This window comes from Magallana gigas, chromosome 7 (assembly GCF_963853765.1).
Source record: "Magallana gigas chromosome 7, xbMagGiga1.1, whole genome shotgun sequence".
Lineage (NCBI taxonomy): Eukaryota > Metazoa > Mollusca > Bivalvia > Ostreida > Ostreidae > Magallana > Magallana gigas.
The window spans coordinates 723,819-795,907 of NC_088859.1; the positions used below are offsets into that span (position 1 = coordinate 723,819).

General features: G+C 35.9%; 3 protein-coding genes across 10 annotated transcripts; 2 read left to right on the forward strand and 1 right to left on the reverse strand.

The window, feature by feature from the left end:
* Nucleotides 1-10,948: 10,948 nt before the first annotated feature.
* On the forward strand, nt 10,949-13,252 carry LOC136270325 (uncharacterized). Its single transcript, XM_066067684.1, has one exon. The coding sequence runs from the start codon at nt 10,949-10,951 to the stop codon at nt 13,250-13,252; it is 2,304 nt and encodes a 767-aa protein (XP_065923756.1).
* A 10,701-nt stretch (nt 13,253-23,953) lies between these two features.
* Nucleotides 23,954-24,739, reverse strand: LOC136270327 (uncharacterized). Its single transcript, XM_066067687.1, has one exon. It carries the CDS (start codon nt 24,737-24,739, stop codon nt 23,954-23,956), a length of 786 nt encoding a protein of 261 aa, XP_065923759.1.
* Nucleotides 24,740-31,556: 6,817 nt separating this feature from the next.
* LOC117685252 (myomesin-3) lies at nt 31,557-50,068 on the forward strand. Of its 8 annotated transcripts, XR_010707875.1 has the most exons (10): nt 37,208-37,338; nt 38,968-39,094; nt 39,301-39,467; nt 40,112-40,254; nt 41,836-41,952; nt 43,281-43,347; nt 46,894-47,189; nt 47,275-47,577; nt 48,691-48,974; nt 49,155-50,068. XR_010707875.1 is itself a non-coding variant. In XM_066066806.1 (9 exons), the coding sequence occupies exons 6-9, from the start codon at nt 47,057-47,059 to the stop codon at nt 48,809-48,811; spliced, it is 516 nt and encodes a 171-aa protein (XP_065922878.1). In that variant the 5' UTR covers nt 37,180-37,338; nt 39,301-39,467; nt 40,112-40,254; nt 41,836-41,952; nt 43,281-43,347; nt 46,894-47,056; the 3' UTR covers nt 48,812-48,979. The 8 variants fall into 8 exon arrangements, 2 of the variants coding, with proteins under 2 accessions (XP_065922878.1, XP_065922877.1); XR_010707876.1 differs by lacking the exons at nt 37,208-37,338; nt 38,968-39,094 and adding an exon at nt 31,557-32,010; XM_066066806.1 differs by lacking the exons at nt 38,968-39,094; nt 49,155-50,068 and having other exon boundaries at nt 37,180-37,338; nt 48,691-48,743; nt 48,785-48,979.
* Nucleotides 50,069-72,089: the final 22,021 nt, after the last annotated feature.

Here is a 72,089-nt window from a genome sequence, read left to right on the forward strand (position 1 = left end):
AATAATTTGTTATTAGTTATAGAAGCAAAAATGTTCATTGTACAGCTGTTTATCTATACAGTACCATATTAAAGCCATATGTTACGTAATTAGGGGCTTCAAGGGGCCAGAAGTTCAAAACTTTGATCATTAATATCTGAAAAAGGATAAATATTTTTAAAAGCAATGTAGCACAAAAGTTGCTCAAAATAATGTTCTGTTCATTATGCAACCTTTAATGTTTTTGTTTATGACCCCATTTAGGAGTTAAAGGGTCGGCCCCTAAAACACATTTGTACAGATATCTCAAGAACCGTTAACATTTCGTGAACACTTGTAAAACAAAATATGTTTATATTTTCGAGACCTTTAATTTGATATCAAGAAAAAGGGGCTGGCCCCTCAAATTAGGGGCCAAGAGGGCTCTAATATCTTCTTACAATAAGTCTTTACTGAAAAATAATTTGTTATTAATTATAGAAGCAAAAATGTTCATTGTACAGCTGTTTATCTATACAGTACCATACTTAAGTCATATATTACGTAATTAGGGGTTTCAAGGGGCCAGAATTCAAAACTTTGATCATTAATATCTGAAAAAGGAGAAATATTTTGAAAAGCAATGTAGAACAAAAATTGTTCAAAATAATTTTCTAAGCAATATGATACCAAAATTTTGTGGTTAGTGGCCCCGGTAAGGGGTTAAAGGGTCGGCCCCTAAAACACAGTTGTTTAGATATCTCGAGAACGGTTTACAATTCGTGAACACTTGTGGAACAAAATATGTTTATATTAGCGAGACCTTTTATTTGATATCAAGAAAAAGGGGCTGACCCCTCAAATTAGGGGCCAGAAGGGCTACTAAGTGTTTTTATAATAACTCTTTTCTGACCAACAATTTGATTTTAATCATGAAGCAACAAAGGAGCTTTTATTAACCTATATTTAAAGCTGAAATCCGATTTAAAATCGATTTAAAATCATTACAAAAATATTGGGATTGAAAAATTGAGTTTTTCGGAAATTTTGATTCCACGTTCTTGGTTAAGAAAATAGTGTTTTGTTAAAAGTTAAATTATCTCGTACCTAAAATAATTCTGAAATTGTTAATTCGTACTTGAAGACATTCGGGACTTTTTTTTATTAAGTCGTTCTAGAAATTGAAAAGGTTTTTGTTAATTCGTTCTTGAAATCATTCAGACATTGTTAAGTCGTACTAAGAATTATTCGATTTTTAAAAAATATTTTTTTTAATTTTCTTTGTAGTTGGTTTTAGAACTCTGCTTCTTACAGGAACTTCTATCTTTACTCTCGACACCACCGAAAGACCCACTCGTTGCTTTGCAACGAGCTTTGCTCTAGTTATTATTATTTTTCTTTTTCTTTATTTTTCTGACTTTTTCAAAGCTTAATATCTCAAAAAGTTTTCAACAGATTTACATGAAACTTTCAGGGATTATGAAGCATTATTGTGCCTCAAAGTTTTAAAATTTTCAACTACAACGTCACTTCCGTTTTTACGTTACGTCAATTTTTAAATTTTAAAAAAAGTAATTTTGTCCAGGGCGTTTTTCAAAAACGGTTCAAGATAAAGACTTGGAATTTTCTGTGTTGAAGCAATGATCGTTTTTATTTGGACATAAGACTGGAAATTAGTTTCTGTCACTTCCGGTCTAAACCGGAAGTGTTTTAAAATTTTCGAATTTTCGAATTTTTCGTTTTTATTTAAAATGTTTACGAGGTTTGTAGAGTTTGTTATGCTGAACACGAATCTGAAATCCGTTTGAAAATCGGACGATGCATTACAGAGATATCGGGGGTTAAAAATTGATTTTTCCGGAAATTTTGATTCCGCGTCCTTGGTTTAAAAAATAGCGTAATGTTCAAAGTAAAATTAACTCGTACCAAAAATAATCGCTAAGTCGTACTTGAACACATTCGGATTTTTTTGTTAAGTCGTTCTTGAAATCAGAAAGGTTTTTGTTAAGTCGTACGTAAAATCATTCGTATTTTGTTAAGTCGTACCAGGAATAATTCGATTTTTTTCATCTTTTTATTTTAGTTACTCTTGTTATTGGTTTAAGGGCTCTGCTTCATACAGGAACTTCCAGCTTTACTTCCGATATTAACGGAAGACCCACTCGTTGCTTTGCAACGAGCTTTGCTCTAGTTATTATTATTTTTTTTCTTTTTCTTTTTTTTCTGACTCCTTTTCGGCTTCATAACTCAAAATGTTTTCAACTTGTTTGAAGGAAACTTTCAGGGATTATGTGCAATTATAATGCCTCAAAGATGTTAAAGTTTCCATAACAACGTCACTTCCGTTTTGACGTTACGTCATTTTTAAACTTAAAAAAAAGTCAATTTGTCCGCGTCATTTCTCAAAAACGCTTTAAGATAGAGTCTTGAAATTTTCTGTGGTTATGAATTTGGCAATTTACATGTGCAGTAAGGCTGGAAATAAAAATCCGTCACTTCCGGTCGAAACCGGAAGTGAAACAAATTTTTCGAAAAAATTAATTTTCTGATCAAATCAAAAATGAATATGTGTTTTATAGAACTTATCAAGCTGAATCTAACACTGAAATCCGTTTTAAAATCGGACGATGCATTAAAGAGATATTGGGGTTTAAAAATTGATTTTTCCGGAAATTTTGTTTCCGCGTCCTTGGTTTAAAAAATAGCGTAATGTTCAAAGTAAAGTTAACTCGTACCAAAAATAATTGTTAAGTCGTACTTGAACACATTCGGATTTTTTTTGTTAAGTCGTTCTTGAAATCAGGAAGGATTTTGTCAAGTCGTACTTTAAATAATTCGGATTTTGTTAAGTCGTACCAGGAATAATTCGATTTTTTTTCATCTTTTTATTTTAGTTACTTTTGTTATTGGTTCAAGAGCTTAGCTTCTTACAGGAACTTCCAGCTTTACTTCCGACATTAACGGAAGACCCACTCGTTGGTTTGCAACGAGCTTTTCTCTAGTTCATTATTATTATTCTTCCTCTGACTTTTTTTGTGGCTTATATCTCAAAAACTATTCAACCGATAACCACAAAATTTTCAGAACTTGTTTGGTATCGTAAATACTCGAGGTTATTATAATTTGAACGTATGACGTCACTTCCGGTTTCAGAAACTGACGATTTTGTAAATTTTTAAGGGTCATTTTGTCCACGCATCTCCTCCGAAACTAATCAAGATAGAAGCCTGAAATTTTCAGGGATTGTAGATAAATGTATGTAGATGTACCCCATTGCCTTCACTTATGAAAATTTTGCAAGGCTTCGAAGCTCGCCTGAACCTGAAAATAAGCACCAAATTTGTCCACGATATTTTTGAATATTTCCTGAAATATCTTTTGATGTATACATATTTTGTTAAATTATGTAAAGCAAAAGATGTTTATTTTTGCAAGACCTTTAATTTGATATCAAGGAAAAGGGGCTGTCCCCTCAAATTAGGGGCCAGATTGGCTCTAAAGTCTTCTTACAATAACTTTTTACTGAACAATAATTTGTTATTAATCATAGAAGCAAAAATGTTTATTGTACAACCGTTTATCTATACAGTACTATAGCTAAGTCATATATTACGTAATAAGGGGTTTCAAGGGGCCAGAAGTTTAAAACTTTGATAATTTATATCGGAAAAGGGAGAAACATTTTGAAAAACAATGTAGAACAAAAGTTGCTCAAAATAATGTTCTGTACAATATGCCACCTTAAATGTTTTTGTTGATGGCCCCATTAAGGAGTAAAAGGGTTGGCCCCTAAACACATTTGTACAGATATATCGAGAACGGTTAACACTTTGTAAACACTTGGTAAACAAAATATGTTTATATTTGCAAGACCTTTAATTTGATATCAAGAAAAAGGGGCTGGTCCCTTAATTTAGGGGCCAAGAGGGCTCTAAAATCGTCTTACAATAACTCTTTACTGAACAAAAATTTGTTATTAATTATAGAAGCAAAAATGTTCACTGTACAGCTGTTTAACTTTACAGTACCATAGCAAAGTCATATATTACGTAATAAGGGGTTTCAAGGGGCCAGAAGTTCAAAACTTTGATTATTAATATCTGAAAAAGGAGAAATATTTTATAAAGCAATGTAGAACACAAAATGTTAAGAATAATGTTCTAAACAATATGGCAACTAAAATGTTTTTGTTGGTGGCCCCAATAAGGAATTAAAGGGTCAGCCCCTAAAACACAGCTGTTCAGATATTTCGAAAACGTTTAACAATTCGTGAATACATGTGAACAAAATATGTTTACATTTGCGAGACCTTTTATGTGATATAAAGAAAAAAGGGCTGGCCCCTTAAATTAGGGGCTAAAAGGGCTAGTAAGTCTATTTATGATAACTTTTTTCTAAGCGATAATTTGATATTTTTTATTTAGCAAAAACAAAGAACTTTGTATGCTTAATCTAACACTGAAATTCGTTTTCAAATCGGACCATGCACTACAGAGAAATTCGGGTTTAAAATTTGATTTTTCCGGAAATTTTGATTCCGCGTTCTTGGTTTAAAAATTAGCGTGAAAGTTAAATGAAAAATTAATTCGTACCAAAAAAATCGTGTCAAGTCGTACATGTACACATTCGGGTTTATTTTGTTAAGACATTCTTGAAATCGAAAAAGTTTTTGTTAAGTCGTACTTAAAATCATTCCGATTTTGTTAAGTCGTACCAAGAATTATTCTTTTTTTTTCTTATTGTTTTAGTTACTCTTGTTCTTGGCTTAAGAACTCTGCTTCTTACAGATACTTCTAGCTTTTCTCTTGACATTAACGGAAGACCCACTCGTTGCTTTGCAACGAGCTTTGCTCTAGTTATCAATACAATTTGATATACAGAGGGGTTGTAGACAAGGAGACCCTGTTGCTCCATATTTATTTATCCTATGTGCTGAGATCCTTGCAATGCTGATTAAGCAAAACAAGGACATAAAGGGTATTGGTATAAATAACAAAGAACACAAAATATCACAATATGCAGATGACACTTCTCTAGTCCTTGATGGTTCACCTAAATCTCTTTTTGCAGCTTTAGATACAATTGATTTTTATTCCAGTTTTTCTGGCTTGAAGATAAATACTTGTAAGACAAAAATAATTTGGATTGGTTCCAAAATTTTTTCTTATCAAGTCTATCATCATACAAGATGGAAATTGGATTGGGGGTCTACAACCTTTAATCTTTTAGGTATTCAGTTTTCAGTTGATCTTAATGAAATTATAGATATTAATTTTGGGCTTCAAATCCCAAAAATTTCTGCACTCATTGAACAGTGGAAAAGAAGAATTCTTACTCCTATTGGCAGAGTTACTGTTATTAAAAGTTTGCTTATCCCAAAATTAAACCATTTATTTATTTCACTGCCTACTCCAAAAAGGGAGATAATTTTATACCTATATAAATGTATCTTTGAATTTTTGTGGAAATCTAAGGTAGATAAAGTTAAGAGATCAATTATAACACAAGACTATTTTTCAGGGGGTATAAAAATGGTGGATATAAACAACTTTATTACAGCCCTTAAATGTTCATGGATAAAAAGGTTAACAAAATCATATAAACTTGGATGGATATTTTTTACACCATCAATGGACATGATTTTTTACAGAAATTATATGATTTTGGAGACACTTTTGTATTGGAATGTCTACATAAAGAAAACAATGCTTTTTGGAAAGATGTTCTCTATTCTTGGTCATGTTATATAAAAACTATTAATAACCACCCAACCATTAAAGACAACATTTTAAATGTTCCAGTATGGTATAATTCCAATATAAAAGTAGCCAACAAAACAATCTTTTATAAATCCTGGTATAAAAGTGGGGTAAAGGTAGTGCAAGATTTTCTTGATGAGGATTGTAATGTTTTAGCTTTTGATGTATTTAAACGCATATATAACCTCAATGACATATGTATTATGCAATATAATAGCATTACAACATCAATTCTTAAATATTTGAAACTATTATCTATTGACAGGAGTTCTGTAAAAAGAATTCCTAATCCATGTATGTCCTTTTTTTTAAACCTGTTTTAATATCACAAAAATGTACGAAAATTATTTACAACTATTTGAATGAGAAAGATGATGTACCAACTGCTATAAATAAATGGAGGACAGAACTAACTCCATATGGTGTTGATGATATTTCAGTAAATGATGTTTTTAAGATTTGTTTTAAAACAACTCATGATTCTTCTGTTCAGTGGTTACAGTTTAGAATTTTACACAGAATTCTTCCAGTTGGGTATTACCTTAAAAAAATTAATATCAAGTCTTTAGACAACTGTGGATTTTGTAAGAAAAATGTAGAAACCGTAGTCCATGTTTTTTTTCTTGTGATATTATACATACTCTGTGGAGTGAACTGAGTCTTCATATTTACAGAAAGACTTCTGAAAGGATTGGGTTTAATGTATTAAATATCATGTTCGGTGAAGCTCCATTAACATGTCATAACAAAGTTATTAATTATATTATTCTATCTATGAAACAATACTTATTTTCTTGTCTGATGTTGAACAAGGTGCCAACACTAATTGGTTTTCTTGGTCATTTAAAGATAAAATATAATGTTGAAAGATATGCTGCAATTCAAAGTTCTAAAGTGCATAAATTTGAAAAACAGTGGGATAGTTGGAAAGAAATATTTGACTAATAACTTGACTCTTTGTCTCTTATTTGTTTTATGTTTTGTTTTTTCTTTCTTGTGTATTATGAACTTTACAACAATATTTTTCCTTTTCCTTACTTTTTTGTTTTTTGTTGTTATTTGTTATTACTTTTTTTTTCAAGCAAGTAACCACTGCTTAGCGCAATTAAAAAAAGTTAATTATTTAAAATATGATGGCGAGTGTGTGAGTTGGTGTGTTTGTGTGTGGTTTTTGAGGGTGTAATTGTGTGTATGCTTGTATTTCAAAAAATAAATAAATAATAAAAAAAAAAAATAAATAAATAAGAATACTGAATGTGTATATTTTTGCATTAACTGTCTACTGATGCAACAACAAAGAACAAATAAAAATAATTTACAAAATTAAACTCATTAGGGGGTATGCCGAATCACCTTTTACATCTTGAATGCGTAATATGTAAATATCAAGTTTATATTAAGTTGTTAGGAACCAACCGGGAAAAAAATAGTAAACAGATCTGTGTCACCAAAAGATTTCATGTCTGACAAAGCAACAAACAGGTTTTTTTTCTGACACAACCAGTCTAGTGTATTGCGTATCACTTACGATTATCAGAAATTTTTCTGCCTCTAACCCCCCCCCCCCCCCCGCGCCGTTTTAATATGATGACATATTAGAGAAATTACAATGGAATTAAAAATGATGAATAATAAAATCAAGCCTTGATATTGCCCTTTAATTTCAAATCAGGAATAACTGCTACTCTTTTACCTCAGAATGTTAAGGGTCTATATTTCTAATATTATAATGAATCATATTAAAGGAATTTTAATTTATGGTTTTAAAGTCAGTGTGATCATTTTTTTTTCATCGACATTGTAATCGGCATCCTGATATTAAACTACATGCATTTGCAAACTTCGCTTTGCACTACTTTTTTAAACTGTTTACAGGGAAATATGTGTCCATATTTTTCTTTTCTTTTCATCCTTGTTGCAAGTTTAAGATTGGGCAAATTTCAATCTCTCAAATTATCTCTCGGGTATCACAACTGAGTCTGAGCAAAGTCAAGACGACGAAAAACTGTCCGAGTAAAGAAGGTCAAATATTACACTAGTTTAAAATAATTCTGTGTACAATACAAGTATGCAGCGACACCCTCTTGTAATCTTTTCATTCATAATTAAATGCTTTTCTGTATTTTAAATAAGTAAGAATTTCATTCGGAAGAACACTAACCTCCCCTTCTAAAAGTAAATTTAAGCTATTTGGAAAACAAAACATCGCATGTAGAAAATGATATCCCATGCCGATAATTTCTTTAAAAGAAATACAATGTACTTTATTTCTGTTCTTAATCATTACAATCTCAACTCTTGGTACGTTAACATGTTCTCATGGTATGAAATCCCTATATATTCCAATATACATCATCATGTGCTAGTCTGGGTCTGACATAGATATACTTCTTTTTGACCACGTTTTTTAGAACACAACAGACATTGCAACCGTAAGGAGAGTCTGATTGATGGAGATACTTCTATTGAAAATGTCCGGTAACATATATCATTCAACGCAAATAAGGACTGTAATACATAGGTATTATTCCATTGAACCCGTCCTGTAACATACGACATAAGTAAATAAATAGGGTAATACATAGATATTTTCTGATTGATTATGCCAAGACCTGTGAAATACAACAAACAAAGTAAATAATGAAATAATACAATGGAATAATATCTATGTATTACAATCCTTATTTACGTTGAATGTTGTGTATGGTATATTTTTTACAAACATCTGCCTTATTGGTTCACTTAGTTTGTTTAACATTTGCAAGTGATGGCATCCTCTCATCTTCTTTTATATTAATTAATGGATTAATAAAGAGACACGCTGCAAATTACCAAGAAGATAAAAGTTCATTTACTGAAGTGGCATTGAATAAATTAGCATGCATCAACAATACCGAAGCACAATTCTGCAGTAGATCATGTATGTAGTAGGTACTTAGTCTTAGATCAAATATATGTACTTCAAGTCGTTTTGTGTCAGGTATCCTTGTTTTTGATCTTTAAAGAAAAACCAAGCAGTAATCTCGTAAACATTTTTGAAAAATTAATTTGAGATTGGTATTTTGAAAAAGCAAGTTAATGACTTATTACAGTGCAAAGTTTACAGACTTGAAATATCGTTTATTTGTCGTCATAATAACATGTTAACTCATAGAACACACTTACTTCTTGTCCCTATGAATATTTTTAAAATGCACTTTATTCGATGAAAACCTTGAAAAACATGCAAAATAAGAAATTTGTAGTTTGGAGTTTACATGTTGTTTCTAAAATAGTTCTATTTCTGGCACTGGTTATTGTTTTATTGTCATCCAAAAAAACAACACTTTTTGTTGTTAATTTTGATTCATGGATAAACATATTCAAAATGAACTCACTTTAAATGATACATAAGTTTTTCAGCATCTTAAATATGCCTCATCATGTTGTATACATTCTTATTCATCCTTTATGCTAATAATAAACAAAATCATTTTAACACATGTATACAAATTTCCATAAACTTTTACCAAAAACAAATTGATTGTAACAATTTCTTTTAGTGTTTTAAAAAGACATTTTCATCATCGAATCAAAATAGTTAATTTTGATGATTTTAAAATGGGAAAAGTTTCTCTCATCCGCCATTTTAAACAAAAAATATCCAATTATGATAGTTCTATAACTTTTATTAGATCATTAAACAAAAATGGCAATAGTTCCTTTTTTCTTTTTCTTTTTTTATAATTTATTCACAAACAATCGTAAAATAAAAAGATGAATGAAATTGGAAACTCAAGTAACTAATATTTTTGAGATGATCCGCCAACTATCCTTGACCTTATTTTCTTTTCGTATGTTCAATGAATGGGAAGAGTAGATGTCAACATATCTAAAATATCTGATGTATTCGAACAGTGATTTTGTAGAGGGTAAAATATACTTTTGCTAACAATATCAATAGATTAAGTGCTCTATACAATACAGGGATAACATGTTTACATCCAAAAATTACTGTTTGTTCATTAAAACACACATCAATATTGCACGTTCTTTAATTTTTCCTGTATTGTAATCCAAATGTTTCGTGCATGCAGGCAACCATAAAAAAGATGACTTATTAGTTTCATGGCAAAATGAACACATTTCAGTATCTTATATTTTGAATATAAATAAACGAGAGTTAGTGCACATAATTCTATGTAAAATTTGGAATTTGAAACTTATCAATTTTGTGTTCATTGTGACATTATGAGGAATCATAAAATATTGCTCCCATTCGTTTTCTACAATATCTATAGACATTCTCTCTTCCCATTTGTGTTTTACATTTACGGGGGTTTCGGCGACAGATGATAAAAATATAGGGTAAAAAAGTGTTGATACCTTTTGCGCCTTTCTTAGTTTTTCAATATTGCCATCATATATTGAAGCAGGCAGCTATTTTTCATTAGTCTTTTTGTACATGTATTACTGTATTGAGTTATTGCCCTTGATTGATTTTTGATGATTTAATTAATGCTTCCAATAATAACCAATGAGTTTGCTAATTATTTTTATACAATAATAAATATTTAATATAACTAAGGTGTTTTGCATATGTAGTTTTGGATTAGGTTGGGTTAGTTTGTTTATTTTTGATTTCACGTTTTTAGAGACCACAAATTATTTTAGTCCGGCACATATATAGGGACAGTGTCAAATGCGTTACGACAACGACTGTTTGGGGTAAAACTTGAACAGGTACGGCTAGATTGAGTGTGCGGACATCCCTGCTCTTTCTAATCTTCGTGTGATTTAACCAACAATACAGAGTGTGCGGTCATCCCTGCTTTGTATCGCATTAATACAAGTGTGCGGTCTTCCCTACTTGTATTGGTGGTGGTTGCGGCGGAGCACTAGTGTGTGGTCATCCCTGCTGGTGTTCTGGCCTTTCTAGCGCAAGTGTGCGGCACTCCCTGCTTGCGTTAGGTTGCGTTGTTGGCGCAAGTGTGCGGTCATCCCTTCTTGCGTTAACGTTGGTACCTGTTCAGTTGCGTAGGTGTGCGGTCATCCCTGCCTGCGTAACGTTGAGTCCCTATATATGTGCAGGAGCGGTGATTAAAGTCTGCACTTGTAAATATTGGCAGCAATCAGGGCTATCCGATTCTATCTCGGGTACGGGCCCGCGGGGATCACAGGCAGTGATCCCCTTGCACGTTACATAAAATTTGGTGGCAGCGGTGGGATACCCTGCAATTGCTGCGGAAAGAATGGAAGACGTCGACAAAGAAATATCGTTCTTGGAGGAGAAGATCGCAGAGATGCGTGAGCGCAGCGACATCCTGAAGACCTCAACGCCAAGCAGAGATTCTGGGGTAGACACTATGCGCAGAGCTTCGGATACTTCTCAGAAGAAAGGAGAGTTGTCGTATGAGACGGGGGCTTTTTCCGGACTTCGCTCTAACAAGAGAACAGAAGCGCACCCGCGCAGCAACGACCAGTTCTCTGATTCCTATGAGCTCTACGAAGAGTCAGAGAGGAAAGTAGAAAGCAGCATCGGGCATAGGCCATTTGCTAGCGGCTCTGGTGCCACGCACCAGCCAGATCTGAATTGGCAGGCCGACTCGCTCTTACCCGGCGTGACGCGCAGACGATCTCGGGTGAGATTTGAAAGCCCTGCAAGAGGAAATGAGACAGACAATGCCATTGCCAAGCAATCTATCAAGCCAGCTACATATGATGGAAGCGGCCCTTGGCTTGATTACCATGCGCATTTTGAAGCCTGCGCCGACATCAACGGCTGGAGTTATGCCACTAAAGGTTTATACCTGGCAGTTTCCTTACGTGGCAATGCGCAGGGAGTCTTGGGAAATATGCCAAGAGGTACAAAACCTGATTTTGATTCCCTCGTTCAAGCTTTGGAGGATCGATTTGCGCCGCCTAGCCAAACCGAGCTCTATAGAGTCCAGATGAGAGAAAGACGTCAGAGAGCGGGTGAGACTCTTCCCGAGCTAGGCCAAGCCATCCAGCGGCTCGCCTATTTGGCATACCCTACTGCCTCTGCGGAGATTAGGGAAACGTTGGCCAAAGACCAATTCGTAGACGCACTGGTTGATTCAGAGATGCGCATTCGCATAAAACAGTCCCGCCCCAGGCATCTGAATGATGCAATTCAACTGGCCGTGGAGCTAGAGGCGTACAATAGAGCTGAGAGAAAAGGCTATGCTCGTCCCACTGCCCCAGATCCAGAAAATGATACATTGGCCAAGACGATAGATGCTCTCAACGCAAAGATAGACTCGCTACAGTTAGAGGTGAAGTCTTTAAAGAGACAAGGTGGGGGCGATGCGCAGTTAAGGCCCAGAGCGCAGGAGCAGCAGAAATTGTGCTATTATTGCAGAAAGCCAGGTCATATTCGGAAAGACTGTAAGGGCTACAGAGATAACAGACTGAGAGAGAATTCTACCATTAGTAGTGAAAGCGGGAATCGAAGATATGGAAGGAGAGCTGAGGCAAATTCTAATCAGATGCAGAACAAGACTAATGGGACAGCCTCCATTGGCGCAAACACCGTGGGTTCAGACGCTGGCTTGTTTTTAAAGATGGAGATATGCGGTGTAGTGGCCAAACTTTTGGTAGATACTGGAGCTACCCTGACCCTTATATCTACGGACTTGCTGTCTAAGGTTTCAGATAATGACAAACCAGTGTTAAAGGACATGAAGCGACAGATTCTTGATGCAGGTGGTAACTGCCTTCGCATTCGTGGTAGAGGCAACTTCCCAGCCAAATGCAGTACACTCAACACAAGAATTGAAGCTGTCGTAGCTGATCTAGGTCTAGATGGGATCTTAGGCCTCGACTTCTTTGAGCGACACAGCTGTTGCATAGATATACAGCGAAGCATCTTGACCATTGATGGTTTTCCCCACACTCTCTTGAAGGAGGGAATATATGGATGTTATCACGTTGTTGCAGTGAACACAGTAACCATTCCGGCAAACCAAGAGGTGCTCATTGGTGGAAAGGTATGCATTGAGGAAGGCCAAAACATTGGGAGTCAAGACTACTTGGTTGAGCCTAACGAGAAATTTGTTGCCTCAGGTACACTGGTTGGAAGAACCTTAGTGAAAGGAAACAGCATTGTGCCAATCCGCGTATTAAACATAGGACCAGAGCAGCGCACCATATACAGTGGAACGCATGTCGCTGAACTGTCCTTCTGTCGTCCTGTGCAGAGTGTAAGGGAACAGGCGCATAATACCAAACTCGACGAAAAATTGGAGGAACTCCTGAGAAGGTGTAGTGCTGATCTGACAGATGACCAGCGGTTACTAGTGCGTAAATTTCTCTGTCAATACACGCACGCATTTGCTTTAACAGACTCGGATCTTGGGACAACCAGCATTGTTGAGCATGAAATTGATGTTGGCGGTGCTCACCCTATCAAAGAACCATTACGACGGGTTCCCTTCCATGCGGCTGAAGAAATGAACAAACATGTAGAGGGAATGCTTCAGGACGGAGTGATAGAACCCTCTTCTAGTCCATGGGCAGCGGGAGTAGGCTCGTGAAGAAAAAGGACGGGAGCACTCGTTTTTGTGTCGACTACAGGAAACTAAACGGCGTGACAATCAAAGATGCATACCCTCTGCCACGCATCGACGAGTCCCTCGACAATCTCTCTGGGAATGCTTGGTTTTCAACTTTAGACCTGTGCTCCGGGTACTGGCAAGTATCCGTTAAAGAAGAGGACCGTCCAAAGACTGCCTTCGTTACCCGCAAAGGTCTTTTTCAATTCCGGAAGATGCCATTTGGGCTCAGCTGCGCGCCAGCAACTTTCCAACGATTAATGGAGACCGTTATGGCAGGACTACAATGGGAGATATGTTTGATATACTTGGACGATGTTATAGTAGTTGGGAAAACGTTTGAACAGATGATAGAAAACCTTACAAGGGTATTCGACCGCATCGTAGCTGCAGGCCTGAAGCTCAAGCCGAAGAAATGTGTTCTGTTTTCGCGCAGGGTCCTATACCTTGGGCATGTTATAACGGAGCATGGCATCTCCACTGATCCAGAGAAGGTGCAAGCAGTCAAAGACTGGCCAGAACCCTGTAACGTGACGGAGGTCCGTTCGTTTCTCGGCATCTGCGGATATTATCGGAGATTTATAGACAAGTTCGCAGAAAAGGCAAAGCCATTGACGAAATTAACGGAAAAGGGCAACGCGTTCGTGTGGACTAAAGAATGCCAGGAAGCCTTCGCCGAGCTGAAGGGTCGATTATGCAACGCACCAATTCTAGCTATGCCAGACTTTACCAAACCATTTAACCTGGATACAGATGCCAGCAACTTTGCCATTGGTGCCGTGCTTTCACAGGTTATTGATGGCAAAGAACGTCCAATCGCCTATGCCAGCCGGACTCTTTCAAAGGCTGAAAAGCAATATTGTGTAACAAGGAAGGAACTTCTGGCAGTGGTGCATTTTTGTAAATACTTTAAGCATTATCTGTATGGCAAGCGATTTACAGTGCGCACGGACCATGGATCCCTACGCTGGCTGATGCGATTCAAAAATCCGGAGGGGCAACTCGCGCGCTGGCTAGAAGTGTTGAGTGTGTTTGACATGACGATTGAGCATCGACCTGGAAGCCAGCATCGAAACGCAGATGCGCTCAGCCGTATTCCGTGCAAGCAGTGTGGTTTTACCAGCGATTGGGAGCGCTCCACTGACATCGCCCATGTAAAGGCCGAATCGGGAGGTGACACTCTGCGTAGCTTACAAGACCAAGACCCGCAAATCAAACAAGTCAAAGACTGGGTGACCAATCTCGCCAAGCCTGACTTTGACGTAGTCAGCGGAGAGGGCAGGTTTTTGAAGTCTCTGTGGTCACAGTTCTTGTCCTTAGAAGCGCAAGACGGCATTTTGTACCGAAGGTGGAGGAATTCTGACAAAACGTCCACAATGCAAGCAATACTTCCCTACTCGGAGAGGAGAAATGCCCTGTTCCTGAGTCATGATAACCGGTCTTCGGGACATTTAGGAGTGCGTAAAACACTAGCAAAACTTCGACAGAGGTACTACTGGCCTGGTTTGCAGGAGGATGTGAGAACGTACATAGCCGGATGCGACCAATGCACTCGAACTAAGGGACCATTGAAGCATAAAAGGGCGCCAATGCAGATTGCCAAAGCTGGAGCTCCTATGGAACGCATTGCTACTGATATCCTTGGAGAGTTGCCAATGACAGCCAAGGGTAACAAGTATATACTTGTCATCTCTGATTATTTCTCCAAGTGGACGGAATGTTTTCCTATGCGTAACATGGAGGCAGAGACAGTGGCGCGCATCATCGTGGAACAAGTCATCACTCACTTTGGAGTTCCATACGTAATTCACTCAGACCAGGGTGCCCAGTATGAGAGTCAGCTTTTCAGCGAGATGTGCAAACTCTTGGGTATCAAGAAGACGCGCACGACGCCATACCACCCCCAGTCGGATGGCATGGTGGAAAGATTCAATAAGACACTGGCCAGCATGCTGCGCGCATATGTTGACGATCATCAGCGGGATTGGGATACTCACCTCCCGTACTTGATGATGGCATATCGATCTGCCGAACATGAGACAACTGGATGTACGCCGAACCTACTAATGCTAGGACGTGAAGTTGCGACTCCGTTAGACATTATGTACGAAACGCCAAACACTATCACAGACATTCCTCAGCATAAATGGGCATGGGAATTGAAGGAAAGGATGCAGGAGGCACATGCTGCAGTACGAGATCATGTAGACGGGGAAATGCGGCGTCAGAAACGCTACCATGATACCAAGCTACATTGGCAGAAATTTGCAAAAGGCGACGCTGTGTATGTCTATTTTCCCCAGCGCAAAGTGGGTCACTCCTCGAAGCTGACGACGTACTGGAGAGGGCCATATTCGATCGTAAAACCAATCTCCGATCTCCTGTATGAAGTCAATTGTGGAAGGCGGGGAAGAGCCCAAGTGATACATACAGATAGAATTCGCCTACAGCTTCCCCAGAAGTTATATGATGAAGCCGATGACACACGTTCATTGTCTGAGAATATGTACATGCCGTTAGATGCGGAAAGTCTTGAGACAAGGCTTGAATTGGCAGATGATCTGAATGATCAGGGTGAGAAGTACCCTGTTACCCACAATGAAAGTCTGGCCACAGCACGCAAGCGCCGCGCGCCGCGCTGGCATGATGACTATGTGTTATAAGTTCGCTTAAACTTGCGCATACTGCTGAGCCACAAACAAAGCAGTGTCAGTGATGATGGACCTTTTACGTGTCGATGTGTATATACGTAGTTGGGCTGTGTGAACCTAGTCCGGAAGATAAAGACTAGAGATTTTTTTTTTATGATTTTATTTTAGGGTTATTTTCATTTTGGATGCAACTTCACCTTTTTGTGAAGAAGGGGTCATAGTTTTAGTTTTTAGTTTTGCGAGGACGCAAAATTCTGAGGTGGGGGTAATGAAGCAGGCAGCTATTTTTCATTAGTCTTTTTGTACATGTATTACTGTATTGAGTTATTGCCCTTAATTTATTGATTTCTGATGATTTAATTAATGCTTCCAATAATAACCAATGAGTTTGCTAATTATTTTTATACAATAATAAATATTTAATATAACTAAGGTGTTTTGCATATGTAGTTTTGGATTAGGTTGGGTTAGTTTGTTTATTTTTGATTTCACGTTTTTAGAGACCACAAATTATTTTAGTCCGGCACATATATAGGGACAGTGTCAAATGCGTTACGACAACGACTGTTTGGGGTAAAACTTGAACAGGTACGGCTAGATTGAGTGTGCGGACATCCCTGCTCTTTCTAATCTTCGTGTGATTTAACCAACGATACAGAGTGTGCGGTCATCCCTGCTTTGTATCGCATTAATACAAGTGTGCGGTCATCCCTGCTTGTATTGGTGGTGGTTGCGGCGGAGCACTAGTGTGTGGTCATCCCTGCTGGTGTTCTGGCCTTTCTAGCGCAAGTGTGCGGCACTCCCTGCTTGCGTTAGGTTGCGTTGTTGGCGCAAGTGTGCGGTCATCCCTGCTTGCGTTAACGTTGGTACCTGTTCAGTTGCGTAGGTGTGCGGTCATCCCTGCCTGCGTAACGTTGAGTCCCTATATATGTGCAGGAGCGGTGATTAAAGTCTGCACTTGTAAATATTGGCAGCAATCAGGGCTATCCGATTCTATCTCGGGTACGGGCCCGCGGGGATCACAGGCAGTGACCCCCTTGCACGTTACAATATTTCTTCTCTCGTGACATTCTTTATCAATTCTTTTCAATGTTTTGGGATGGCTGATATTAACCCATTATAAGTTAAAAAATTAGTATGAACATTGAATTTGTCTTGAAAGTATTCGAGAGAAAGAAAATTACCGTTGTCATTGATAAGATTATTGGAAAAGAATATCCCCTTTTTGATCCAATGAGATTTACAAACACGTTGTTTATTAATTAATATTTCATTGTTGTGCCATAGTGGCTGGCGTAGACTTTCTGATGGGGCTGTGGTAGGATGCTGTATGATTTCGCTCCAAGCTTGCATTACGCTTTGCCAAAAATTATTAAAAACTTGCATGGCAGTCGACAAGCCTTCTCTCCGAAGTTGCCATATATTTGAGTATCCCCACTTTTCGAGTTTATCCGCTATTAAAATTTTCCATGAGGATTTACATTGTGGATCCAAGCAATTTTTTGACCCACGTAAGTTTAAGACTTTTTGCGAAAGAAAGAATATGTGGAACTTTCAACCCCCCCCCCCTTATGCTTGTCATTAATCATAATATTTCGGCTGATTTTATCAAATTAACCGTCCCAAATTTAAAAATAATTTTTTGGATTTCTTCAAATTGTTCTGTTTTTGGGTCCGGTAGGAACAGATAAACACTGTACTAATATCGGTAATGCAAGCGTTTTGACAACAGTGATCTTACCAAAAATTGAAGGTTTCTATAACCCCAGTCATGCAGCAGTTTTTTCATAGAGCTAATTTTTTCTGTAAGATTATCTTTAGTAAAATCAACCTTTTGTAAATCATATATGATACCTAGCAGCTTGAACTTTCCTTCGTGATTCCAATATAGCTGGTGGTTAGTTTGGTATTCCTCACCACAGCCCCTTTTTACCCAAATCCATAATGCTTGTGTTTTATCAAAGTTTGCTCTAAGACCAGAACAGTGCGCAAAAGAATCTATACAGTCAAGAGCGGCATTTAAACTATCAGGATCATCAGCCAACGTTAATGCTGAGTCATCTGCGTATTGGCTGATTAAATATTCGGTGTTATTTATATTTATTTATTTATGGCAATAGTTCTTGGTGAAACAGGTATATTGTTATGATAGTAGTGGAGAAAATGCTAGATTTCAACGTACAGTATATGTCTTTTAAAGTTATGTTAAATAATGCCTGAACAAAAACATAAGCAGCAATAATTTGGTTTCTGAATTATTTGATTGCAAGATTAAATACTTTTATTACACGATTAGATAATTTTATGGTATTATTGGATACATTATTATTTTATTTCTATTTTGTTTCAAATGAAAGTAAGGGATTTGTCCTAAGGAAGTCTATCTATTGACATTATGTAAGTGTTAACAGAATGGTTAAACTCTCTCTCTCTCTCTCTCTCTCTCCCTCTCTCTCTTTCTCTCTCTCTCTCAGAGGTAAGATTGCTGCCGATAATAAAACCATTTTTTTAATCAAAAGCTATTTATGAAAACACATTTAAATAACAACCATCGATTTCTTTTTAAGTTACACACATGTATTTGCATAAGGCATTTAAACAAACTTTTGAAGAGATCAACCCATTTGAATAAAACGAAGTGCAAAAATTACCGGGTAAGAAAATTTTCACATTTAATAATAGCAAAGGGTTTCCACCATATGTGTTGTTCACCTTCAAAATGGAGTCTGTTCCCTCAATAATGTAAGTGAAAACCAATATTTTACACAACATTTCACATTGTAGTAAAGGTTAATAATTCTTTTGAATATATATTTAATATTACTTTCTAAATGTAAATAAGTAAAATTTGTTTGAGGTATTTATAATCTCGATTGAGGTCATCATTTCGTAAATTTTATGTTTGATACAACGACATTGCCAGCAAATACAATCTTCCGCTACTTCGAATGCTGACTGACGTTTTTCATACTATAATTGTCAAACAATAATTCATAATTGAGCATAATAATAATGGGGTACGGACTTTACCGTTTTTTTCCTATTACGACGAAGAGCACACGGAGGGTAAGACCGGTCAGCAGAGGATGCTTACTCAGCCATGGCACCTAATCCTACCTCTAAAATTTTAGTGGTCAATTGTTTTTGCTTTGCTCTTGTTTTGTAATTTTTCTTTGGACTTTTAAATTTGAACACTGTTCGTTTTCACCACCTGTTATCTTTTTATTATAATAAAGTGAAAAGTAAAGAAAATTCACTTGAACAACTAAAAAAAAATAATGAATTTTCGTGGAATATTTCTATCTCCGTTGAAGTGTCAGAGTGGTTAGAAATTTGAAAACAAAGCGATTTAAAGCCAAGTTTGAGTTTACTTAGGCAGAGGAAGTTCTATCGAAGAATCAGATTTAAGAGCATGCTGATTTTTCTCGAACATTATAGAGACAAGTTTTTCTAAATACTGTAACGTAACTAAACGAACAGAGGGACAGAAGGAGTTAAATTTGATCGTCAATGGGCTGGGCCGAAACATGAAAGATATGTGATAATGTGTGTTCGATTTTGATCGAGTTTTGTTATAAAAGTCAGAAATGAACTATAACTGATTTTTTTTATTTCTTTGTCAAATTGCGCTCGTAATTTTCAGGAACGCTTTGTTACGATATCGATTCATAAACATGATGTTAGTAATTCGTGAATCTTACCCATGATCATTTATCACCGCAATTAGTGTACGTTAATGGATATATGTTGTAAAAAATTGATGAATAAAACTTCGTGTAGCCAAATATAGATAAGTTTCTTCTTGCCTATATTATGTTTTCATAAGAGCCCAGATTGAATAAATGTTAATAACGTAACACTCACTGCTAAAGATCAGATTGGGCAATTAAGATATTCATATGACTCTATTTAAAATGTATGTTGTACTTTCTGGACATTTCAACAAAACATTTTTAAGAATTTAACCCTCTTTACAATGGCGTCTCTTTACGTTGTACTATACTAACTATATGTAATTCTCTTTACTCCGAAGCCATGTTTAACAGAAGAATCTATATGTTATGCTGTCTTTACGTTGTATGTTGTATGTTGTATTTTACAGGATATAGTTAAAAGGAGATTCTTTTTTATTACACTGTTAACACTTGATGTTGTATTTTGCAGGATATGTTCAATTGATGATCTCCATGTGCATGTATTAAAGCCTTTTTTTACACTTTGAATATCGTATTTTGCCCGATATGTTCAATAGTTGAATCTCCATCTTTCATTCTTTTTGTTTGTTTGTTGTATTTCACGGGTCTTGGCATGATCAATCGGAAAATATCTATGTATTACACTTTTTATTTTGTCGTATGTAACAGGACGGGTTCAATGGAATAATACCTATGTATTACAGTCCTTATTTGCGTTGAATGATATATGTTCCCGGACATTTTCAATAGAAGTATCTCCATCAATCAGACTCTCCTTACGGTTGCAATGTTTGTTGTGTTTTAAAAAACATGGTAAAAAAGAAATATATCTATGTCAGACAATCTCTTTACTATCTAGATGTATTTTACACAGGATAATCCGGAAAAGTGACTGAATGCATAACTTTGATTTTCCTTTACCTTTTAGTTACCTTTCAGTCATATTTCAGTAGACTGAATGGCAGAGCTTTATCCTTTATCCTGTGTTGTAGTTGTAGACTGCTTGTTGTATTTTAAAGGTCGATTATCACGTGAACTATTTTAGTATTTTACAAGTCGATTTACACTTTTAAAATGGGATTAATATTTATTTGCATGTTTTAAAAAGGCGTTCTATAATTAACATGTGATGAAAAATGACAATGGCAATCTGTCAACAGTCTCAAAAATTATAAAGCGTAATACGAATTTAAAGCAGAGCGTCACGGACCAATTATAATATACAGGTGGGATCAAGTACAAGGAAAAATGAGCATCCCCTGTTGACCGGTCGCACCCGCCGTGTGCTCATTGTCAAGATCGCGAAAAACGGAAGATAAACCGTAGTCAGTCTGAAGTCAGTCCGATGTATAAATAATGGTTAAACAAGTATGAAAATTAATTAAACGTCAGTCAGCATATGTCCTAATAGAAATGTACTTGCTGACAAGGTCATTGTATCGACCTTAGAACTTGTATAAAGATGAAGTTTAATCGAGGTTCTTGTTATTCATGTTCAGACAACTTGTTTGTGATTAACTTGCCTCGTTTAATAAATTGTTCGTATGTAGAGCATGCTCTTGCATAACGAAAAAGCTTAGATACATAAACCCATAAGCAGTTGATGATGGTAAATTGCTACATTACTATTCCTACATTGCTATATTACTAATACTTCATTCGTCTTGACAAATCTACATTCTATATATCTGACAGTCCTTTTCTTTGTAAAAATAGCAAAGTAAACAAAATTCCAGCAAACCTCAAACATTAATTTACACATAAGCATTGTATTTTTACGTTAAATCAACTGCACATCTGCGTTGTCATATCCCTTTTCTTAAAAAATTTTTATTGGTACAAGACAAGAATTATGAAAATACCATATGCACATTGTGATATAGTGACTCTTGTGAATATTTAAAGAGATAAGTTCTTATACAATATGCTGTTGTTAACATTACGCATGTGTAGGAAATAAAAAAGTGTTTTAAATAGGTGATATCATCTGTTACACATCCATATCATCTCGTTCATGTAGTGCCAATAACAGCCCGGTAGAGAGATCAAGTAAGCTGAGAGAGGTGTTGATTTTGTTTAAGAGTTATTTGAGATGAGGCGTTTTAAAAGATTCTTTATCGCCTTGAGTAGGCTCTCGTGTAATAAACATTAGAACTGGTCTAGGATATCTTCAACGTCTACCTGTTATTTGACAGTAGACGATGTTGATCTACCAAATATATCCATACTGCAAACAGGCAAATTAGGATTCATCTTAAAGCTATCTAACCGACTTTACGAATGCACCCTAAAAGTACAAAATTGATCTGGAAGAAAAGAAGAGTGCTGTTACATGGGCCTTTATGAAGGGGCTTCATTTATATCGGGAAACGGTGCATTTCCTAGATAGTTATGCTACCTACAATTAATCGGGATATGTTTAGCACAAAACAATAAGAGTTTACTTTATAGTTATTTAATATTCAGCTGTAAGATATTGAATCTCTTCTGCGATAAAAGCCCACTATAATAATTACTGAAATAAATTTAAAGTACGAAACATTACCTGGATAAGAAATTTTCCATTTCTAAAAAAACACATTGTTTACTTTCAAATGGACTCCGTTCCCCTAAGAGCGTAAGTACAACCCGCATTAATCACCAAAGAAAGCATTTTATTGTTTATATTTAAATCTTTTTAGCTGATTAATAATTGATTGTAAAAAGTAAGTAAAATTCGCTAATTAATGTTAATGTATAGCAGTACGTTAGCTAAAATATCCCAGGCAAATCATCCCCTATGGGAATTTGAGACGACACTATCATAATTATTTCGTGCAATCCGTAAGTCGTGAGTCTTTTTAGGTCGCTGTAGGTTTCGATAAGGGGGGCGTGTAGATTTCAGTACTGTCAGTTTTCTTAGCTATTTTATAGAGCTATGAAATAACTATAGGTTTCCGTAATAGGAAATCATACTCGGTAGATGTAAATATAATTCAATGTGCTATTCTTAGAAATAGACAAATAATTCTTACCTTTTGGTACTTTTAATTTATTTTAGTAATTTAAATCAACTCCTAAATCTATATATACATTATTTAGCATTTAATGTCATTGATGGAGAGCTAGCTAGACTAAAAGTTATGTAATTGTGGCAGTATTGGTCAAAGCAACAAAATTTTTCAAGATTTCAGATTTTATCTCGTCAGGTTGTGATAGATATCACCCCAAAAATCATGAATAGTTATCTAATTAGACGCTAAAAGGTTCGTATTTTATCGACATAACCAGGCCCTGGGGCCAAAAAACCTAGGCGAACTATGCAGTCTTTAATCCGGAGATTTATACCGCTAGTAACAACCCCAAAGGCATCAAAGTAAACGTGATTTACTTTATTGGATTATGCCCAAATGGTAAGAAAACTGAAAATAACAAAACACACTATTACAATTCAATCTCAAATAACAATACCTAAAAAAAACCATGCTGAATTGTGACAGTTATTGGTGACCGTACTTTCTAAAATTAAACAGAAATTCCCTACAAAATGAGTAATTTAAACAGGATATATCCCATAAGTATAAAATATAACTTTCTTAACTTTAATGACTTATCAAAATGTAAACAGTATGCACTCAATATCATGACACAATTTCACAATAAACATTTGTCACACAAAAACATATGTAGGGAAATACAGAAGTTATAAAGTTTACAGATGTATCAAAGATCCAAATACATGTGTATGAAATGCATCAATATATTTAGAATACTTTGTAGTTATGTTAAAAGACAGGAAAATATGTATGAATTGTACAAATCTGTACCACGAAAAGTTCACTCCGAATTTCCTCTTACTATTTAAATAGTAGCATTGTTTTATATATTTGGACTAGTAAATAACCTATAATTACAAACTTATCATTAAGAAAATATCATGATTAACACTTACGCTGTGCAGAGACAGACTCCACTATGATAAATCTTGCTATATATGAGACATACAATGTAAGAATCGTGCTCGGAAGCACATGTTGAAGCTAACGCAAAACGTTTGTACAATATTATTATTATATTATTATTTGTACAATGTTATTATTAATATGTATCTATATTATAAAAGAAAAACACAAATCCGGACAAAATTAAAAATTATTCCGGAGACGGAACTGATATATTAATGATCTAACATCAAACTTAAATTATTTTCACTTAACCTAAGAAATATTTTGACACATAGTTATCATAAATTGAGTTTCAATTACACATACTGTATATGATAAAAACTAAATAGTCATACAGATTTCAAAAGTACACAAATGCCTGAATTTCGCAAGAACAAGAACAACTAAAGTCCATTACTGCTCGAGAAGAACAACAATCTCGGTCACTGGTCGGATGTATGAAGAAACGCTTCCATTCCGGCTAACCTTGACCTCTACTTTACGCACTAGATCATCTTCTCCAGGGAACACTTTGGTGACAATGCCTAAGGGCCAATCGTTACGATGCACGTCTTTATCTTTAAGTAAGATGACATCATTGACCTGGACATTCCTTTCTGTCCGGTGCCATTTCCTGCAGTTCTGTAAAGTGTGTAGATATTCCTTTTCCCACTTATCCCAGAATATGGTCGCAAGATGTTGTGCTCTTTTCCACTGGACACGCAACACGTCTTTGGAATCTGTCTCACAGGAAATCCGTTCATGTATAGAATCCGTTTTTTGCGTAAGTAACATGTTTGGTGTAAGAATGAATGGTGAATCTGGATCCGATGAAACACCTGACAGAGGACGAGAATTTATAATTGCACTCGTTTCTGCTAGGAAAGTGACCAAAACTTCGTGAGTCAGTCCAACTTTGCCATGATCTAGTAGCATACTGTCGAGAATTCGACGTGTCACACCGATGAGCCTTTCCCACACACCACCCATGTGGGAAGCATGGGGCGAATTAAATTTCCATACAGTCCCTTCATTGTAAAGGTATTGTTTCACTGGGGTATCTTCGACACAGATTGCATCTATGCGTAAGGGATCTATGGCACCAACAAAGTTTGTACCCCTATCTGACCTAAACAACTTCACTTTTCCTCTTATAGCGGTGAACCGTCTTAGCGCATTTATAAATGAAGATGATGACATCTCTTCGAGCAGAGGATCCTCTTGTTTTACGTGTAATGACGCCCCACGGTCCGAAAATGTCTACGCCCACAGAGGTGAAAGGAGGTTGACCTGGAATCAAACGATCTTCTGGTAGGTCAGGCATCTTCTGCGATTCACATTGTCGTCGCATCCTCCGGCAAATCACACCCTTATGCAAGATCGAGACAACGAGACGTCTACATCCCGTTATCCAATACCCACTGGATCTCAACTTGCCCTCTGTGAATTAACGACCTTGGTGATAAACTGACTGAAGACACTTGACAATCAGCAGGGTAGTAATATAATATTTCCCAGGTATAAGTATAGGTCGTGCGCAGACAACGTCAGCTGGAGCAATCTTCAATCGTCCACCAACACGTAGGATGCCATCATCATCTAGGACAGGGTTTAGTGAAAGTATTGAGCTATTTCTTGGTAAGTTTTGTGATGAGCGTAAGCATGAAATTTCTTCAGAATACATGTCTTGTTGAACGGCTCTGATAATACATATTTCAGCAGCCTTGTAAGAGTTAACAGATTTTAACCGAATCTTGGGTTTGTCTTCTTTTCTGTGCTTAATGAAACGTTTCAAAAGAGCAACACTCTCAACAAGGAGTTTCCAATCTTGGAATCTTTCAAATCTGTGAGTTCCAAGTGTAGGCATACACTCAGTTGTCAAACAGGTGCTACGAATTTCCTTGTCATTCTGAGGATCCACAGGCGCAAATGTCTCACCATTTGTGTGTGTGTGAGGGATCTTGGCAAGGAAACTGGAGGGTCCATTCCACCATGCACATTTTTGTAGATCTTGAGGTGATAACCCCCTGGTGCCTTCATCAGCAGGGTTAAGACTTGTAGGTACATAAGACCACTGTTCAGGTTGACTAAGATTTCTTATTTTCTCCACTCTATTGGAGACATAGACAAAGAAACGCCTTGTGTCGTTGTGGATATAACCTAAAACAACATGACTGTCCGTGAAATATTTCACTTCCTGAAACTCAGTGTCAATATGGTCTTGAACTGTTTGAGCTATTTCAACCGCTAAAACGGCTGCACATAATTCAAGTCGTGGAATTGTGTGACCCGATGTAGGTGCCAGTTTCGACTTTCGTAATACAAATCCTACTTGTTGGGATCCATCCTCATAGGTTGTCCTCATGTAGGATACGGCTGCAATTGCCTTTTCTGAGGCATCACAAAAAGTCAGTAGTTCCTTCTTTAGGGACTTGCTCAGATTTGGTGTAGTAACACGTGGTATGTGGATGTTCTCCAAGACTTGTAATGATGACTTCCAGTGGTTCACTCTGACTTTAAAGGCTCTGTCAATGGGTCATCCTAATTTGAAGTGTCCGAGACGATTTGCCTGAGGATATGTCTCCCTATTATGATAACAGGTGTCAGGAAACCAAGTGGATCATATAGGCTGTTGACTGTTGATAGGACACCTCTTCTGGACAAAGGTTTGTCGTCTGTCGAGATACTGAATTGGAAGTTGTCGTCTGCGAGATTCCAGTTGATGCCAAGACTTCGCTGTATTGGAGGGTCGTCTTCTAGGTCAAGTTGGTAGACACCTTTGGCAAGATCTTCAGGATCAAATGCTTCCACCACAATAGGGCTATTTGAAGCAAATTTATGAAGTCTGAGATTGCCATTTTGTTTCATGGCATCTTGAGTTTTCTGTAGCAAGCTCGTGGCTTCTTCAGCAGTGGGGCAGGAGGTCAGGCCATCATCTACGTAGACATTTCTGCAAATAAATTCGGACACCTCTGCTCCGTATGTGCTCTTGGATATTTCAGCTATTTTCCTCAGGCCATATGTTGCGATCTAGGTAGGGTTGGATACCGGTACACGCATAAAGCATTTATATAAATAGACACAATAGACGTTTTGTAGTATTATAATCGCATGTATTTACAATTTCTTTAATGGGATTGATATCACTACCACAGTATAATTTATCATTAAAAATATCACAATTTTGAAATCGAAGAATGTCATACACAGGACAATAAAGTACAAAATATTGTTCATTTTCGACTTATAATTTACAAGCATAGCATGAACGTTTTTCTTTTGGGATAATTGGTTTACAGTATCTATCTGTTTCAATAAATAGTGAATGTGCACTTATTTGATCTTGTTAGCTGGAATCTTTCATGATTTTTCAAGGAAAATTTTAAGTAATCTTGCAATTTCTACTCGGTAAAATTTATTATTTTAGTGTAGAAATAAAGTTTTTCTGAGTTAGAAGATGAGATTTTGTGCAAAGATCATATCAACAAAAGTTTTATTTAACTTAAACCTCAAATTCTTATGGGATTAAGTTAAAATAGTTAAATAGGAATCTACTCTGTATAATTATATATATATATATATATATATATATATATATATATATATATATATATATATATATATATATATATATATATATCTGTGTGTGTGTGTGTGTGTGTGTGTGTGTGTGTGTGTGTGTGTGTGTGTGTGTGTGTGTGTGTGTGTGTGTTTACATATTAGAAATAATGACACGTAAGCAGCTTATCATCACCTATACCCCCAAGGTCTTAAAAGTGTTTATTTGTTGGAGAGAAATGCCAGTTAAACAGATAAAGGACAAGTAAGAAGTTATAGCTACTGTCGATGTTTTAAAGATCAAACACATACAACCGCTCTCTTTTTCCCTGTGTTGAGCGTCTAATCAAATCCAAATCCCTTGTAGGGCCCCCGAATGGAGGAAGTCCCTTTGACGTCATCGCTAAACTTTCTCTTTCGCCACGTTTTTAATACCTAACACTGACAAGGTTATTCGGTGGGTGAAGGTTGGCTTCCCTGTGATTTGTTCTTATCTCGGTAAGTGTTTTTTACTTCCAAGACAACCAGTAAATACGTGCACAGTCCACGTGCGATATTGAGCATTTAATTATCAATTTTAAGTTTGTCTTCTTCTTCTTCTTCTTCTTTCAGTACAGAGTCGGACTCTTCTTGAGTGTATAAATGACTCTTGCTCGTCAAATCATGAGGCCTTCCCTCCTCACTTAATAAAAACTATTTACAAGAAAATTATTTTCGAATAAAACTGTACATCTGGGATCCGGTAGAGTGTTCCATTCCCTGGTTGATCTTGGGAAGAAGGAGTACCTGTATTGATCTTTTAGAGTGCGCTGTTGGTGTATGCGCTGGCCTCCTCTGGTCCTTGAATCGCCGGGTTTGTAATAATTAGAGGGGTCAATATCCACCAATCTATTGCGGATCTTGTATGCCATGGTGAGTCGGTCTTTGCAGCGGCGATCTTTAAGAGGCTCCCATTTTAGTCTATCCATTAAGGAGCTGACACAGCCTGGGTATACGTCTTGGTATTCATTGTACACGAACCTAGCTGCCCTTCTCTGTACTTGTTGTAGGTCTTTTTCAAGGTTATCTTGATAAGGGTCCCATCCAGTGTAGGCGTATTCCAGGGTTGGTCTGACCATGGTGATGTAGGCGTTGGCTTTGACTTCTGGTTTACACCGTCCTAGGTTCCTTCTCAGAAAGCCTAGTGTCCTTGATGCTTTGCCTACTGTCTGGTTGATATGTGCCTTCCACTGTATGTCATGGTTTATGGTGACTCCCAGGTATTTTCCATGCTCGACTGCATCTAGTGTGTGACCATGTAGTTGGTAGTTCCTTATCAGTGGGTTTCTTTTGTTGGTAATCCGTATCAAGATGCACTTCTCAGGATGGAAATTCATCTGCCATCGTGATTCCCACTCTTGGAGTTTGTTAAGGTCGTCTTGAAGTGTCTCGCTATCCTTCACATTCTTTATTTTCCTATAAACTAGGCAATCGTCTGCAAATAACCTTGCCTCAGAAGATGTTGATTGTGGCAGGTCATTAATGTAAGCCAGAAATAATAGGTGTCCGATGAATGTTCCCTGAGGCACCCTGAGATGACGTCTAGGGGGCCAGACTTATGCCCTTCAAGCAATACGGATTGTGTTCTCTTGCTTGGGAAGTCTTGTGTCCATTTGAGTGTTACTCCACGTATTCCGTAATAGTCCATTTTTGGGAGGAGTCTCTTGTGGGGCACTTTGTCAAAGGCTTTGGAGAAATCAAGCAGGATGATGTCTGTCTGTTCCCCTTGGTCTAAATTCTTGCCAATTTCGTCTAGTGTTATCAGGAGTTGTGTTTCACAAGATCTTTTGGATCTGAAACCATGTTGATGGTCACAAGGATCTGGTGGCGGTCAAAGTGATCCATGATGGTGCTGTGAACAATATGTTCCAATAGTTTGCAGCATATTGAAGTCAATGAGACTGGCCGATAATTAGAAGCTTTGTGCTTTTCTCCTTTTTTGAAGACTTGGACAATGTTGGCAGCTCGCCATTCGTCAGGAATAATTCCAGTGTCCAAAGATTTCTGGTAAATTATGGTCAGATATGGTGATATGTGTTCAGCTGCTTCTTTGAGTATATAGGCTGGAATTTCATCAGGCCCAGTGGCTTTGAATGGTCTTAGTCCACGGAGTAGCTTGTAAACTCCCGCCTGGCTGACTCTGATGTTGTCCATCGTTGGGAATGAACTTGGTCCTATATGTGGCATGTTATGTATGTCTTCTTTGGTGTAGACAGATTGAAACTGCTGGTTTAAGATTGAAGCTTTAGTTGGTGTATCGCTGTGGAGAAGTCCAGCTTTGTCTTTGAGTGTAACAATGCCTCTGGATTCTTGTTTCCTGCTCTTAATGTAGGACCAAAATCGTTTCGGTTGCTCCTTGTGGTCTGTGCTTATGATGTCTTCCATGTATTTTCCATGAGCAATCCTAAATTCTTTCTGTAGCTTTGCCTTGAGAAATTTGTAGCGCCTCCAATCTTTAGTGTTTTTAGTTCTTTTAGCTTTGGTGTATGCACGCTGTTTGCTGTTGCTAATTTTACGTAACTGTGTGTTCATCCAAGGGTGGCTGTATCTCTCCTTGGTCTGTTTAGTTGGTACGTATGTGGTCATTGCTTTGATGATGATGCTCTTGAATTTATTCCACATTGCGTTGATATCACTGAAGTTGGTGGTTTGAAATTCAGTGAAGTTATCAGTAAGTCTTTTGTTAATTCCCTCCATATTGGCGTTTTTCCAGAGGTTGATGGTTCTACTAGTAGGTCTTGGTTGGAAATAAATGAGACGTGATGTATTCAATTCATAGTATATTGCTTGTGGCTATGTAAATGACAAATACGTATGTGTGTGAATTTTGAGCGTAGCATGTTATACATTACAATGTATTATTCAGTGAATATATGAACATTGTTCACTACAGGTCGACATATACATTGTACATGTACACACGCGATAGTAACTTCTAGAACAGTAGAAGGCCTAGTTGACATTTCATCGCAAAAAATAAAATGTGTGCTTTTAATTCTGGATAGATGTTTATTCCTCAATCAAGGGCCTTCTAAGGGCAATAATAATCACAGGTGCTTGAGGACAGGACCGACCTCCACCCCCAAGTATCTACACTCCCGGGACTTTACTCATTTTTTTTCTTTAAATTATCTTTTTAGGACATACATGTATTCATAATCTAATGTATATGCAATCATTGCAAAAAAAACCTTGAAACAAACATTTTGAAAAAAAATCATTTTCCCTCTAGATATCATATACATACATGTATATGAATAAAAATATACTGAGTCAGTTTCATAAATGCAGAATAAGAAATGTAGAATACAGGCCGTGGGGCCATACAAGTTAGATTATCTCACTTTTGATCCCAGTCTCACTTTTACAAAAGGAATATATCATGCAAAGTAGGAATGAGATCAAAAGTAAGCTCGTCTAACTTTTATGGCCCTGGGGCCTGGTCTTAATTCTTTCTCTATGGTATTAAATTTTCTCATGAAGTAGAAATGTAGAATACTATATTGATGCAATATAATGTACAAGTATGCAACTGCTTCGACATACGTATAGTTTTATATTTCAATTTCATAAATCCATAATTATTGTATTTTGATATAGAAAAAATAGAGAACTGATAAAAATTCCCAAGAAAGGGGAACTCTGCTAATCCAAACACCGTATTCCATCGGCTGTTTCGTGATAAATTATGTATTAATGTTTGGGGTTTTTTTTCTTCAGTTTTTTTCCATAGAGATGACAAAGGCCTCGGAACTTTGCGGTTATTAGCTGTAGCCTAACATGACTTCACAGTCCTCGCACTCAGAACACTCATCCCATGTAAGTTTACATCAGAAAATCGATACGTACATTGAAGAAAGACTTGAGGTGGTATGGGACACATCCATATTGTGACGTACTCCCTATCAAAATAAACATTAATATTAAGCATAGTTTTTTAAAGCTTTTTTCTTTCCCAAAGCTTACCGCGGCGGGTTAGAATGAACTACGAGTCTGTAAGTCAGAGTTCGAATCCCGCTAAGGCTTTTAAAATTTTTACCTGACATTTTCTGGTCAAATATTTAAAAATTGGAAAATTTAAAAACGGTGAAAGTACTTTGATTAAATTGTACTTTTAGGTGTCCCATACCACCTTAACACCATCTCGAAATCATACCATAATTTCTATGCATAAAACATGTGAATTCCCGCGATTTGACATAGTATCGGACTTACTATTTTATTTTAGAAATAATATTTAGATTCCACCCTGATACTTTTATTTACGAGGACTTATTTCTTTTTCTTTTCTTTTTTTCGGGGGGGGGGTATTTATCGTTTTCGACATTAGGACATTTTACACGCTATAGTGGTATCATTTTTCAAAATGTGTGCGGTGCTTGTGTGTGTGACGTGTGTGTGTGACGTACGTGTGTGTGTGTGTGTGTGTGTGTGTGTGTGTGTGTGTGTGTGTGTGTGTGTGTGTGTGTGTGTGTGTGTGTGTGTGTGTGTGTGTGTGTGTGTGTGTGTGTGTGTGCGTTCGTAAACACTGGCAACTGAGAGCCGACGTCAAGTTACACAGCAACAACTGAGAACACAAAATTCAAGTGAGGACAAAAATCTGGTCCTCAGTTGAATTTCACCTTAGAAATGCTTAAAATCATGCCATAAACCATATATGTGAAAATTGGTGCATGGACCAGTTGGAAGTATTTTTCCGTTTTGTGTATGTTGTGTGTGTATAATTATCAGCCCGTCAGCATGGCGGTATACACACCACGAAGGGTAACACGCATGCGCGGGTTAAAACGGAAGTTTACATTCTATCTGGATCATATAAGCGCTTGAAAACATACAGATATCAAGGACGATCAATGTCGCGTAAAAAGATAAAGGTAAGTATTATTTGTTTTGGTTTTTAAAAAATATTTTATCGCATAGTGTGTGTTATAAATATGTTAAGGAATTTATTCAACAAACGGAAATGTACATCCATACTTGTTTTTTCGATTAAATTGAATCATACCTTCAGTTACAAATACAGTGCAAGATGCTGTGTATGATCGATACAAACTGGTATAATGGTAAATTATTTCCAACAGTATTTGCTTAAAATCGTTAATATTATACATGTACATAAACCATCACATACAATTTCATACAACTAACTAAAGACGTCACAACAAAAATTGCTCATTATCCCCTATAGGCATCCATATTAACAGCCATTGTCTTTGCAGGATGATCATTGTATTCATTTATTACATACAGACGATGTGCAATTTTCAGAGCAATATTAATCAATGTGTTATCAAACGAAAAGCTAGGTATGCACAATAAATGTGCCATACAAATATTAATTGCATGGCGTTAAAGAAAATATCCAATGGCATGTAAACATGAATTCAGAAAGTACTGGGGACGTGTAGAGGAAAATAAAAGCAATAATTTCATTTTAATTAAGAAGTTGCTAACCTAGCTATTATGACATGAAAACGTGTTATAACCATTATAGTTTGTACATTGTTGATTTTGAAGTAGTTTGTACTATGTAAACACAATATATCAACATCATTTTCCCCAACACCCCTCCCTTAAGTGAATTTTAGATCCGCGCCTGTTTGCATATCATTACATCATACAACTTATATATGAATTAATATGATATCCCAGAAATTTGTCCTTTTTTAAATGAAAATATATCAACGAATCAATTTAAGCTATAAATGCACAATCAATATAACATACCAATTGCAAGGCGTAAAAGATTATTAAATGAAAAGATACCAACGAATTTAATACACACATATAAAAATAAAGACTCAACAAAAAAAACACACATTGTAACCGCTGGCAATTGGAAAAAAATGAAGGCATTACAATTAGCGCCAATTATCAAAATTTAATTATGTAATGACTATAAGTATCCATCATTATATTTTTTGTGAAATATATCGTTGTGTATGATTTTAATTTTTGTGATTGATTATTTGTGGTGTATCTTCTCGTCTGAGGCTTTAACTAGGGTTTTAATGCGTACAGTTTTTTTTAAACACAATTTAAATAAATCATGACTTACCTTTAATGTTACAGTTTAATTTATATTACGTTTAATAATATTGCTGTTTTCATTTTTATCTGTCTAAACATTTGCATAAATATAATAACATGTGCTTTAATAAATTATATTATGCCAGACGCGGATTCCACTAAAAAAAATAAGGCCGTGAAGGATCGTAGCGGCTACGTGGGGCTACGTACATGTACATGTAGCAGCTACGCTGTTGAACAGAAATCTAGACAAGCCGCTACGTGGATATACCTAGCTTACATTTTTAGCTCACCGAGACGAAGTCAGGGGGAGCTTATGCTATACCCTCGGCGTCGGCGTCGGCGTCGGTGTCGGCGTCGGCGTCGGCGTCCGGACCTGGTTAAAGTTTTTGTTGCAGGTCCTGTATCTAAGCTATTACTTGTCCTATCTTCACCAAACTTGCATGGATGATGCATCTGGACCTACTTATGGACTTGAAAGACTTGGATGCTGAATCTGAGTCCTAAATTTCAGATGCTGGAGGAGGTTAAGGTTGTTGGACCAGGTTAAAGTTTTTGTTGCAGGTGCCCTTTGATAGCAATATCTAAGTTACTGCAGGTTTGTACTTCACCAAACTTGCATGGATGGTGTGTCTTATGATACTGATGCACCAGACAGGCTTGAGTGCTGAATCTGAGCTTTAGGTTTCGGATGCTGGAGGAGGTTAAGGTTTTTGGAGCAGGTTAAAGTTTTTGTTGCAGGTGCCCTTTGATAGCAATATCTAAGTTACTGCTGGTCCGTACTTCACCAAACTTGCATTGATGGTGTGTCTTATGATACTGATGCACCAGACAGGCTTGAGTGCTGAATCTGAGCTATAGGTTACAGATGCTGAAGGAGGTTAAGGTTTTTAGAGCTGGTTAAAGTTTTTGTTGCAGGTGCCCTCTGATGATTTTATCTTTGTTACTACTTGTCCTAACTTCACTAGACTTCCATGGATGGTGCGTATTATGATACTGATGCACCAGACAGGCTTGGGTGCTGAATCTGAGCCATAGGTTTTGGATGCTGGGGGAGGTTATGGTTTTTAGAGCTGGTTAAAGTTTTTGAAACAGGTGCCCTCTGATGATCATTTCTTAGTTATTACTTGTCCTAACTACACCAGACTTCCATGGATGGTGGGTTTTATTATACTGATGCACCTGACGGGCTTGAATGCTGAGTCTGAGCCATAGGTTTCAGATGCTGGATATGGTTTAGTTTTTTGGAACAGGTCACATGTTTAATAGATAATAGTGCTATTTCAAACTTGCATAGTTGATTAAACTGAAATATGAATGAATCACAGAGGAAGCTTCAGATGCAGAGTTTGATCTCCATTATCAAGGATGCTAAAGAATATATCTTAGTTATTACTGGTCCTAACTTCACCAAACTTGAAAGGATGGTGTGTCTTATGATACTGATGCACCTGACAGGCATGGATGTTGAATCTTAGCCATATTAGGTTGCGGATGCTGGAGCAGGTTGAGGTTTTAATTGCTAGTGCCCTCTGATGATAATATCTTAGTTATTACTGGTCTGAACTTCACCAAACTTGCATGGAGATGCGTCTTATGTATACTGATGCACCTGACAGGCTTGAATGCTGAATCTGAGCCATAGGTTTCGGATGCTGGATGAGGTTTAGTTTTTTTGGAACAGGTCACATGTTTTATAAATGATACTTTGCATAGTTGATTTAACTATATTATAAATAAACAGAGGTTGCTTCAGATGCAGAGCCTGATCTCCATTATCAAGGATGCTAAAGAAATCTCCCACCTCACTCAAACCTGCTCGATAGATATATGTTTGTTGATAAATGATATAACATGATTCCTATGATATAGTATTGTATGGTATGAAACAATATTGTTTAATATGATACAATATAATATCATATGTAATATAATAAAAAATGATATGATATGATATGATATGATATTGAATCAATTTTTTTTATATTTTATGTTATGATATTGTAACATGATATCGTTATGTATAGTATTGTATATTGTGATACAATATTGTAAATATTATATTGTATTATTAATTTATTATTTTATCACATGGTATTATCACATAAGATATTGCAAAATATAATATTGTATACTATTATACAATATTGTATATTCTATAATATTGTATCATATGATATTGTATAATATGATATTAGTTTCTGTAATATAGAATTATATCACATGAAATTGTAAAATATGATACTGTAATATTATATAATATCGTATTATACGATATTGTATAATATGATTTTGGTTTATAATATGATATATTATCACATCACATGAAATTGTATTGTATGATATTGTAAAATTTATTATTGTATCATATGATACAATATGTATAATATAATGTTGTATTATATATTTTATCACATAATATTGTATCAAATTATATTGTATCATATGATACAATATCATATTATGTTTCAAAAATGATACAGTATCATACAATATCAAACTATATTTATATACAATATAATATCATATGTTTCAATGTTATGATGTATTATGTTATATGATATTGTAATATAATACTATGTTGTTTTATATATTATGATATTGTATTATGTGATCAAATACAATAACGTATAACACAATACAATGTCATACCATACTTTACAATATCATATCTCAGCCTTGTTTATTATGGTATTTTATTGTATTATATGATACATGTTGTAAATATGATAGGCAGCAATATTTATATTATTGTATTAATTAACATATGAACATATGATTATCATACAATTTTTTAACAGATGATATACGATATTGTGTCAAAACAGAATCCATGAATATCCAAGATCATAAAGTATGATTTTCATTTAATATGATAAAGGTGGTCTCATAAAGGTGAAGTCTCATAAGGGTGATGTCTCGTCTCGGTGAGCTTTGTAATCTGTGATTACCTATGTTTAATGCTAAGCATCAAACTCGAAATTGCTACCTCAGTTACCACTTTGTACCAAACTTGATATTTATCCTATTTAGTTATATTTAGTTCATATGATAAGTTATTATGAATTTTAACTTGTACTGTACGTTATATTTCCGCTTGAAATTAACAAAATATGTCGGTTTAATAAGTGGTTGGCTGAATTTAAAGACCTAGCGGCTAGGCTGGTAGCTTATAGTAATGTTCAATATACCTAGATATCCATATATATCCATATCCATATGTTCATTCGCCCTAAAACGCGTTCGCCCTTTGACGCCGTTCGCTCTAATTTCCGTTCGCCCTGAAATGTGTTCGCTGAAGGCCCGTTTGCAATATTAAAATATAATTTTAAAGCGATTTTTTGTAAATAAAGTTTCAAATTATATAAGATAAAAAACCGCATTCAGTGGATTCAACACATATTATAGTGTCCAGATTAACCTCCGTGTGGCTGCATGGCCAACTTAGAAGATTAATTATTAATAATGAATAAGATTCTTTTGATGAGATTAGGGCTATAAAAACTTTTATTCTGAATCAAAAAAGCCGCTGCTCGTATCCTCATTGGATTAAATTGTTTTCAAAACAAAGCGAACATATAGAAAAAAGCTTTCCATAATTTTCAGTTTAAATTATTAACCATTAATTAACATTTTCCACTGTTAAAATAATTATGTCTTAAACATTTAAAAAAAGAATACTTTGATTTCAGTTAAAGTCAGTTATTTAAAGAAAATGTAGTTTTATTGAACAATTGTAAACATTGTTAACGGAATTAAAAACATAACATCGATGATAAATGTTGGATGAAAAAGATAGAAAAATGAAAACTTCTTTATTTTCTTTAACTGACTTTAATTGAAATCACAGTATTCTTTTTTTTTTAAATGTTTAAGACGTAATTATTTCAACATTGACAAGCAAAAAAAAGAAGAAGACGTAATTCACTAATCGTTATAATGCCTATTTTGTTGATTTGCACCCCCCCCCCCCCCCCCCCCCGATGCTACGTTCCTTTATGGCGAATGGACTTGGGCGAACAGGTAGGTGGGGCGAACGAACCCGGTACCTTTTTGCACATGCGTTAAGGATCATCAAAATGGCGAAAGTTGACTGCATGTCATCTTTCCAACTAGTAAACACTAGGTACGAAACACCTTACAATACCTTTTGCAGCTAGAGCCGTTGGAAGGTATTTATCCTTATGTTTGCCTGTGTGAAGGGAGGTTTAATCTATTTTTGCCGAAACGATCGATTCGGTAGGGGTACCTGTCATGGGTCCTGCATGAAGTCCACTCGTTGACGTTGAGAGGATGTACCCAATCCTTCGTTGTTTTTAAACTAACTCTCTCTCTCTCTCTCTCTCTCTCTCTCTCTCTCTCTCTCTCTCTCTCTCTCTCTCTCTCTTCTGCTTTTGACGAAGCTCCCACTGGACACATTGAAACGTTGTGATGCTCTAACTGTCAGGATTTGTTATACACAATTTTGGTGTAAATTAAAAAATAATGTTTGAAAAAAATTAATTTTTAGCTAAAGAAGAAACCCATTTTCACAATAATGAGGCTTATTGTTATTTCTTGCATAAACCCTTGACAAAAGTTGAGCTCATGAGACACATTACACCATCAATAAAAATAAAACACCCAATGAAATCGCAGCGTCTATTTGTTCTTTACATTGTTAAAGTTTGAAGGCCGAACATTTTACAAACACCCCCTTTTTTACCTGTACAAACTTCAAAATGATGCCGCTTGTCAATCAAGTTTGAACGATTGCACCCATTTCGATGGACGTGATCGTCCGAGCTTGATCTGGCCAGGTCCGCTGATTTCTGTTTGCTAGCAATTAACAACGTTATCTTTGATATCTTCCGTCACGTATAAAAAAGGGGAATTAAAATTGAACTTTTAGCATTACCAATATTAACATTGTTTTATAGAAAATAAAAGTCAGTAATTAAAAATATACAATTTATATTTGTATGTGACCTACTAAATTCCACGAAGATGCATAAGCAGTTCCAAAACATGTAAAAAAAAAAAAAAATATTTAAACAATCTTATGAGCTACTAAAGCTGTATTTACTGGAAATACACTCAACTAGAACTTTTTGCACGAAAACGTCACTAAATGGAAAACGAACTCCAATAAAACTGTCATCATAAAAAGGCTGAATTTACATTCCACATTCCTAATATATAGTGGTTTGAATTCTTATACAATTATATTTATTAAAATTGACTTCCTAAACATGAATGTCAAGTGCTAAACACAATGTACTGAGTTACATTTTTAGAGCAGAAGTAATTTAATGATTTTTTTAAATTGTACTTTACACACGTGTAATTCGGACAATGCGTAACATTTCCATAACAAATTGCTTCATATCATTAGAACAACAACATATTCAAACTAAGACCAATTCTGACTGATTAATTATTAATATTTATTATACAATGTAGTCCCCTACAGGTTTTCACCGCAGGGGACTATAGCTTTCCTCTGCGTCCGACAGTCCGTCCGTCTGTCTGTCTGTCCCACTTCAGTTTTCCATACTTTTTTTCTTTATGTGTTTGAGGAATAATATGAAATTTGCTGAACAGCTTCAAAATGTCAAACTAATACAGATCAAGATTACACTTTTGTAGCGTCTGGTTGACATATTTTCGATAATTTTTTGATGTTCGGGTTCGATATTCTGCATAACAGTGCATTGTTTTCACAATTTCCACAAACCGGTAGGGGACGTGTATTACTTATGCAATACTCTCAGAATGCTTGTTTCCTGTGTATTAATTCGCTTCTTGTGTTTAATGATTAGCAGCGTTCACGACCGCTGGTAGACTGCAAGCCCCGGAGGCTTCTACACCTCTAAAAATTAAGCCCCACCCTCACCTGAGATTTACCACCCGGTAAAAATGTGCGCGGCCTTTAAGGACAGTCAAATGGTATAAACATTATTATGTTCCCCCACCCATAACTACTATTTAGACTCATCTATAAAAGTTATCTAACAGTTTCTTGTTATTCGACAGAATGATAAGGGGTTTTTTTTGTTTACTTTTATGATCATCAGTTTAAAATTTGTGATTATGCACAGAGAAAACTGTTTTATAAACTACCGGGATTTACTATAATCTCTCAATCTTTGCAGTGTGGAAAACAGTAAACAAACAAAAAAATGGATGTGCTTTAGCATATTGAAAACCATGTCAAGAAAAGATCGAAAAAGAGTTAATCCCATTGAAGAGTCAAGGAAATGGAGTGAAAAGAATATTGATCCACCAGGATTTAATATATTAAGTTTATTTGAGAACAAAGGTAAGGAAAATTTTTTGAATTGCCCTAAATTAAACTTCTGAATTTTGTTTGGAGACCAATCTAGTTGGTATTATTCCTCTATTGTGAGTTAAATATTTCATGAATCCTATTACTTTTGCGTGCTTCATGGTTATCAACAGGTATTACTCCATATTATCAATAAATTCTGCTATATGGCCCGCTGATAGCTGCACAAATATATATACATTAAATTTAAAACCAAGGAACTTCATTTTCCAAGGAAGTACATGTAATATTGAATAAAAAATTCAGTTGACTAGTGACTACTGTGGATTCATCATTGTGGAAGAACATTTTCGGTATTAAAATTTTCACAGAAGATGTTCCTAAATTAGTTTAAATAGTCCAAAACCATGTGGAACTTTTTGTGTGCAATAAATATACAATTTTTGCATGGGTGGAACTGTAGCTCTACGGTCTGACTCAACCTGAATTTCACGTGGAGCTACTGTTCTGCAAAAATACAAAAATTTTCTTTTGTACAAATTCTTTGACATGATATCAGTGCAATTCATCTAATAGTATATACATGTACATATGACAATAACGTGTAAATTGAAATCAACAATTATTTCTTTATAATTTCCATGTAGCTTCCTGTATGCTTATATTATGTATTATAGGCAGAGGAGTCAGAACAACTGTCCGCAGAAATGCAGGCGACTTTTTGTTAGTGTATACAGGAAAGGTTATAACAAAGAAGGAAGGTGAGAACTTGGAAGAAGGGTTCTCATCTGGCTACAGATTTTGTTTACAGAGATTTGTGGTAAGTGTCTAGATTCTCATGAAATACTTTTTTGTTTTCTTACGTACCTAAATATATGGATATTGGTTTAATGCCAGGCCATGGTTTAATCAAGTATAGCTAAACATATTTGGCTGGTTTTATGGTGGTAGTCAAGGGCTCCAGCAGTTGGAAAATTCAACATTCAAAGATTTTAGAAAAGTGAACACCTAGCTTGTACTAATTATTTGTATGGACTAAATAATGTTGTCACAGAGATAGCTGTCATTTCTCTTATGGTAATTAATTTAAAACATATTTTTCCATCACTGAATCTCGCAAAGACAAATGAATCTATTTACAACTTTTTTTACATCATCCCAGAGGGAAGTCAAATTATACATACTTTATTCCTGTGCACTGTTTGAATTCTAAATAAAATTCCCCTCTCTGTTATACTACTCTGGCTCCAATTGATGACTATCTCAGATCATTAGCTTCAATTAATCTATATATTGATAAACTAATTCCATTTCTACATCACTCTAACTCTATAAAAATCTTAAAGGGCCTAAAGAAAAAGTAGGTTTGTTTCCGCTTTCCCAACCAACCATGAAAAATATTGCCATCTCAAAACTTTTTTTTTGCCATTTTTCAGTGAGGGTGTTAAATTTTTGTTTTTTTTTTCAGATCATCTATTTTTTAAAAATTTAGTCAGAGAAATGTTTGGACAAGTCTGTTTATTACATCAACGTTGAAAAAACGCTTGAAATTAAAAATGGCAGGACATTCTGCAAACAATAGCACCCATGCAAGGCTCCGATTATCAAAAGCTAACTCATAAAACTTGACCACTCTAGACGTTAATTTGCTTCATAACGCATTCTAAAATCACTATAATAATTACAACTAATACACAAAAATTTACTCCTCATCACATACATGAAGAAACATCACAACTACTAGTATACAACAGTCTGCATAATATTATAATAATGAGAGTGTTGTGTTGTGCAGTACTATGTTTATATATAATACAATAACCAGGAATTATTTGCATGCACTTGCTTCTTGTTTGTGTGACAGAGAAAGAAAAAATACAAAAACATTGTCATCTATCTGTAATGCATGTTAGGCCTTACAGTACTTAAGTACTGTAAGGCCTAACATGCATTTCTGACAGATGTATATATTTTTAAATTTTTAACATGTCTTAAAAAAAATTAATCTATACTGTTGAATCACTAGATTTCGTGGTGGCTCAATTTTCGTGGATTTCGTGGGTACCTCTTATCCACGAAATAACATCCTCCACGAATTGATAAATTAGGGTAATAAAGTCATATTTCCTGTTGAAGATACTAGTATATAAGAATACATGACATTATGTCCCCACGAACCTGTCAAATTTAAGCCTCCCACGAAAATTGGCTGCCACGAAATTTAATGATTCCACAGTAATAGTTTACACAAGCCTATATTATTTTTATTTCTTTGATTTAAACAAAGGCTCTATCCAACTTTTTACTAAAGAAAATGAGTTATTGTAGTATATTATAAACATATATTTTGGTATGAATCTTTTATTAATGGAAGCAATTAATTTAACTCGATCATTTCTAGTGTTGATGCATCAGAAGAAGATGGTAGATTGGGAAGGCTTGTGAACCATGGGAGCAAGAAAGAGATCAACTGCAAAATGAAATTAATAGGGGAAGTGCTATGTCTTTTTGGAACCAGGTATTTACAAAATAATTTTGCCTGTTTACCGTGTACTAGGCTTACTGGTACTGAATTAATTATCATGATTAGGCCAACATTTTTTTTATTTTTAAGTTTATGAACCCAAAAGTTTTAAGTCCCATAGGAGGAGAAAATGAAAACAAAAAAATATTTTTTCAATACATTATCAACATTATTCTGTCATGTACATTATATAAGTTTCACCGAAATGATTTCTTATAACTGTGTTATTTCTCAACTTGGTAAACATATTGAGTAAACATATATGGAAACAGGCTCTGTATATTGTTGAAGCACAAATTTTTGTGGGGTTGAAATTTCGTTGTTTTATAGCAAAATAATGTTTTATTGAGATTTAATTTCTTCATTTTAAGAATATCTTAAATGTTAACTATCTGGTTTAAAATTCTCATCTCCCCCTTGGCAGATTTAGTGTAATTCATATAATGCCATATAGCGGTTCTTCTGAGTTATTTATTGTTCTTGAAAAAACACAGTTGTGTTTATAATGGCAACAGCAATACAGCATCACTTTAAAGTATGTCACAACAAATACCGAAAATAAATTTCTCTTCAGCTCATCCTGTAGGTGCAGGAAGTAATAGATAACTTGAGATACATGGTAAAAACTGCCAAATGTATATACATGTGTATCTTCCTCAAACTAATTTTTCTGGATTCGTGCAATAAAAGCAAGTATCACTTTGCGCCGCCGTTACTGTGAATAAGCTGAATAAAATGAACAATTTGATTGGATGCCCTGAAAAGTCATTATTAATAAGCAAGTTATGTTGACGTTGGCTAAATCTGCCCAGGGGGAGATGAGAATAATGAATCCGACATTTGGCTAGCGAAGATGCTATATGTCTTCCATGTTATGGTATTTTGATATCATTTCAAACTGGTCCAATGTGGTAACAATTAAAATGTTAACAATATATCAACTCAATTTTTTTATCGGTAAATTATAGTATGTGTAGTAACATTGATGTCCATTCTAAAGGGGCATTATGTTGCATGAAATTTGATTGTATTATTTTAATATTTGACAAACAGTAACCAATCATAATGAATGTCTTATACAGAAATATGTTCACTAATTTTGAATTGAATTAAATCGAAATTGATCTAGAATGAACCGAATATCAAAATTAATTTTGTCGTGAATTGTAATGCATTTGTATCATGATATTTCACCCCTATTGTCCTTATACATGTTATACCCTGTCAACAAGTGTATAATGAAATGTACTTGTTTAAATAAATTAAAGTAATTGGTTACAAAACTTTAGTTGACTATCAAATTTTACTATTATTCACAACAGAGATATACATGAGGGAGAAGAGCTATTGTATGACTATGGACTCAAGTCTTATCCATGGAATTCTAAGGTACAGTGAAAATTTGCTTTTAAAAGTTGGATTTTGATAACTTATAGGTAAATCCTCCATCACAAGGAAGCTGGTGGCCGGCATATTCTTTAAAAATAAATAGTCAGATTTTGTATTATTCATTGAATGCAAATAAATTTATTTAGGAGAAAACAAAACCTAGTAAGTCTAGCTTAAATTGTAATATTACAGTGGTCTTTATTACTGACAACATTCCTTTTTATTAGCTCACCGAGACGAAGTCAAGGGGAGCTTATGCTATAACCCCGGCGTCAGCGTCCGGACCTGGTTAAAGTTTTTGTTGCAGGTCCTGTATCTAAGCTATTACTTGTCCTATCTTCACTAAACTTGCATGGATGATGCATATTGACCTTCTTATGGACCTGAAAGACTCGGATGCTGAATCTGGGTCCTAAATTACAGATACTGAAAGAGGTTAAGGTTTTTGGAGCAGGTTAAAGTTTTTGTTGCAGGTGCCCTTTGATAGCAATATATAAGTTACTCCTGGTCCTAACTTCACCAAACTTGCATGGATGGTGTGACTTATGATACTGATGCACCAGACAGGCTTGAGTGCTGAATCTGAGCTATAGGTTTCGGATGCTGGAGAAGTTAAGGTATTTGGAGCAGGTTAAAGTTTTTGTTGCAGGTGCCCTTTGATAGCAATATCTAAGTTACTGCTGGTCAGTACTTCACCAAACTTGCATGGATGGTGTGTCTTATGATACTGATGCACCAGACAGGCTTGAATGCTGAATCTGAGCTATAGGTTTCGGATGCTGGAAGTGGTTAATGTTTTAAGAGCTGGTTAAAGTTTTTGTTGCAGGTGCCCTCTGAAGATAATTTCTTAGTTACTACTGGTCCTTACTTCACCAAACTTGTATGGTTGGTGCGTCTTATGATACTGATGCACCTGACAGGCTTGAATGCTGAATCTGAGCCATAGGTTTCGGATGCTTGAGGAGGTTAAGGTTTTTGGAGCTGGTTAAAGTTTTTTGAGCAGGTGCCCTCTAATGTTATGTCTTAGCTAGGCTAGGCATAACTTCATCAAACTTGTGTGGATGGTGCGTCTTATTATACTGATGCACCTGAATGGCTTGAATGCTGAATCTGAGCCATAAGTTTCGGATGCTGGAGGAGGTTAAGGTTTTAAAAGCTGGTTAAAGTTCTTGAAACAGGTGCCCTCTGATGATGACATCTTAGTTATTACTTGTCCTAACTTCACCAGACTTCCATGGATGGTGCGTTTTATGATACTGATGCACCTGACAGGCTTGATCAATGCTGAGTCTGAGCCATAGGTTTTGGATGCTGGATAAGGTTAAGTTTTTTTTAACAGGTCACATGTTACATAGATAATAGTACTATTTCAAACTTATATAGTTGATTAAACTGTAATATGAACGAATCGCAGAGGAAGCTTCAGATGCAGAGCTTGATCTCCATTATCAAGGATGCTAAAAAATATATCTTAGTTATTACAGGTCCTAACTTCACCAAACTTGAATGAATGGCGTCTTATAATACAGATGCACATGATAGGCTTGAGTGCTGAATCTGAGCCTTAGGTTGCGGATGCTGGAGGAGGTTAAAGTTTTAATTGCTGGTGCCCTCTGATGATGATATCTTGGTTATTACTGGTCCTAACTTCACCAAACTTGCATGGGTGATGCGTCTTATGATACTGATGCACCTGACAGGCTTGAATGCTGAATCTGAGCCATAGGTTACGGATGCTGGATGAGGTGTAGTTTTTTGGAACAGGTCACATGTGTAATAGATGATAGCTTGCATAGTTGATTTAACTTTATTATAAATGAAACGCAGAGGTAATTGCTTCAGATGCAGAGCCTGATCTGCATTATCAACGATGTTAAAGAAATCTCCTACCTCAATTAAACCTGCTTGATAGAAAGATGAGGTTGTTAAATGATATAACATAATTCCTATGATAAAGTATTGTATGATATGAAACACTATTGTTTAATATGATACAATATAATATCACATGTTATATTGTAAAAAGTTATATGATACAATATAATATTGTATCAATTTGTTTGATATTTTATGATATGATATTGTATCATGATATTGTTCTGTATAGTATTGTATTTTATGATACATTCTACTACAGTTATTGCCGAGATCAAAGAGATGCCGCGGACATTATTCTTCAATGTACCACGAACGACATTAGTAAATTATCAGATCAGAAATACCTATTTGTCTCGCACTGATCATGGAAGTACAACTTCAAACCGTAAAAAGTTTTAAAACCATGTCAATTTCACGTGTTAGTTCCAGTCAAAACAATGTGTATTGCCTCAAATCTTTATTTTTAATGCGGCTGTTCCTAGGACCTCCCTGGCACATTTTCACTGCGTGTTTTTACATAAAATATATAACGTGTAGTAGTAATAATCGTATTAAATTGCCCTTAAAATGTTAGGAATGTGATTCAAAGATATTTAATAAATAAGTGAACTTCAAGAGTATTAAAATCCTAAGAAAAAGTCTGTCGTCATCATGTGATTCCTTTGATCGATACACATGTAAACATTACTAACAAAACTGTTGGGGTTACACGGAACAGCCGTCAAAATGACCTAGATCATCTCTCTATAGGAGAAACGATCTGTAGAAATACTGGGCTGTTAGTAGAATAGAAATAAAGTTCTAGCTTGTTTTCGTGAATGTTGCAGGATAACCTCCTCGGTCTCGAAATGTTGTTTGAAATATAAAAGCCTCAGCTAGCGCCTCGGTTTTTATATTTCAAAACAACATTTCTCGACCTCGGAGGTTATTCTGCAACATTCACGAAAACTCGTACTTTATTTCTTAATCCATGAATATCCAAGATCATAAAGTATGATTTTCATATAATATGATAAAGGTGGTCTCATAAAGGTGATGTCTCATAAGGGTGCATGATCCCTCGTCTCGGTGAGCTTTGTAATCTGTGATTACCTATGTTTTTATATTCTAGGAACATCTGCATTTTTTGCAGAATTATTGGTTTTTTCGTATTGTTTTACTTTTAAATTTATTTACTAAACAGTGAGATGCCCCTAAATCAAACGAGGGGGGGGGGATATACTGTTTTATCCATCTGGGTCTGTTTGTTCATCTGTATGTTGGTAACAAATTTCTGTCACATTCTTCTTAAATTGGCAACTATTATTTATACAGTTGCTTGAGATTTTAACACACTCATTGTATAGGCATATGACATATGGTGGGAGTCGTTTTTGTACAAATTAGATGTCACTTTCCTATGAAATGACAAATGTATTCTTAGACTTGAATTTAAAATAAATTTTCATTACAGTTTTCTCAGAAATTGCTCATCGCAGATGCGAGAGATTTTAACACATGTACTCTTTGTTTAGTGGTAGGCATTCCATTTAATGGGATTCATTTTTGAGCACATCTAATGTCCACTTTCTGTTACATTATGACTGTGTTTATTTTGTATATTCACATCAGGGTGGGGTATAACTAGTGAGTACAGTGTATTGACTCACAGATTTCTTGTTGTTTTAGACAAACCATCTGCCCCTAAGGGACCATTCAGTGTGTCCAATCTCACTGCTTCATCTGCTGACTTGAATGGAAGCCAACAACAAAAGATAACGGTTCTCCAGTCACAGGCTATGTTATTGAGTCCAGACCTAGCACCAGAGCAAGATGGAGCAAAGTGGCCAAGATGGGTGACAACACCACCAAATACTCTCCCAAAGACCTCGTTGACTATCTGTTCAGGGTGTCTGCTGTTAATGAGGAGGGACAAGTCTCACCACTAGAGACCAAAGAACCTGTGAGACTTAAGAGGAAGAAAGGTAAGAGCTTACATATGTTGAAATGTATGCTTAAGTGTGTAAGATAATGTATGATTACTGGTTAAATATCTTTGTTTCTCTTTAGATGTTCTATCTTCACCAAGACAAGTCAAAGTGTCTAAACTTGGTCCCGATTTTGTGACACTGGATTGGAAATCACTGTCTTCAGATGGAGGCTTCAAGGTGACAGGGTATGTGGTGAAGCAGAAGAGAGGCTCTGATGGTGACTGGGAGGAGGTGGCCACTCTAAAGGCTATTGAGATGTCTTACAAAGTCCCCAAACTTGATGAAGACCAAGAGTATTTCTTTTCTATAACTGCCCTGAACCAGAACGGACAAGGAGATACCTGTGAACTGGACACGTCTGTTGTTCCAAAGAGACCTCCAGGTAAACTTGAGCTAAAACTCATTGTTTAAGCACTTCATACACTGTATTTACAAAACTTGGTGTATGAATAAGGCTAACCAAATTTTTGTATTTACATGATCTTTGATGAGGTCTGCCATAGGGTTGGATACCGGTACACGGTACCAATACCGTACCGAATACTTGCTTTAAAAATACCGGTAAAATACCGTTTCATTTAATACCGGTACTAATAACGGTATTTCTGTATCTTTGAAACCTTTTTATACAATTAAAATGATTTTAAAAAAACGATTACAGACTCGCTAAAATCGAATTCTCCGCGCATTAAAAGGATAGGCTAATTAACGAAATATGAGCTTTCCCGTTCTTAGAACGATCCTTGATTCGACTGCCAATACTATAATAAGTCAATACATAAATTTAAAAAAAAAAAGATATACATTTACAATGATAGTTTTTAATTTTATTATGACAATAAATGTAAATTAAAAAGACAAAATAGCGCAAAAGTTTTTTTTAAAATTCCGTTCTATTTTCTGATGTTTCATCAATTAGTGCGACCAAACAATGGCTGACAACCAGGTAAACGCGCTCGGCTGTTTAGTCTCATTTAAGTAGGAAATCAGATGGTGGTGTTTGCAACAATTGCCAGTTATTTTGCCTGGGAAAAGGGGAAAACACAAGGAACTTTACTAAACATTTGAGAATCAGATTCAATTTATTTGTCTGTTAATCTTTTATTAAAAGATTGGAGCATAAACATAGTTTGTAAACTCATATGTTATTGTAAATATATTATATACTATCTTTATAAATTATAACACTGAAAGATCAAAAACACCTTTATTGAAAAAAAATAATTATCATTCTCATTTATTGAGGTCTAGTACCGTATCGTTAAAAATACCGTATCATTTCAAAAATACCTGTATGGTATTGTACCGTTTCATCCTTAACGGTATCCAACCCTAGTCTGCCATCAAAAGCACTGGGTTTATTTAGTCTGTAACAATGCCATTTCATGAAAACGTTTTCAATACACATCATGTATTTTGAGTACTTTGATTTTTTTCTGTTGTTGAGATTTCTTTTCAAATGCATATAAAAAGTGTATTTTATGTGCATTTTCAGAAAAACCGTCGCCACCAGTTGGTCCAGTCATACTCTCAGACATTCAGAAAACCTCTTTGGTGTTAGCCTGGAAACCCAGCAAGAATGATGGCAGATCTCCTCTAACAGCTTACTATATTGAAATGAGGGACCTTAATAATGGATCCTGGTCTGCAGTCACCAAAGTGACCCCAGACATCACCAGCTACTGTTTCTTATGATTTTGTTTTAAGATTGTCTAGAAATGGTGTTTGGAACTGGAGATAAAGAAGATCCCCCAAGCAAAGAACTTAAAAAGCAAAGAGGTATTTGTCTGATTAAAACAGAAAGTAAACAAAAAACTAAAGTATAAGCTTCTGCCATACAAAATAGTCATGCAGAGAGTAATGCATGTTTATGTATTTTTGAAGCTGGGTTTTATGTCAATATGTTATTTGATTAAGGCAGTTGAACTTGTAAGTTGTAATTTGTTGTGTTACTTCCAGGTTTTAAAAGAATAAGTGGAAAAAGAAAACCTAATGAACAGCAGCTGAGAAAGCAGCAGTTAAGAGGCAAATGGGCCAGTTTTTAAATCTAAGGACCCTGCCAAAAAAACATGACTGTGACCCGGCTCTTCAAAAAGAAGAGAGTTTGAAAAATTGAACCTGGAAACAAGTCAAAGACTTTGTTAGAAATACAAACTTGAAGCTACTTAAACAGTAGGATTCAAAAATGAAATGTATGAAGTTCTTTGTGTAAATTGACTTGTTTCTATAATGAAAAGAAATTTTATAATATTCAGAACTAGAGACAGATCAGAAATGTAGTATATGTGCATTGATTTACTTGTTAGTTTTCTAGAGAGAGAGACAGAGGAGCTTTTGCTTTTGCTTTAAAAGTAATTTTTAGTATCTTTATAATGATTTTGAATATTCATTGTAATAGTGGTTGTCTTATGAAGAATTTTTTATGACAAGTAAAATAAAGCTGTAAGCTCAGCTGTTAGCCTTCATGATGCACATAAACCTGATAAAAGCCTTTTTATAGTGACAGACTTGGTGTCTCATGTATATCATGTTGGACTGCCTAGTGACATGAATGCTAAAAAATTGATGAAAATAATGCCAGATCTTAGCTGTTATATACATGTATTTAATGATCTTTCCATATGAAATATTTACTACATATATGTACAATATCCTTAAGGATTTAACCATTTCATGCTCTGTTTTGCATGTACATGAAGTTAAAATGAAGGTGAATTTGGAATGATAAAGATCTACAGCAAGAGCGTAGTTGGCTAAGCTATTGTTAATTACGGTAAATGAATTCAGTCAATGTTATCTATTTTATATTAAGAATGAATTTGCTATGCTTAGTGTTCAATTAGCTCTTGTTGATAAAAGAAATGTTATTAAAGTTGTATATTGCCATTTAGTGTGATTTTCGTTTTGATTTCTTTTTAGGTCATTCTTTTTAAAACTAGTAAAGAAATGCATTTATTTATAATAATTTTTAGGTATAATAAAGTTTTGGGGATATAGGAATCACCTTGTCTGTCCGTCTGTCTGTGCAAACATTTAGGACCATATCTTTCTAATGGAGGAACATTACAATTCCCCACTTCACACAAAGGTTGCTTACAGCCCGAGGGTGTGTTGTGATCTTGACCCAAGGTCATTTGTACAAGTACAAGATCACTGGAAAGAAAATTGTATAATTTGTGTCTTTATCTTTCTTATGGAAAAACAAGGGAAGTCCCTACTCCATAAAAAGATTGCATATGACCTGAGGGTGTGTCATGATCTTGAGCCAAGGTCGTTTGTGCAAGTTGAAGGTCACTCCAAAAAATTGCATAATTCATGTCTAGGCCATATATTTTGTAATGGATAATGATTAGAAGCTGAAACTTGACACATGGATTGCCTGTGACCTGAAAATATCTCATGACCTTGAGCTTTTGTCATTTGTGGTTCAAGGTTACTGGAAGGAAAATGGTGTATCCATTAATTAAAACTTTTTGATCAAGACGAGTAAATTCTTCATTAATACATTAGGCTTTTAATACCCCGCAACTTTGGTAAATCATATTTACCGAGTTCCTTCCCATATTGAAACTGCCGTTACTATTCTATAACATTATATGATTGCCTAAAATGTCCTGCTTTTGTTACTATACCCCAGGGGTGCGTTTTACTACAGAACTAGCGACTAAGTCGTAAATCTGTTAAGTCTCACAAAATGAATCTCAACAAATGGAATTGTAACGTTAACACTCCTGTCAAACAGTTTCAATATTTTAGGAACAGTGTATTTTTTTCTGGCATTAACTTAAAATTCTAAATAAATTTTGCATTATGTGCATTTTTAATTTTGGTCATATTTTTTAAGTTCTTTTGTTAAGCGCGGCCTTTTATATTTTTGTGTAGAACAGCAAAAAAAAATTCATAGCGGGGGTTATCATTTTTGAGCTTGCTCAAAGTATCGCTAATTTAACATGAAACTGTCATGCGATCAACTATATATCAATGCGTTAATTACAAGAAATTTAGAGATTACGTAATAAAATTTGTATTGTTTATAGGCAGATGAGGACCTATTACAGACTCTAGTCTCGTAAGTTTTGCCCCACGTTTTAATCTAAGTTAAAGGAAATCTTTTATGAAAATATATATATTTACATACATGTACATGTATTATGAAAAAAGTACTTGGGCTTACAAGATAGTGCAGATGCCAATTGGTTTAATCACAAAATGCAATTTTTAAATTTCTATTTAGATTTACTTCTATAATTTCAATTGCAAACCTCTAGGCTCTTCTGTGGATTAAAAACTGTAACAGTATTAATAATGATAACCACATTTTAATGTGCATGGTCACAGCTCGGCTGGGTAAAGAACAAATAATCATTTTTTAGGCAAAATTCTTTTTGCCTGTGTGTGTATGTGCAATGAAGTCCTCATTTGTCCGCGTGTGTATCAAATTGGCCTTATTTGACTGTGAGTATATTAAAGTCCCAATTTGACGATTTGTGTATCAATTTGAGCTCCACCCATGACTCCATGAGTGATCATAAAGTTACGCATGTTTATGTCAAACGAATTAAATCGATGCTGTCGATCAAACCGGTACTTAAAATGCATGTACATGTTGTACATGTACTTTTCCAGCACACAATAGAAAAAATATTCCGGAAAAATAAGTTAACTATAGGACCAAAATATAAGCCATGGTTTGATTCAGCTTTGCATAATGAAATTACATGTATAATAAGAAAAATCTTCTAAACGTCAACAACACTCCCCCCCCGTAATTTGCAAAAGAAATTAAAGATTTTCTACACATTGAGGTTTTTAAATTCTTACTTCCATGCAGTGTAATAACACATTGCCTTGATTAATATAGCAGGGGTATGTTGTTTACATCGATTTCTCATTGCTCATTTTGAGAGCCTGTTTTCTACATGTATATGAGCGCATTTATTTTAATGTTTAAGTTTTCGTAAATATGGTTAATGAAAACAGTTACATTAATCATTCACATCCATGGAATAAATTGAAACAGCCGTGCGTTCATTTGTTTTTTATTTAAAAAGTGCAAAATCTTGTGTGCGTGTCTCTATTAGGTGCCTTGTTTACGAATTTCAACCCGTCTTGCCCTCATGAATAACAATCACGTGCACGTGATTCAACTCTATTCACATTCACGCTTTTAGCATACCTATTCCACATCGTGATCGAAAATCAAATCACGTCATGTCTCGTCAAAATCCTTTTTGTGGGTGCAGTTTGATGCATTGGACAAGGAGGACCCTATCAAATATTGGTACTGCCAGTTCAAGTCTGGAGCACGCTTAGTGAGCAGCTGTGCGCATGATGCATAAGTACGCATGCTGCATCAGTACTGTGGTACACAGAAAATCAGAGACATGCAATGTACTTCAGAGTCAAATTATGCCCGTTAGTTTTCTGGACTGTACCTACACTGATTTTTTTAGAAGTGATAATACTGATATTCAATTACAATTTTTTAAAACGATTTATTCCCTATACAAAGAGCGTAGTTCAATTTAGCCGCATATTTGTCGGAACACTCAGATTTTTCAAAATTATATGCTTAATAAAATAAATTCTAGAAATTCACGGAAATATAATAAGATCTAATTATCTCTTAAGAAAAATGGGTTCTGTAAATTATGGAAAATATTGTATCCATTGTCAGGCGTTCTGTTTACATATTCGATTTGCATTTTAAGCGTACATTTTAATCCAACGAATTATTTGCCGTTAAATAATTTCAAAGACATCTCGTAAGTCAAGCAGTAAAAACAAAATCTAAATTTCTATTATACTCTGTCGGTCTCAAGCTTAAAAAAGGTGAGGTGGGTTTTAGATTGCTTTCTTTGGTATCACTTAAAGAAACGATACATGTACATACACCTCGAACACACGCTAATATACTCATGCATACTATTCGCACGCTTGAATGACGCCCCGCCTTTTTATTCAAATAATACAATGACCTACATAGCCGTAACGGCTCAGTTTGCACTGAAGTATACAATTTTTGTGATCGGCTTCGGTCGATCACAGTGCATCCGGCAAACTTAACTATCTGCGCATACATAACGTCTCGCGCTACTTTATTAACTATGCTATGTCAGCTTCGTATTAATCCTTATTCGATACTTTTATAACTAAGGAACATTATTTTGATGCATTTATCTTGACATTTAAACATTTATCAATTTACACAAAACATTTATCAAGTTATACACAATGATTCAGAATTTCACTAAATGTTTACATTTCTTTCCATGCGTTAGTCGAAGCACGACCTTGCTATTTCGGACCCCCCCCCCCCCCAAAAAAAAATATAAAAAATATTGGCGTTTAAAAAAGGGAAAAGATCGCAGTGTTATGTTATTATACAGCATAACATTTAAGCCGCATTATGTTCTTTAATAATTCTTTTATAAGACACTAAGTTCAAAATAAGAATAAGATTAAAAAAAAAAACATGAATCCAAAGGAAGGAGGATCGCTCTTCAGCCTTCGACTTTCACTCTTTCTTGTATACTCGAGCTTTGCGGTCGCATCTTTGCAATATCGCAAATTCATACCCGCATGAATCACCAAAGTAAGCATTTTATTGTTTAAGTTAAGGTGGAATGGAGCACCTGGCGATATTAATGTGAATAAAAGTACATTATAATCAAAATGCTTTCATCGGTTTAGAATTTTTAAATTGTACAATATTTGCCAATACGTTAATTAAATTTTTTTGGAAAGATAAAAATTGTAAAAGCCTCAAAGGATACGAACTCATGACGTACAGATTCGCAACCGACGCTTTAATTGATTGCGCTAAGCTGTTAGGTACATACTTGTGAAAGAAAAATTATATAGAATTAAATTGAATTTTTTGTTTATTTTGATAGGAAGCACGTCGCAATATGGAGGTGTTCCATACCACCTTAAAAGAAAGATGTAAATATAACCACGCGGGTTATGTATTTTTTCTCCAATGTCGCTTCCTTCATTCCCGCGTAAATCATCAAAGACAGCATTATATTGTTTAAGTGAAAATAATAAATAAATGTTTTCACTATTAATGCACAGCGACACAATCTATTTTGACATCTGCGACGATTATAATAGCCGCCCCATGACCATAAACTTAATCACTGGTGAAATCCGTGCATCATTCACTGATTGGTTGCAGTTATCAAAGTTGTGCGAAAAGTACCGATGAAATTGAAGTGATAATAATCAGCTGCAGGCATATATAGCGGGGGGGGGGGGGGGGGGGGCAGGGGCAACAGAGATTTTTTAAGAAATATATAAATTTGAATTTGGAGGCATCTGCCCCCCCCCCACACACACATACTTTGTAAAAGGTGGTATGCATTTGGAAATGAACAAAATAAGTATTATAATGCAAGTTTGAGTAACTTTCAGACCCGATTGGCGAATTAGGTTTTTTTTGCTTGTGAATTGTGAAGTCTGCTCCCCCCCCCCCCTCCACACAATTTCAAAAAAAACGATGCTACGTGCCTGAGCTGTGTGTATATTTTTTACCGTAATTTAATGTGTTTTTCAGTTATGTACTCACGAAGCGATTGGTAGTGGACTTTGGTTACTAAATTTGATACATACTGATTCTCAGTTGGCAGTGTGTGTACGTATATTAAAGTCCTCATTTGACGGTATATGTATCAATTTGACCTCATTTGAGAGTGCATATATATATAAGAGTTTTCATTTTGACGGTACATTCTCTACAAAATTTACGTTCGATCTCCGTGCGTTCAGTCGAGCGTCGCTAACCGTGCGCTCTCCGTTCACAAAGCGCTCGCGCTTACCGTTCATAAGGCGTTCACCATTCGCTCATCGTGCGTTCAACTTGTGTTCTCAAATCGTTCACTCAAAGTTCATTAGTCATTGTCATTCGGAACTCCAAAGTGAAAAGATCGTTCTCAGAAAAAAGAAGACATGAAAACACTTGTATGCACGCGATGAAATCAAATTGAATTAATTCAGCGAGATCACAGAAGCTGGAGAAACTATTGTAAAAACTAAAAACTTAAACCTATACGAATTGTGCCGATGTCATATAACATCAAAGCCTGCCTTCAAAATACGCTAAATGCACATGTATCCGGGAATTCGTTACACAATTGACGAGGTACATTGTTTTGTTTTTATCTTCATAATGCTTTATTTACATTATCATCTGCAATACAAATGAATGTAAAATGAATCAAGTTTTCCAGTATGTCCAAGATCCCAGCGTGTTGTTAATTTTTAATAAATATGACGCAATAAAGAACACGTAAAATAAAAAGCCTTGAAAAAGATACAATATTTTTATAATTTATATTAAAGAATGATATATGTTTAAGTATATTTTCATATACAATAATATGCAATGCAGTTTTAAGATATTTTTAATAGCTCGCAAACATATATCGGTAAATAAAATGGGTTTTTTTCCGCGATCTTGTCTTTATTTACTTCTTTGATATAATTCAAGGCCCGATTTAGAAAATAATTCTCATAAAGAATTTAAAGTATAATACATGTATTAAATTTATATTTTCTAATATTTAATGTATAGTCTAAAAATGTGCTTCTTTTTTAAAAATTGTTCCCTCCCACGACAGGAGAGAGATAAAGAAAGAGAGAAAGGTGTACATGGAATTTAACATAAACGAACATGTATATCAATTACACTATCTCATCACAATTCATAAAATTTCAGTTTACATAAAATTAATCGTTTAATGATAATGCTTAAATTCAATCAATTAGTTACAGGCGAGTCCACGTACTCCAGTCAATCAAAATCAGTTGTTCATTCCACCACAAATTACCACGTGCTGTTTGAAGTACGAGAGACACTAAAAAAATACGTAGAAAATGTCGCTGTCTGCAATTTATCCACCAACATACACATATAATCAGAAGTCGATTCTCTCATGTATGTTACTTTGGTATTATCTACTGTGCATATTTCTAAATTTTTCAAAATTTGTATTTTGAACGTAAACTTCCATATAAGCAATGTTTAAATTGACCTTCAAAGGTTTTGGCATGAAAAATGTCCTTAAAAACGCAGTTTGAAAATAAAGTGCGTTGATTTCGTCCCAAATATAACGCACTTTGAAAAAAAATTTCATTGTGCTTAATTTTTTCAAAATGCGTTGCCACAAACCAACGAACCGGAAGGAGGGGGTACACTAAGTTACATCTAAAGATGTTACTAATGCAACAACTCGTGCCGAGCAAAACTGTTGAATTTGTCTTTAAAGAACATTACTTGGAAATAATACTTGAGGAAGATGCTGCATAGAAGATGCAGCTATTTCTTTATAAGACAATACCATATACCCTGATCAGGGTTTTCAGCTGTGGGGCTACATTTCAGTAACGACACTTAATTTCTTAAATTTCATTTCATAATATGTATAATTTACTCCAATGGCTCTTATTATCCAAAGAAATGAGTTGTAAGTAAACGCATTTGAGGTAATTGCATTGTTAAAAGTGAACTGAGAAATACAAGATGATTTTTTAATGATAGGAACTAACATTGCGTCCACATATCATGTTGCTCAAACAACGACTATGACATAGTTTATTCTATCTTTACACGTCGTTACGTGTATTGACTACAGAACCAAAGCGATGCATGAGAAACAAATAACAAGTGGCTTGAAGTCATTGACCGGAACGGAAACTGACATGCTTTTTGTAAAGACTGAGACCAATGCCAGTCCTATATTTCAACGATATATTTACATAGAAGTGTTCTTGTACGTCTTATCAAGGAGGCTGGGTGGTCAGATCTTCCTTTAGTTTTTAGATATGATTTGTTCTGTTGTAAACTATCATTTAGTAAAAAAAATCCATATATTTTAGCTTTAAAATTTTAATATTTTTCTATATCTTTATACATAGCTCTTCTTCCTAGGAGATTAATAAAGTCTAAAAATGTCCACTACCATCCAGCCCTCTTAAATACGATTTATCTATCTTTTCATAATTATAACATATGTACAATCAATTAAAACGCCCGATATATTCCAAATCAATCGTTCATCTAGCGTTTATTGTACGGTCACCGTCCCTAGCGCTAGAGTCTGTCCTTCGTTCGCGCACTCCGTATAATCATTGTTCACTAAGCGCTCACCAAATTCCGTTTAGCGTTCAGATACCGTTCACAGTCTGTTCGTTCTCCGTTCGTTCAGCATTCGTTTGTTTTAGTCCCCATTCGACGGTGTGTGTATCAATTTGACCTCTGTTGACAGTGTGTATATCAAAGTCCCCACTTGACGGTGTGTGTATCAATATGATCTCGGTTGACAGTGTGTATATCAAAGTCCTCATTTGACGGTGTGTATATCAAAGTCCCCATTTGACGGTATGTATATCAATTTGACCTCTGTTGACAGTGTGTATCAAAGTCCTCATTTGATGTGTATTAGTTTGACTGTGTAATTACAGTACTCGTTAGTAGATGATTTACGGCGTATTTGTTACTTTTCTTGCACTGTATTAATCAACTGTCTATATGTCACGGTGTGAAATTCAATCGTTCGGACTATATTTAATTATTGTGTAAATTAACTTTTTCGGACTTTGTGTTAATTGCTACAAAAACTTTTTATCTATTTCGACAACTGTTTTATAAACGTTATAAATTCCGCGCAGCATTAATCCCACCTGAGGCACAATCAGTAATGGACAGCTAATCTTTTAATTGACTTCTGTTTATGTTTATTGAGACTTAAGCTTCTTTCATCTTATTAATCCTTTTATGTACATGCTGCTAAAATGTCCCGAGTTACTCAATAGCTGTTTGATAATTGATTTACTTACATCTGTACTTATTATGTCAATCCTTCATTGTGTTGTTCCATTGTTCATCATATATTATTCTGAATTGTAAAATATGGTCAGTTGGAATCAGACCTTCAGTGCTGATGCATACCAAACTCATGTAAAACTATATTTCATGTAAAATCTATATTAAAGTCTGAAAACTAAAACGCGTGTTGGCTTGTTGGAGGTTTTATGAGGCTGGGTCCAACAACAAGAGAAAAAGCTCACGGTTGGCCCAGTATTAGTACTGTACGGGTGAGCGCCCCGTAATATATATATTATTTTGTTTTTATTACAATGACTGATGAAAGTATTATTTTACATTATTGTAAAACAACGTTGATAGATTGCAGTTTGTGCGTACGAATAAAGTCCTATTTATACGACAAACATGATCCAATGCAATCTTAGTAAATTCATTCATTCTTTATTTCCTCTTTCCAGAGATTGTAAACACATGCATATCAAAAATATATTAGTAATATAACATCATACAATATATTAGGTTAATCTATATACAACTATTATATATTTCTGAGATTTGTTCGAGTTGCTGACGTTGTCAGCGGACGACTCGTTATACAGGGTTCGATAGTAGAGCGAGGCACAATCTAACACTTGATGATAATTGAGTTTTTGGAAATTGCTTGTGTTATTTTCATCTAAATGCGCACACGTTTTGCGACCGAGGAGTATCAAAATCAAAGTACTGAAGGTACTGAAAAGCGCTAACCTAGCTTAGTTCTAAGAAAATTTACTGTGTGCAAGCGTAGACGGAAATGAGCCTTATTGAAATTTTGGTTTATGTTTAATGAATATCAATTTAAAGTATCGAAGGCCAGATTTCTTTAAATATATGTTACTTTCTTAAGATGATGTGAATTAAAGCTGAACACGATTTGTATATGGATACTTGCCTGAAAAAAGATATGTTAAAATCACGAATTATACCTTTTGAACAGTAATTTATCACAGTTTTTGATATTTTCTTGCAAAGAATCGATTTTATTTTTTTATATTTTAGCTTCTTAATACGCACTATATTTTTTCATCACTGCGTAGCATCCCGTGCTGATGTACGTAAGCCCCGCAAACCAATCGTATCTACTCGGCCATTTCCGTCACCCAGATAACTGGTTCCCTATACCTCTTACCAGTTTAAATGATGTATATTTCTGCTCATAGAGGGCAGTTATTCCTTGCACCGGAAATAGAAGTCTAACGACAATAAAGCGCTGAGCTATGCTTAGCGCTTTAAAAAGGTCATCGTATGAGAGAGCACAGAGTTCGCTGCAGAGATAGACACTAAATAAGTTCGAGATCTCTGACCACCAGGCATTACGGATTGCGTAGGTTACAGAACAGGAACATGTTACATGAGTGAAGAAATCATAAAGTATGGCGCCACATAATTGACATGTATCTAGGTTTTTGTAAGGTTGATCCGAAATTAATTTGCAAATAAATTTACACTGTGAGATTTCTTCGCAATTTGTAGGAAAACGCCAATTTGAAAACTTAGCTGGATCCTTGTCTTGGAATAAAGCTAAAAGTCTTGAGAATCCAGGATCAGCGGAAATGCGGGATTGTCGGAGAGTTCTGTGACGTTGATTAAATGCTTGATTCACGATTATTTTCCAGGTTTGCTTATTGGAAAATGTTCCAGTATCCAACCACTGTTGTAAAAATTCTTGGAGGTTATATTCTGTCAGCAAAATCAGAATGTCGGTATAAATCCAAGTATTTAGATAGGTTTTCTAGGAAGGAGAAATGGCGGGTTAAGAAAATCCTGTTTGCTAGAATCTCGTAGTTTAGAAGACAAAGTCATCCCAAGAAGATGAGCTTTCTTTTGTCAATTTCAGAACTGATGGGGTACACACCAAGGAGGCTTTCGCAAATATCGGACCTTGTTTGCGCCGTTTTACACACCGAGTGTTGGAATACGTGTAACCGCTGAGTATTTTTCGCTGACAAGTTGTTCCAAAGCTCGCATCCGTAAAGCATAGAGGGTATTACTACAGTTTTGTATATATGTGCTATTGTCAGTGGATTAAGGTAGGGAGAACCGATATCTGAAAGTGCGTAAAAGGTATTATTACCCTTGCGGCAAGCAGAATTGATGCGGTCAGAGAAGTTACACTTGTTGTTCACTAGAATACCTAAATTGTTGTATGTGTCTTGGGGAAATCGTGTCATTGACTAAATACCACAAATGATCCAAATTTGGTTTCCGTTAGTTGGGGTGAAATTCGAGGACGCACGATTTTGACGCGTTAAAGTTAAACCGCCACTTTGTAGTGTATTCATAAGCGATATTAAGCATGTTCTGTAGTGATCGTGGCGTTAAACCAATGCACGAGATGTCATCAGCCAATTAAGGACAGTTACTTGTAATATTAAGTATCCCTGTGTTCTAAGATGACTGCTCAAGAGCTAAAATCAAGTCGTTAATGTATACTAGATAGAAAAAGGTCGACAAAACACCCCCTTATCTAACACCTTGTTGCACTGGAAACCATCTAGACTGTGTTTGATTTACAAGTGTCCGTACTACAGTCATGTAGAATAGACCACAATTGTCCCTTTATACCCATGTTAAAGAGCTTAACTAGGAGCCCATGCCTCCACACAGTATCGAAAGCTTTGGTACTGTCCAGAAAGATGACATACACACGATTTCCTTGTTCCAGGTTATGATAAATAGTTTCCTGTAAATTAAAGGAGGCTGTTAAGCAGCCGAGTTTTCCCTGGAATCCCTGTTGTTGCGTACAAGGAAACAGACTGGAGTCAATAATATGTTGTTTTATACTGTTGTTGAGAACACTTTCGAATATTTTGAGGAAACACGATTATAAAGCGACCGGTCTGTAACTATTACATGAAGTTTTTGGTTCGTCTGCTCCTTTGAATAAGGGGACTATAAAGCCCTTCTTCCAAGAAAAAGGGATTCTACTATCACCGTGTAAAATGATCCCGTTGGACATGACACCTTTTCCCCTGTCACTGGCGTTGAGTGACTTTGATCCGGACACCCTTAATTGACTCACAGTTTATCTTAGTAATCCGTTAATTTGAAGTAACGCTCTATATTTACTTTTCTATTATTATCTTTTGTTAAAAATGTTTTGTTATCTATATGTAATTGGTTGCCATTTTCAATTATTCGGCAGTTGGAGAGCGATGGTCAATGCGCTCGTACCACCGACTCCCGACCTCGCGGAATAGTGTAATAAGTTTGCGGAGTTTTAATAAATCTTGTAAAACGAATACCGATCGACTTATACTTTTTCCCTGGGTCACACTACCTTGGATGACGATTTCGTTAAATAGTTTGACAACGACCTGGGTTGCTAATTCTCCACCGAAGATGATATGTTCGTACGTGATCTTGTTTAGGCCAGGTGCTTTCATTCGTTTGAGGTTCCGGATGATTGGTAGCAGTTCGTCGGTTGTTGATGGTCCGCTTGGAAGTTCTCCTTTCAGCTCAGAGCAGTCTTTTTCCATTTACGAGAATTTAGTTTCAACGCGACACCGAAATGCGTCATCAAACGAATCATGGTCTGAAAGAGAATATATATTTTCGTATTATAAAGCTAATGCTTCTGCAACTCCCGAAGGGTCGTTGTAGATATTTCCATTGTCGTCGCGAATTTCCGGATAGGTGCGAGAAGTTCTATTCTTCTGTCGTTTTACTAACTTCCAGAAAAGCCTAATATCACATTCGGCTGCGTGTGTCAAGGTCATGGTATACGGATTTCATATAGTTGTTAAATTCGTTGTCTAGCGCAACTCTAAAGTGTCTCTTTGCGCGCTTGTAGCTCCGGTAGAATTCGAATATCATGCCCCTTGGTCTACCTACCGCCAGCCAAATCCGGCGCATTTCTCGCTCTTTAGTGTGGAGATGCTTTACATCTTTTGTCCAACCAGGACGGGTATGGGGATTGTAGCCAGAATGCGGAATGTTATGTGTGGCTGACATTGTAAGTGTTGAGACGAGATCGTCTACAAAGTGTTCACGTCGGCCAGTGTGTATACTTGACGGGACAGTAATTTCTCTAACACGTGGCGCATACTTGTCATGTAGGCTACAATAGCGTCTGCAGAAGCTTTGTGTCAAGCTGGGAATTTTGCGTTCGAGCGGTTCAAAAACTGATGTGTACATGAGCAAGCACTGGCAAGTGATCTGATGTAATTGGTATCAGACCCTCTTCGAAAATTCTGTACCTAATAAGATTACTTACAAACATTTGCTAAACAAGATATAATCTAGCATTGTACATTTGGGAATAAAAGTATGTTTTTCACCTTGGATGTTAAAATCTACACTAGGCATATGCATACAAATACAACATCTTGTGATAAAGGCCGTCAAGGCCTGTGCTTTCATAGTGTTTGTATGGTTTCTGCTAATACAACTACTATTTAAGTCACCAGCTATTAGTACATCACCATATGTACTATAGTAATTATACAATGATTCTACAGTATTCAGCTTATACATATATTAAGCATCAATATTGTTGTCAGCAGGCATATATACACCAAAAATATACAAATTACCACCTGAGATTTTAACCTCGACACCAAAGACACGATTTGATTCATGACAAGGTGTTTCTTTGACTGATTACATGAGATGGGGTTTTTTTTAAATCAAAAATGCAACACCTTCCTTACCAATGAAACAAACGTTGTTAGCAGTGCTATCAGTATTGTTATCCACTTTTACAATACTAAAATAGTTTTTGTGTATTGAATCAAAATACATTTTGACATTTTGAATGTCTTTCAACTTGTGTTCTGTTACAATAGCAACATCGCATTGTGTGTCATCTAAGAGATTTGACAGACATATTGTAGACGACATAGCGCCCCTTACATTCCAAGACATAATGCGCATAGTATGGGAGGATACAATATACAGGCAAAGAAGTAATGCAGGAAACACAAGTGTTACTAAATATCTACCCATAGTTGTAATATAACAATGTCTAGTAAGGAGATTGTTTTATAACAGTTAGTCTCGATAATCGTTTTTTCCGTAACGACTGGCGGACCAATCACGTTCGCGCATTTCACGTCGGTTTTCACTCCGGGAGTTTGACTCGTCATCATCACAATCGCGCGCGTTCCAACGGGCTTCCCAGTCTCGGTTACTGAGCCACTTGCGACACCTTACCCCCGAAGGCAAAAAGTCTCTATTCTGTCTGCCGGGCCAAGTAGAACGTTGATCTTAGCGGTCAGCTGTGATCGGGTAGATCGGGGTTTGAATAGAATCATGTGCGTAACTTTGACACATTTGCTTTCAATGTAGTTAAATATTCCATCCTTTGTTGATTCACTATTAATAACGGACAGGAAATACCTCGCATTTCGTTTGTAGTTAACCCCTTTAAATACGTCGTTTTTATTGCTAGATTGAACACTATCATTAAGACGAACGGAATGCAGGTTATCATCAGCTGACAGAGCACTGCGAACTTGATGTTGCTGTGGCTGTGTTTGTGTTTTTCGGGTACCGTGTTTTTCAGTCTTGGATGGATGCTTTAACTGATTTCCGTAATCAGTGCATGGTTTACTTTTACTCGTGGGGATTTTGGGATTTTGCGCATTTCGGCAGTTTTAATACGATTTAATTTATCGTCACCAATGGGCAAATGTGGGGGGTACTCGGTAGATTGCTTTGGTTAAACGAGGTTGGACTTGATGTAGTCCGAGGTGCATTATCTGTGTCTACTCTGAATGGTGAGGATGGAGCGAGGGTTTCCGTTTGTTGACTGGCTAATACGCTTGCATATGATTTCAGTAGAGGCTGGGTGGTCAGATCTTCCTTTAGTTTTTAGATATGATTTGTACTTTTGTAAACTATCATTTAGTAAAAAAAAAATCCATATATTTTAGCTTTAAAATTGTAAACTATCATTTAGTAAAAAAAAATCCATATATTTTAGCTTTAAAATTTTAATATTTTTCTATATCTTTATACATAGCTCTTCTTCCTAGAAGTTTAATAAGGTCTAAAAATGGCCACTACCATCCAGCCCTCTTAAATGCGATTTATCTATCTTTTCATAATTATAACATATGTACAATCAATTAAAACGCCCGATGTATTCCAAATCAATCGTTCATCTAGCGTTTATCGTACGTTCACCGTCCCAAGCGCTAGAGTCTGTCCTTCGTTCACGCGCTCCATATAATCATTGTTCACTAAGCGCTCACCAAATTCCGTTGAGCATTCATATACCGTTCACAGTCTGTTCGTTCTTCGTTCGCTCAGCATTCGTTTGTTTTAGTCCCCATTCGACGGTGTGTGTATCAATTTGACCTCTGTTGACAGTGTGTATATCAAAGTCCCCATTTGACGGTGTGTGTATCAATATGATCTCGGTTGACAGTGTGTATATCAAAGTCCTCATTTGACGGTGTGTATATCAAGGTCCCCATTTGAAGGTATGTGTATCAAATTGACCTCTGTTGACGGTGTGTATATCAAAGTCCCCATTTGACGGTATGTGTATCAATATGACCTCGGTTGACAGTGTGTATATTAAAGTCCCCATTTGACGGTATGTATATCAATATGACCTCTGTTGACAGTGTGTATCAAAGTCCTCATTTGATGTGTATTAGTTTGACTATGTAATTACAGTACTCATTAGTAGATGATTTACGGCGTATTTGTTACTTTTCTTGCACCATATTAATCAACTGTCTATATATTATTTTGTTTTTATTAAAATGACTGATGAATGTATTATTTGATATTATTGTAAAACAACGTTGATAGATTGCAGTTTATGCGTACGAATAAAGTCCTATTAATATGACAAACATGATCCAATGCAATCTTAGTAAATGACATAGGTGTTTATATATCATTTTTTTAGAAAGAAATGATTTTATCAAGAATAGGTATCAATAGTTCTGTCAAAATATACAGATATATAATGTTTTTAAAATTTGCATTGATAAGTAAAAAGATTGGAAGGCCAGTAAAATTCTATTGTTTTTATTTTTAATTTTCATAGAATATTTAAAACTCGGATATCATGACAGATCAAAATTTTGCATTTTGACTATGATTACTTTTGCGAAAATAGAGGTCAAACCAAGAAAACTTAAGTCATTTCATTGACATACACTAGCTGTATATAAAACCATTGGTTTTATTTAAAAGTGTTAGTATTTCACGGAAAGCAACGCATTTAATTTTTATTTGTTTGTTTATTTTGCTCAAAGACAGATACGTTACTCGCACTTTGTCTCATTTATAAGACATGGCCAATATTAAAAGTACAACTAATAAAAGGCCAAATAACTCCACAGAAAGTCTCGTTCCTGTAATGTTCTCAGTTACCACTGTGTATAAGGTGTCCTCAATTGATCTTGTGTATCTTGTGGTCTTTAGTAGGCAGGATGTATCTGAACCGGAAATCCTCACTTGCAGGTGTTTTGTCTTATTATTAAATACTTGTGAAATCAAAATTTCAAATAGCACATGTCAATAGTAATAGTAAAATAAATACGTAGCAGAAAAACCATTGCAAAATACCAGCTAGAAAAGGGGGTTCCCATTCGCCTGTGTTACGTTAGAGGACCCAACTTGAAGGTTCTTACGCGTATGTGTGTGTGTGTGTGTGTGTGTGTGTGTGTGTGTGTGTGTGTGTGTGTGTGTGTGTGTGTGTGTGTGTGTGTGTGTGTGTGTGTGTGTGTGTGTGTGTGTGTTTGTGTGTGTGTGTGAGTGCGTGCGTGCGTGCGTGCGTGCGTGCGTGCGTGCGTGCGTGCGTGCGTGCGTGTGTGTGTGTGTGTGTGTGTGTGTGTGTGTGTGTGTGTGTGTGTGTGTGTGTGTGTGTTTGTGTGTGTGTGTTTGTGTGTGTGTGTGTGTGTGTGTTTGTGTGTGTGGTCGTTTTCTAAACGAATGAAAACTTTTAGGTTAATCGACAAAAAAGACTGAAAATTGAGGAAGCAGCTACCTTAAAGGAAGTGAACATGAAAAAATTATCAAGGGCTCAAATTTGTCTGTTTGATGTGTATAATGATATCTGAAAACCGTTTAGACAGAACTTTCCTCAGTAAGAAGATATGCCACTTAGAATAACTAATTCTTGCAATCCATGAGCGCTGCCATATTGTTTGATTCATTACCTCCCTGCTGGGTTATCTCTAAGCATCTAAGAGAGGGCAGCACTGATGCTGACGCCAGTGAGACACATTGCATTTTTACACACGTTTAGTAACAGAGATAAAATGCCATCATCAAAATGTGAATGGAAACTTGCAATTGATGTAAAGAGTTGTGATTTTTAAACAGTGTTTATGGAGGAAGATTTTGGATCTCAGAATGATGCATTCCCACCAGCAGTTAATGTGACATGTAACTATTTAAAATGGAATGTCCGTGGATCAGTGTTATTGTGACCTATTTTTTCTTGCACTCGGGAATTTCTTGTTTATGAGTTTAAACATTATGTGTGCTACATAAATGAGCACACAAGGTGCATTGCTCAGCATCCTGACTTTTAAAAAGTGTCTTATTATAGTCCTGTTATTCTTCTGACAGCATAAACAGAACCGGCGTACATATATCATCAAGAATAAAGATAAAAACAAATCAGAAAATTTTCCAGGGCATTTAAATAAAAAGTAACGGTAAGAAACCCCACAAAGAAAATGAAATTATATTTTTATATTACGGAAATTTAAATTGAAATCTACAAACAGCATTTTATTTATGTAAACACTGACTGCCACATCTCCGTACAAACATCTGGAATGCGATGGTCTCATATTTCACAAATTAATTTATCTATTCATTTTTTGCACAAATCATATATACATGTAGTTATCTGAGGTTCATTTATAGAAATGTACTAAATCCGTGTCTTCTCATGACAGTACACAACATTTTTCTTCACATCAAGGCATATTTTTTCTTGTAACTTTTATCAACTCTGAACATAAACACTGGCCTAGTTCCAACATTGACCCAGTCACCAGCAGCAATGTGGCTTATCTACGTCAGAGAACAGATGCATGCTGGGGAATAATGGATTACCTCCATAAACCTTTCACTGAGAGTGTTAAATTGATAAAATCTCTTGATAGAAATAAACAAAAAGGTAACAGACCTCATTTTTAAGTTTCAAAAGGCTTTTAAAATAAATTAAGCAACAATTAATTTTTTCATGTTCACTTCCTTTAAAAATTTTTTTTTAAGTATAGCATAAAGGTACGGTGCAGTCAAAAAGAGTGTCAGGAAAATGTGGTAGCCCACTCCCTTAATGAAAGAACATGTTTTAGACTTGTAGCTCCACCACAGTTCTGATTTCTCCCGTGTATCAGGGAGAATAGGATCACTTCCCCAAGGGCACCGTTGTGTCAAGGAAGCTGATTGGTCAACAAATTACCCGTTAGATCGAAATTTTTAGATATCAATTTTTTTAGTTTTAAACTATACCATATAATTTGGAAAGAAAAAATTAGAAGTATTTAAAATTTTTCGCTTTACCTTTTTACCTTAAGCTTTACCTCTCGATGGAAAAATGATCAATCCGTTGATTTTATCCATAACCTGTCAGGGGCAACTGAAAGCAATATACATTCTGAATTTTTATTTTATATATCGCCGAATAGGATGCGGTTTTAAGGCATCAGATGCCAATTTTAATAGTTAATGTAAAAGAATCTTTGCCTGTAAACGAATCGAAAAAATTGCGTTCACTTTATTTCAGCAGATGCGTTCTAGACAAGGATTATATCCGGTATCTTTTAAATGTGCAAGATATGTTTCGTATATAGAAGCGACAAAATCTGTATCGAATCTTTTTTATACTCTGTCCCGAGTTTTTGCTTCCACCACTTTTTGCTTGATATTTCAATAATAGTAAAAATCTTTGTGCTCAAACTACGTTCATCCACTAATATGAAAAATGTCCAGATTATCTGTTTTGAAACGCCCCCTCTACCGCTTCAGGTTTCAATACACATCCAAAAATTGAAAGTCTACGGAGATTTTGCATATTGCATCAGCCATTAATGAGCCCGGATAATAATGTTAAAAAATTGCGCGATGTATTCCGAGTGTATTCCGAATGGAAAAAAGATGTAAACATTTCCCATTTTAAATCTCCGTAAGAAAATTGTTTTCGTTCCTGTGAAATTTTATGTGAAAAGGGATAATTGTTCAATGAAGATATCTTAGATATATTTCCTTTCATCGATTTCAATTGTATTTCTTTCACAGGTATGTGGGGTTTTTTTTTATTAAATATCATCAAAAAGTGATGGAAGCAATAACTTTGGACATACTTTAGTACGAGGATTCACAGATGCGATAAAATCGTGAAAAATCGTCGGAAAGTGACAAAAAATTGTGCTTTGAGACATCTACCTATTTTTATGCAGATCTTAAAATTTTATTGCATTATGATAACGACCTCTGAAGATAATATATTTTATAAAGCGTGAGGTAAGGAAAGTCTCCGCACGTTAGTGACGTCGTTTCTAAATCCTTGGTGTTTTTGTAGAACTTCATGATTTAGTCCTTAGGTGGCACTAGCTGCGGCACTGTAGCTTACGGTCTGAAAGACCTGGGAGCTACACTGCCACCCATTGAAAACCTAATGTATTTATCGCGCACAAAAACGTGCTCTAGTTTTGGACTGATTAACCTTATTTATACGCAAATTATGTGAAAACAATTAGTACCATTAAATTCTTCATGCAATTTACTACTGATATCGTCTCTTTACTTGTTTATTTGTTTAGGTTTCTTAAATGTTTATGCCAATTTTCACCAAAAATTTGTCACCTAGTAAATTAATAGAATACCCTTTTATTTTCAGCACATGCAGTTTTTCTCCGTGGGAGTCAATGTTCCCATTCTGTTCAAAGAATGGAATCTCAACACGAAAACAGGCACGTTATATGACGTCATCAGTGCATGCCGTTATTTATTTTTACCTTATCTTAAATTGTCTGGGTTTTTTTGCTTAATTATTCTGTATTGTCTACCAGTCAGTGTCAATAGTGTAATTGTATAGCCCACGTAAAGAATAGCAAAACTGAATCCAGTACATGTATCTAAATATCTGGTGTTAAATCAGAGGTTGATCACTGAAATGAAGTGGAGGGTATAGATCTGCGAAAGCGTTTTTGGTTGGAATTTTTTTTTAATATCATGTTGTCGTAATTATATGTCCAGTTATTATTAAGCCAATGAGAAGTTGCTGGATCCTGATTTGACAGGTCTTTTCCTGGCTTGTATTGTACTGTTGTTGATTTGGCAGGTCTGTTTCTGACTTGTGTGGGGAGTATTCTGTTGGGAGTTCTCTACCAGATCGTCAAGTGTCTCCGCCAGTATGCTCACCGCAGATACCGGGTCAAAGAAAGGTACGTATAACCCGACCCCAAGTTGTTACATGTAGTTTTTTGCCAAATCAAAGAGAGGTACATAAAACCAATCCCTAAATAGTTACCTGTTTGTGACCGGGTCAAAAAGAGGTACATATAGCCACACCCAAATTATTAAAATAGTCACATGAGGACATTTATTTTGTTACGAGTCAAAGAGATGTAAGTATAACCACATCCAAAATAGTTACATGTGCACAGGTATAGGAGACTCAGATTTGGTTTCTACATAACTGCCTCTTACACCGGTAGTTATACCTATCAGTATTGCATGTCCTCGCTGTCGTGTGTGTGATCTGCGTCAGCTGGAGATGGTTTATCGCCAAATACATGTACGTGCATACAGTATTCCTTGAGATCCTTGTCGACATCATTGTCTTCATGCCAGAGAAATCTTAGATATCTCAAGTGTTCTTCTGTGACTTTGAAACAATGGAACATGTGCTGTATGTCTCAAACAATGGCAACCATTTCCTTGCGGAACCGAAGTAGTATGCCTAAAAGACTGTTTGTCAAATAGGACATCGTTCAGGGATATGCCATTGTATGTGGCGGAGGAATCAAACACCCCTCGTATTTGGTCAGGCTTCTTGGGGTGGTAGACCCCAAAGAGCGGCAAATACCAGCACTCTTGGTTCTCTTCAAGTGGTTCTGCAGGACCAGCATGTTCTTTGTTGAATATTTTCTCCATGAATGCTGTGAAGTGCTGTCGTTTGGTGTCATTCTTGCGAAGACTGTTTGCGAGAATGGTCGCTCGCTTTACCGCCTGCAGTTTGTTGTTTGGTAGTTTCTGTCTGTGTTTTTTGAAGGGAAGAGGGGCTTTCCAGCTCCCGTCGCAGTCCCTTCGGAACTTTTCATCCATAAGTCTGATGAATTGTCTATCCTCCTCAGACAATACAATCTTCTCATCGTGGATAAATCTAATGAATACGTCTTGATCAACAGCATTCTGAACAATTGTCGGTTCGATCAAGGTAGATCTGCTACTGGTTTCCTTGACTTCAAAACTGTTGTTGCAAGGTAGGAATAAAGATGGACGTCCATTTCCAAGTATGTTTATCTTGTTGACGTTCACAACTTCTGGTTTGTGTGTCTTGATATGGCACGCTTCTCCCACAATTACCCAACCCAAATGGAGTCTCTGTGCGTATGGCGTGTTCATTGGACCAAGACGCTGGTCCAAGACATGATGAGCCTCTAAAAGATCGCTCCCGATAAGAAGCAGTGTATCGCTACTGTCATCTAGATCAGGTATGAATCTGGCAATGTCTAAGAGATGTGGGTAGGATCTAGCAACGTCTGGTGTCGGAATCTCAGAATGAACATCTGGTATGCTGTTGCACTCTATGAGGGTTGGAAGTTCCAGATGAGTGCTGCCATCTAAGGACTGTACAATAAGGCCTGTAGCACGTCTCCCCTTTGTAGGCAATGAGTCTGCACATGATGTGAGTACAAAGTTCACAAGTCCGCCTCTGAACTGTAGAGTGTCAAGTAGTTCTGACTTTACTAGGGAATGGTTGCTTTGGTCGTCGATTATGGCGTACAGTTTCACTGCATTTTCTGGCGACTCTTCACAATACACTTTCACTAAGACTGTCTTTGAACATGACTTGCTTGTACAGTGCACATCTCTGCAAATCTGGGTGCACTTTGAGTCTACGGTGATTCCGGTCTCTCTCCTCTGCTCCCCGCCATGAACTTCTGCCATCTTGTGGGTCCTTGTAAGCTGAGATGGGACATGTAAGGCTGAAGGATGTGTATTGCTATTGCACTCAGCACACTTGACCTCCTTTCTACAAGTCTTTCTAGCATGTTTTGTTGATTCACAACATTTGAAGCATATATCGTTTTCCTTGACGAATCTTCTTCTCTCTTCTATCGGTTTGGCTCTAAAGGCTCTGCAGTCATTCAAAAAGTGTTCTGTATGATGAAGAGGGCACTCCTTGTCTGGTTCTTCTTGAACTTTCTGCAGAGAAATAGTTTTCTTAGTCATCACTTGAAAGTTCTTTGTCCTTGCGAAAGGAGACTTCTCTGTTGATGGCTGGAGTCCATCGTACTGGAAGCTTGGGTCATTCCGCACTCTGCTAATCTCTCTCATAAACTCTACGAACACTGAAAAGGGCGGGAATGTTACATTTTGTTTCTTCTTATAGTTTACGGCATGGTTTGTCCACTTCTCTTGGATAGAGTAAGGCAGTTTATTTAGGACAGGTAGGATTCATGCGGAATCAAAGTATGATAATAGTGCTGCATACTTTTCATCTTCTTTCACAGCTTCCACTTCTGACAAAATGTCACATAATTCATAGAGTCTTTTATTGTCCTTGTTCGTGAAATTTGGTAAGTTGGACAGTTTTTGTTTGAGTGCGAATTCCACCATTTCGGGTGAACCATACCTCTCATCTAGACGCTGCCAAACTCTTTGTAATCCTCGAGTCGGGTTATTCACATTGGAAATCTTAATGCTGTTAGCATGGTTTGAAGACTCGGGGCCCAGATACTTGACCATCAAATCTATTTCTTCTTCTGTGGAGACTTGGAGTTCCTTCATGACGCTCTTGAATGTTGCTTTCCATGCGGAGTAAGATTATGGACGGTCACTGAAGTTCTTCAGTCTGGACATCAACAAGTCTTTCT

Coding starts and splice junctions, on each gene's coding strand:
- LOC136270325 (XM_066067684.1), top strand. CDS start 10,949: ATGGAAGACGTCGACAAAGAAATATCGTTCTTGGAGGAGAAGATCGCA.
- LOC136270327 (XM_066067687.1), bottom strand. CDS start 24,739: ATGTCATCATCTTCATTTATAAATGCGCTAAGACGGTTCACCGCTATA.
- LOC117685252 (XM_066066805.1), top strand. CDS start 47,057: ATGGGTGACAACACCACCAAATACTCTCCCAAAGACCTCGTTGACTAT. Junction 47,190..47,274: donor GAGACTTAAGAGGAAGAAAG/GTAAGAGCTTAC, acceptor GTTTCTCTTTAG/ATGTTCTATCTTCACCAAGA. Junction 47,578..48,690: donor TGTTCCAAAGAGACCTCCAG/GTAAACTTGAGC, acceptor GTGCATTTTCAG/AAAAACCGTCGCCACCAGTT.